At 40.3% G+C, this 68,185-nt stretch overlaps 10 protein-coding genes across 13 annotated transcripts in view; 5 read left to right on the forward strand and 5 right to left on the reverse strand.

Annotated features, from left to right (window-relative positions):
• Positions 1-364: 364 nt before the first annotated feature.
• On the forward strand, positions 365-8,953 carry taf5 (TAF5 RNA polymerase II, TATA box binding protein (TBP)-associated factor). The gene is made up of 11 exons (XM_034239375.1): positions 365-789; positions 2,336-2,564; positions 2,977-3,292; positions 3,847-4,010; positions 4,573-4,708; positions 5,515-5,635; positions 5,718-5,847; positions 6,386-6,550; positions 6,640-6,817; positions 8,099-8,276; positions 8,401-8,953. The coding sequence occupies exons 1-11, from the start codon at positions 372-374 to the stop codon at positions 8,613-8,615; spliced, it is 2,250 nt and encodes a 749-aa protein (XP_034095266.1). The 5' UTR covers positions 365-371; the 3' UTR covers positions 8,616-8,953.
• atp5md (ATP synthase membrane subunit DAPIT) lies at positions 8,950-10,356 on the reverse strand. Of its 2 annotated transcripts, none has more exons than XM_034239376.1 (4): positions 10,220-10,356; positions 9,346-9,450; positions 9,153-9,243; positions 8,950-9,063 (listed from the first exon to the last, which is right to left on the reverse strand). In XM_034239376.1, the coding sequence occupies exons 2-3, from the start codon at positions 9,430-9,432 to the stop codon at positions 9,157-9,159; spliced, it is 174 nt and encodes a 57-aa protein (XP_034095267.1). In that variant the 5' UTR covers positions 9,433-9,450; positions 10,220-10,356; the 3' UTR covers positions 8,950-9,063; positions 9,153-9,156. The 2 variants fall into 2 exon arrangements, with proteins under 2 accessions (XP_034095267.1, XP_034095268.1); XM_034239377.1 differs by having other exon boundaries at positions 8,950-9,084.
• A 70-nt stretch (positions 10,357-10,426) lies between these two features.
• pdcd11 (programmed cell death 11) lies at positions 10,427-33,958 on the forward strand. Of its 3 annotated transcripts, none has more exons than XM_034239140.1 (36): positions 10,427-10,501; positions 11,415-11,555; positions 12,054-12,194; positions 12,405-12,569; positions 15,433-15,594; positions 15,698-15,812; positions 15,935-16,104; positions 16,257-16,364; positions 16,503-16,715; positions 17,312-17,436; positions 17,535-17,595; positions 19,391-19,537; positions 19,641-19,892; positions 20,572-20,697; positions 20,783-20,977; positions 21,107-21,277; positions 21,936-22,149; positions 22,233-22,385; positions 22,983-23,095; positions 23,611-24,110; positions 24,659-24,721; positions 24,976-25,072; positions 25,200-25,289; positions 25,417-25,519; positions 25,971-26,148; positions 26,902-26,958; positions 27,037-27,159; positions 27,683-27,805; positions 28,432-28,597; positions 29,237-29,377; positions 29,468-29,611; positions 30,105-30,355; positions 31,457-31,625; positions 32,235-32,388; positions 32,581-32,746; positions 33,446-33,617. In XM_034239140.1, the coding sequence occupies exons 2-36, from the start codon at positions 11,454-11,456 to the stop codon at positions 33,615-33,617; spliced, it is 5,430 nt and encodes a 1,809-aa protein (XP_034095031.1). In that variant the 5' UTR covers positions 10,427-10,501; positions 11,415-11,453. The 3 variants fall into 3 exon arrangements, with proteins under 3 accessions (XP_034095031.1, XP_034095029.1, XP_034095030.1); XM_034239138.1 differs by having other exon boundaries at positions 10,435-10,524; XM_034239139.1 differs by lacking the exon at positions 10,427-10,501 and having other exon boundaries at positions 11,454-11,555; positions 33,446-33,958.
• zgc:175214 (uncharacterized protein LOC557610 homolog) lies at positions 33,955-42,285 on the reverse strand. Its single transcript, XM_034239142.1, has 6 exons — positions 42,112-42,285; positions 40,089-40,242; positions 38,396-38,438; positions 37,837-37,878; positions 37,038-37,120; positions 33,955-34,844 (listed from the first exon to the last, which is right to left on the reverse strand). The coding sequence occupies exons 1-6, from the start codon at positions 42,134-42,136 to the stop codon at positions 34,724-34,726; spliced, it is 468 nt and encodes a 155-aa protein (XP_034095033.1). The 5' UTR covers positions 42,137-42,285; the 3' UTR covers positions 33,955-34,723.
• Positions 42,286-43,341: 1,056 nt separating this feature from the next.
• LOC117561616 (calcium homeostasis modulator protein 1) lies at positions 43,342-48,582 on the reverse strand. The gene is made up of 3 exons (XM_034239141.1): positions 48,037-48,582; positions 46,182-46,683; positions 43,342-43,375 (listed from the first exon to the last, which is right to left on the reverse strand). The coding sequence occupies exons 1-3, from the start codon at positions 48,580-48,582 to the stop codon at positions 43,344-43,346; spliced, it is 1,080 nt and encodes a 359-aa protein (XP_034095032.1). The 3' UTR covers positions 43,342-43,343.
• Positions 48,583-49,979: 1,397 nt separating this feature from the next.
• On the forward strand, positions 49,980-52,815 carry LOC117561602 (inositol 1,4,5-trisphosphate receptor-interacting protein). Its single transcript, XM_034239113.1, has 2 exons — positions 49,980-50,221; positions 50,888-52,815. The coding sequence occupies exon 2, from the start codon at positions 50,891-50,893 to the stop codon at positions 52,787-52,789; it is 1,899 nt and encodes a 632-aa protein (XP_034095004.1). The 5' UTR covers positions 49,980-50,221; positions 50,888-50,890; the 3' UTR covers positions 52,790-52,815.
• Positions 52,816-52,940: 125 nt separating this feature from the next.
• On the reverse strand, positions 52,941-56,703 carry zp3c (zona pellucida glycoprotein 3c). The gene is given in 11 exon segments (XM_034239095.1): positions 52,941-53,098; positions 53,307-53,380; positions 53,525-53,613; positions 53,697-53,823; positions 53,907-54,096; positions 54,748-54,793; positions 54,795-54,849; positions 54,970-55,076; positions 55,161-55,290; positions 56,419-56,465; positions 56,467-56,703. Coding segments are annotated over 11 exon segments (1,260 nt in total).
• An 839-nt stretch (positions 56,704-57,542) lies between these two features.
• On the forward strand, positions 57,543-62,842 carry LOC117561671 (ras-related protein Rab-40C-like). The gene is made up of 6 exons (XM_034239216.1): positions 57,543-58,226; positions 58,314-58,374; positions 58,461-58,521; positions 58,619-58,696; positions 59,338-59,560; positions 61,025-62,842. Exons 1-6 carry the CDS (start codon positions 58,073-58,075, stop codon positions 61,312-61,314), a joined length of 867 nt encoding a protein of 288 aa, XP_034095107.1. The 5' UTR covers positions 57,543-58,072; the 3' UTR covers positions 61,315-62,842.
• A 276-nt stretch (positions 62,843-63,118) lies between these two features.
• Positions 63,119-67,376, forward strand: wfikkn1 (WAP, follistatin/kazal, immunoglobulin, kunitz and netrin domain containing 1). The gene is made up of 2 exons (XM_034239215.1): positions 63,119-64,359; positions 64,458-67,376. The coding sequence occupies exons 1-2, from the start codon at positions 64,096-64,098 to the stop codon at positions 65,958-65,960; spliced, it is 1,767 nt and encodes a 588-aa protein (XP_034095106.1). The 5' UTR covers positions 63,119-64,095; the 3' UTR covers positions 65,961-67,376.
• Positions 66,632-68,185, reverse strand: part of mettl26 (methyltransferase like 26) — a 3,486-nt gene continuing 1,932 nt past the window's right edge. The window contains exons 3-6 of the mRNA XM_034239217.1: positions 68,107-68,166; positions 67,917-67,984; positions 67,012-67,090; positions 66,632-66,914 (exon numbers count right to left, since the gene is read on the reverse strand). Coding sequence (XP_034095108.1) covers positions 66,858-66,914; positions 67,012-67,090; positions 67,917-67,984; positions 68,107-68,166 — 264 coding nt within the window. The 3' untranslated portion in view covers positions 66,632-66,857. The remainder of the gene's footprint in view (positions 66,915-67,011; positions 67,091-67,916; positions 67,985-68,106; positions 68,167-68,185) is intronic.

Raw genomic sequence — 68,185 nt, forward strand, 5'->3', positions numbered from 1 at the left:
GAAAACAACTACCTAAATAAGTACAGATGATTAGAAGTAAAACATAAGACAATAAAAAACAAGTAGAAAATAAATCTTAGTCGAATGAAAATGACAAAAGGTCCAGTAGGTGTGCTTGGTAAACATTAGAATATCTTATTTGAGAAGTTTAGGAGCATAATTAAGCCTGTTGAGGACAAAATTACAAGGTATACATTTGGATTTAATCAATTTTCGCTACTAACCAGCAGATAAGATGCTAATGGTGCGGGAGGCGGGACTTCAGCGCTACGTAGGGTGACGCTGCATCATGAGAACCAATCGGGTGACCTAAACTTACATTTGAGTGTCTTCCGTTTTTGAACCTCGCACATGCGCAGTTCATTTTTAAAATGGCGGCCGTACAAGGTGGTCAGGTCGACGCGGTTGAAGAAAAAGACATTAAAACAGAACCATCAAACGATGGCGGTGGAAATAATAATGCAAATGATGGAAGGCTGCTTTCTACGTCCCCTGGCTCTAGTTCTTCGACTGGAAGTATTAAATCAGCGGCAGGACCCCCGGAGGACCAGCAGACGCTGCTGGCGGTCCTGCAGTTCCTCCGAAAGAACAAACTGACTGAGTCCGTCGAAATATTGCGTCGTGAAGCCGGATTACCGGAGGATTCACTGGAACTGAAGGGGGGTGATTCCTCCGGGTCAGGTTCTGGTGCTGCTGCGGGCAGTGTGGAACTAGCAGGCGGGGATGCGAGCTCTCTTCTCAGCCGAGTGACCAGCTCAGCCTCCACTGTAGCTCCGGCGCCAACTAAAGGTCCGATTACAACTTGGCTTGTGCTGTTTTATTGTGTGAAATTATTTTTGCATCTGTATTAGGTGAACATAAAATCACCTAATAGGAGTGAGAAGCATGTGCTCCTTGGATTACTATCACGTTAAAAAGAGTTACACTCAATGACCTGAAGTCCATAAACTACTATGTGTTGATCCAACTCCAAAAATACGCCTTTATCAATCCCCAGCGGGGGAATACGGTTGTTGCAGCAGTACACGGATATTACTCAGTCTATGATATTACTACATACAGATGAGTATCGATTAAATAGAGATAAATCATAGGAGTTACCTATGTTGAAATAAAAGTGTAAAATAAGCTACACAGAGTAAAACCATTATAGAATGAAAATATAATTAGAGAGAAAATGACATGTCAAAATGTGAATAACCAGGGTAACATATTATACAATTAAGTAATAGTATGTGTATATCTGTATTAATTTTATAGAATATATATAATATGGTATAATATATGATATGAGACATTATATAAGGTGTAGTAATGTAGTAGTAATATAGTAGTATAGTCCATACTGTTTTGTATAATACAACAACATTGTGTAAGATATGCCATAATATGAGTAGTAGTTTAGTACAGCAACCTAACATACATGGAGGTATAGTCATTTTTACTTCACAAAGGTATATATATCGGGGATGTATGGATTTCATTTTATGATACAGGTGTTTATTGTGTTTCTGGTAACTGTTGCACATTTTCATGTGATCACAACTTTTTGTTTGGCTTTTTTGAAGCCAAGTGATACAATGAATTAACAACAACTATTCTCCCATTCATTCAAATGTTCAAGTACGCACTTCAGTTTGAATGTATTTCAGGTAAAGATACTAAACAAACAGACATGCCTTCTACAAAACATGTAAAGAAAATCTGACTCAAGAAATAATCCATTTAGTAGCTTTTTATTTTTTTTGTGGAGTCTTAGGAATGCATACAGAAAAATCCTGGTAAAGAATAAGACAATAAATACATATATAATATAGTATACAAAATGAAAATGAATAAATTAGATTCATTAAAAAGTTGAAATGTTAAAGATAAACAAACAGAATTCTTTCTTCTTTTTTTAAAAGTTTCCACTCTGCCTTGATTGGTTAGTTTTAGTTTTACTATGTGACTTGGTGAATTCAAACTAACACTTTAACACACCGACGTACTTAACAAATGAACATGAAAATAAATAAAACAGCTTTTTAATATATTAAATTCATTTCTTCATTATTGTATTTATTTCTCTTTATATTTCTATTTATTTATTTACTTATTTGATCATTATTATTACAGTTTTTTTTAAGGCATCCCTGTGACTCAATACTAACCAACAGTTGGTTTGCTGTCATCATGTCATCGCTCTAGTTTAAAATTGGGTTGTAAAGCCAACATACATTTTCTTATACTTCAATGACAGTTAAACGCAGCTAAACAACAACAACCTAAAACAATAGTAACTTTAAAAAGCCTTCCTTAAGTTGCACATCTCACTCTGCCTTGTTCCCCCCAGCTGCTGGGGAGGATCAGCCGGACGTCAATGTGGTGCTGTCGGCCTACAGCCAGCAGGGAGACCCCCCCCTGTACCAGGTTTACTACAGCGGCCTGAAGAAGTTCATCGAATCGGTTCTGGACTGTCACCGAGCGGAGCTGTCCCAGGTCTTCTACCCGCTGTTCGTGCACATGTATCTGGAACTGGTGTACAACAACCACGAAAGTGAGGCCAAGGCGTTCTTTGAAAAGTGAGTATCCTTGACAAATTGTGACATATTTTGACTACTGTTAAGAATCTTTGGCCATTTTTAAGTTATTCCCAGCTGGTATTTCACTACTTCAGATTTTCTTTACCACTGCTGAGAGACAGTCAGTGTTTTTTCTACAATTTAATCATAAAACTGGTTGCTACTTCAATATTGTTCAGTTATTTCATTTATCATGCTTCTACTTATGTTTACCAGTGAGGTATATTTAGATTTTACTTTTTAATATTTTAGTCTGGTAACTTTAGCTGCACTGTCCCTGTTCTGTAACATTGTGAATTTCCCCGATCTGGGACTAATAAAGACTGACTTTAACTTTAAAGTCTTTATTTTTTTCAGTAGCATTAGATCCTGCACATTATAAACCCTTACCTCTCTATTTGTCCCCTCTCAGGTTCTGTGGGGATCAGGAGTGTTACTACGAAGACGACCTGCGCATTCTGTCCAGCCTGTCCAAGAGGGAGCACATGAGAGGCAACGAGACGCTGCTGGACTTCCGCACCAGCAAGTTCGTCCTGCGGATCTCCCGAGACTCCTACCAGCTGCTGAAGAGGCATCTGCAGGAGCGCCAGAACAACCAGATCTGGAACATCATACAAGAGCACCTCTACATCGACATCTTCGATGGCATGCCCCGCAGCAAGAGCCAGATCGATGCCATGTCTGGCAGCCTGGCAGGGGAGGGCAAGCGGGAGGCCAACAAGGCAAAGGTGGGTTTATACACCAACACAGTTCAATGTGTTTGCTTTGTTTCCCTATTTGTCACATTTCATTCACTGGGGCCTGGTTTTTAATGTATTTAAAGTATTGCAACTCCTTGGGAACAGCACATTATTGGCTAGAGATAGAGACAACTAATACATGTACAGTATAAAAAAGTAAAAAAAGGCAAGTTGAATTTGCTTGGTCATTTTCTTTTTTACATTTTGGCACAATTGAATATATATTTCAACATTAATTTATTTTTCTTCTAAAGCTGTTTATTGCAAAGGCTTTATTTTTGACAACATTTAAGACCTGAAGAATGAAGTATTTTGGTCACTATTTTAGTTTTTTCGTCTTTCTTTTTTCTTTCGTTTTGGAACATTTGTCACACCTGATGTGTTCAAGGATCGTACAACATTTTAAAGACCTGTAGTTTCTGGCTATGATAAATGATGTCATTTCTACCTTTCTCTTTAATGAAAGCATGCCCTTCTCATGGTGGTTGTGGAGTTAAGACGGTTACCGGCTGTTGAGGTAAAAACCTTTTTGGTTCATTCAGGTTTACTATGGACTGCTGAAGGAACCAGAAATTGAGCTTCCCCTTGACGACGAGGATGAGGAGGCAGAGAATGAGGAGGGCAAACCCAAGAAGAAGAAACCCAAAAAGGACAGCATGGGCTCCAAGAGCAAGAAGCAGGATCCTAACGCACCGGCACAGACCAGGTAGAGGTTTCTGACACACAGGGGAGCATGTTGTGCTCAGAATTACATTTAAAATGAATGTAACAAGCCTCAGTACAAGAAGGTTGATAGTGTTGTACTTGCTAAACATCCAAGCTTCCCATTCTCAAGGTTCAAGGTTCTTTATTTAGTCATACGAACATAGCTACAGTGTAGTTATGCCGATGACAATCTTGTGTCACAGGCTTCTCCAACAGAGCAACACAAAACACAGATAAAGAGAAAAATATAGTGCAAGTAAATAGTAATTCAAAAAGAAAAATAGTTTTAAAAAGTGAAATAGTGCAATAAGAGTCTATATGCAAGTTATTGAAATAGGATATATAGGTAAATAGATAAATAATTTTAAAGTAGCAGCCAGATGAATATTAGGGAAGTTGCTTCAACTGTTCAGGTGTTTAACAGTCTTATTGCCTCTGGGATGAAACTGTCCCTGAGTCTGGTGGTTTTAGTCCGGATGCTGCGATGCTTATAAGAACCTCATAGTTTCAGTTATTAACTTGAACATCCTTAAAAGTGTTACCTTGTGTTTTTGGTTATTCAGGATACCCCTTCCAGAACTAAAGGACTCAGACAAGCTCGACAAGATCATGTACATGAAGGAGGCCACCAAGAGGATCCGCCTGGGACCAGAAATCCTGCCTTCCATCTGCTTCTACACTTTCCTCAACGCTTACCAGGTAATCACTCATCACCTAGTACCGTGTGGTGGAGAGGACGAACAGTAATGGTAATATAATTAAGGGGCAATTTAGCTTTCATGAATCCAAAGTTTTGTACTCTCCGAAAATATAAAAAAGAATATTCAAAGAGTATTCCATGGTGTGTTCCGATGGATTAACAGAAAAATAATGGGTTTTCTTTGGCCACAGCTGATGATACATTTATAAGACTTTATTTTGGGACTGATATAACTGCACAATTTCCAGTTTTCACTCAAGCGTCCTTAGCAACAGTCTGCAAACAAGAGATATCAGACTGCTGAATGTCCAGATTGCCCAATGGGAATCAAGAACTCAATCATGACGTGTAATAAGTAAGGGATAATGTGCGGCGAGGCGGTCATTATGGGGAAAAGAACAACCGACAGATACTAAACAAACTAGCGACTCGACTCCCAATATTAATTGAAATGATTTGATTGACTTAAAAATGACTGGTTTCTTCCGCGAAGCAAAACAAAATTCTGTTCCACGCATACCAATGGCTGGAAATGTGACAACAACAACTTTACGGAAGCACTGTCCAAGTCTGTTTATAGATTCTGATCCACTAACAACACTGCAGAGCCCATACCGTGTTCACTTCCTGTCTCTTTCTTGATCCTCCTTAGCAACGGTCATTATAGTCCTAAGTCCTTGACAGCGGTCTGTACTGTATTAACGTGTCACATGTTCTGAATTGACCAATCATAATCGTGAATTCAACTAAGCTGAGTAATAAAGGACAATAATCTCTAATTCTTTTCATCTTTTTCCCCCTGCAGGGTCTGACAGCTGTTGACTTCACAGACGACTCCAGCCTGATCGCGGGGGGCTTCGCTGACTCCACAGTGCGGGTGTGGAGCGTCACGCCCAAGAAGCTCCGCAAGGTCAAGTCCGCAGCAGGTACAGCGAACGACCGTTACCACTGTGAACCCGGCTTGATGTTATTCGGACCTTCTATAACACAAGTCTCTTCTCTCACAAGACTTGAATCTGATCGACAAAGAGTCGGACGACGTGTTGGAGAGGATCATGGATGAGAAGACGGCCAGTGAGTTGAAGATCCTGTACGGACACAGCGGCCCAGTGTATGGCATCAGCTTCAGCCCGGACAGGTACAATGCACGTTAATGTTCATTTTTACAGATACTCTATAATGTGCACTCATATCAACATGTATAGGGACTTTGAAAAATGTCCTTTTTGTAATAGAATGCTACAGAAAACAAGCTTTTTGGCACAGACGGTTATCTTGCCTAGAGATCAAACAGTTTTTGACCATTTGAAAGGTGGCTAAAGTGGCTAAATGAGACTTAAGAGGTTGCTGTGAACATTAAACGTCATCTCACCAAACATAGAAACTCAACCACTAGTCAGCTTTCACAGCCTTGTTGTTATACTTCTCTAGCTATATCTATCTCAGAGTAGAAGAAGTAAGCTGAAATCACAAGTTGGAGTGGGGCTGGAATTCATGATGTACCATGGTGTAGTTCTTCTCGAGACTAACGTTAGATTTTGACTTCAGGTTTTTGCATCAAGGCTTAAAGAAATATAATAAGTTGTGTCTAATTTGTACGATTATCTTGCTGAAAAAAAGTGTAAGTATCAAATGTATGCAATACTTTTTGTTGACATTCTCGTTTTACATTCCAGAAACTACTTGTTGTCGAGTTCTGAAGATGGTACGGTCCGGCTGTGGAGTCTCCAAACATTCACGTGTCTAGTGGGCTACAAAGGCCACAACTACCCAGTGTGGGATACCCAATTTTCCCCGCATGGGTACTATTTTATCTCCGGGGGACATGACAGAGTTGCCCGGTAAGAAACCGTCGTTCTGTAACACAGAGTGAAGCACATATTGATACACCAGCACCTTCTCTTATCTGCCATTTTCCTTTCTCCAACAGTCTGTGGGCGACAGATCACTACCAGCCTCTACGGATCTTTTCTGGTCACCTAGCTGACGTCACTTGCACCCGCTTCCACCCCAACTCCAATTATGTGGCCACAGGGTCATCGGATCGCACCATCCGGGTGTGGGACATCCTAACCGGAAACTGCGTCCGCATCTTCACCGGTCACAAGGTCAGAGAGGTCGACAGAGCTGCAGATCTGTGCTCTCCCCGTTAGGAAGAACATCAATGTTTACATGTTGTCTTAAGTAATGTAGTAAAGCCTTTATATAACTTAAACTTTAAACAAAATGATATATTTGTTGAGGAAAATGTCTTACGTCTTAAGTTTGGTATCTGCATAGTAGGTTAAGTTTACACAATGTCACACACATCAGCAATTATTGTGATGTGATTGAAGTCATTACCTTGTGATTTCATTCCACAAAAATGTACTGCATTTGACAAACAGGGAATCATTGTGATGCAATAGCAAAATAGCGCCATCTCCTGGAATGACAAGTTCTTGTTTTTATTTTGTTGAATATAACAAGAGTTTATGGAATGAATGCAATCTTGTTTTCCCCCCCTTGTAGTAATATATGAATGCTTTAAAAGTAATTTGAATTAATTTTCATTTTAGTTATTCAACCAGGCAATACAGCATTTCCTAAGGGATATCGTTTTCATTCAACAAACATATTTTTCACTGCATATTTTGGTTTTAGTTTATAATAACCCTGGTTAGGGCTGCACGATATTGAAAAAAACTGACATTGCGATATATATTGCGAAATGAAAACATACAGGAATTGAAGAAAAAACGTTTTTTTTCCCGCAAACCATCCTTTCTTGAACTTTAATGCTATACAATTGGTATTTTTTTAACTATATTCAACCGGATGAAGGATTTTAGTCACGGACGTCTGGATCTTAAGTTATCAGAGCAACAAGCTGAGCTAGCTCGGTTAGCAGCGCCGAACTGCCCTGGAGAAACACATGAAACTACTTTATTCAGTGTTTTTACCTTTAATCACCCGGTCCGTTTGCTTTGGAGATTTGATTATGATTGGTGGTTTGCTGTGCATGCAGCGCCTGCATGTCACTCACTCACTCAAGTACCCCTGACATGAGAGGCGCGCAAGTTTTCCTTTTGTAGCAAGCAGCAAAATAATTGTATCATGACGTGTTTGAGTTAATTTGCCTACTTAATATCGCAAGTCCTAAAAAAAATATATTCAAAAATCGCACATCCTGCGATGTGAATATCGCACATATCGCGATTATCGTCATGACACGATATCGTGCAGCCCTAACCCTGGTCAATGTGTGTTTTTGCTTTATTATTTTGTGAAGGATCCTACAAAGTAATAATGTATCCAACACATGGAGAGTTAAATGTTTTTAAATACACTGCAGCAGTTATCAGAATTGTGACACTGCTGTACTGAGCCTCTTACCTCTCATCTTCCAGGGTCCTATCCATTCGCTGGCTTTCTCTCCCAACGGGAAGTTCCTGGCTTCAGGGGCCACTGATAGCAGAGTGCTCCTGTGGGACATCGGGCATGGGCTGATGATTGGCGAACTGAAAGGCCACACAGATACTGTGTACTCCCTGCGCTTCAGCAGAGACGGAGAGATCCTTGCCTCCGGTGAGTTGAATTGATATCAGCTGTTGCATTGCAAGACTTAAAATCTCTGTAGAAAATGCTAAAGCTACAAAACCCAACATACATGCTTAACATGCATTGACAATGTTTCATCTCGTTCTTCTAGGCTCAATGGACAACACAGTTCGTCTTTGGAACGCTACAAAAGCATTTGATGATTTAGAAACAGACGATTTCACGGCGGCTACAGGGCACGTCCATCTACACGATAACTCCCAGGAGCTTCTGCTGGGCGCCTACACGTCTAAATCCACCCCCGTCATACACCTTCACTTCACCCGCAGGAACCTGTTGCTGGCCGCCGGGGGCTACAATCCATGAGACATTGTTGAATGAGGAAAATTATCTATAATGCTTGAAATTAAGCAAACATTTGGTCCCCAAGGAACTGAAGAGATTCGTGGTTCAGTTGGAATGAAACTGTTATCAACAATACACCTCTGCTGAGAATCCAGCTGTGAATGAAGATAAAATATTTGGCTATCCTTCTCCTGTCTAACAGACATCCGCACGCCATGCCTAGTGCCATTGATGATTACGGATCTTTTTTTTTTAAATCACTGCCATGAGTACAGCTTTGTTCAACATGTGGCTGACATTTCTGTTTCATAGTATTTTATACTGGTGTACACTGTAAATAAAAAAAAACGTTTTCTACATTTGGGGCATAAATTGTCTTTATTGTTTACATAGGGAAACAAAAACGTATTTTTATTACAAGCATGTCCAGCTGCTTCCTCCACTCCAAGCTGTTGGTCAAAATGGAAACCTGTAAGGAGAAAATACAGACCTTCAGTTACTGGAATAAAGAAATACTTTTCTAAAGTAAACAGGGTTTGGAAACTTTAATGAACTTACATGATCATTCTTTGATGGCGGCCTGTTTCTTGGGCTTCAATTTGAAGAAGAGGCCAATGGCTACGATGCTAGCATATGTGGCCAAAACACACTAAAGGAAAGACAAATCATAGAAACATGACAGTTTTAGGCTGCTTGAATTAGAACAGTATGAAAATGTGGTATATTTATAGTTAAGTTGCACACAACTCACATTCCTCCTGCCTGTGATTGTGTATGCGTTGAAGTACTTGGCAAAGCCAGTGAACTGGTGCTGCGTTCCTGCATCGTGGCCTCCCATGATGGATTATTTATGTTCCTAAAAGAGAAGAAAGGTGATTGAGTTATGCATATTAGAATATACGAGCAAGACAATTCTTGACCTTTACAAAAATGACATTTGAAGACTTCACCTTGGGCCCTGGGACATTTTTCAAAATGATAATATTGAAAATCCGATCGATCATTAGAAGAATACCAAGTTTAACTACTTATGAGGGTCTTAATTTTGATTTTAAGTCACACAATACATCATTTAGTTGTTGCAGTGTTGATAGCTCTGCAGGACAGAGGGTGGGGAAACTCCGTGTTATCGCAAGTGAAATATTTTACACAAAATATACACAATACAACCTTATTGCAAATGTAAACGGCGTGCTGAATTGACTAGCCTTATTACATGACATTGTATGGTGATTAGATTGACGTGCTAGGATCAAATGTAGCTGACATGTCAAGACGCTAAGGACATGCTTTCGTTCAATACACCTTTATACAGTCTATGCAATACACCTGTAAAACATTTGTACCGTAAGGCTAGCCAACTTCAATGCAATAACATTGTGGTTGACACATGCTACAATAGTGGGCTTTCATTCATACTGACTTTCATTATCAGTTAGCTTGTAAGGGTTCAAGTTAGCTTCCTATGTTAGCTTGCTCGCTAGCTACTAGTTTAATATTCAGACCACTGCTTATCGTTTAATGGTACATTGACACACGCATTTGGATACAACATGAATACAACTTGGCATTGTAAAAAAACAATGTAAATAGTGTTAATTGTTTCTAAATGCGTTACGACTTACCTTTAACACTCGACCCTTGAGCAAACGGAACGAGACAAGTGTCCTTCAGTAAAGCAGAGGCCGCGATGCTAAATTCGCAAGGAAATCCCGCCTACTCCAAGTAACTCAACGTGTGTCAGTATTGGTCTAAAGTAATGTCACTCAAAGTAAGTGTGTGACTAAACCACCTATTGGCTTAAGGTGGTGCCAATCATTCTTTCTTATATGTGATTGGTGGAACATTGACACGCCTATATTGGATGTACTTCCGGGTTAGAATCATGGCGTGTTGCTGAACAACATGTGAGTTTTTCCGGAGATTTAATGTAAGGAAACATTTCATGATAAATTCTGAGAGAATCATTTGATACACGTTTTAATCCATTCGAGGTTTATCTATTCTGTATATGCTTTTTTTTATGCTGCCACACTCTCTTTGTGGTCAGTCTGAGTGCTTTAATACGTTAGCTCATGTGCTCTTCTCGTGCATTTGTAATGGTAACTTTAAATGCAGCAGAATTGGAACTGAGCTTTGTAGGGTTGGTTATATTTTTCGCACCATTCTTCTGTATTTGTAACTCCAATGTAATAGTAACTAGTTTTAAAATGTAAGATTTCTGGTTAAGTTACATGAAAGCAGAGGTGGGAAGTAACTCATTGCATTTACTCAAGTACTGAACTTAAGTAGAATTTTGAATCTTGTACTTTACTTGAGTATTTCCATTGTATGCTACTTTGTACTTCTACTCCACTACAATTCAGAGTTAAATGGTGTACTTTTACTCCACTACATTTATGTCATGCCTTTAGTTACTTTACAGATCTGGATTAATGGTGTGAAATCTAATCAAGTCTTAAATCAGACTTTAGTTCCACTTGGAGTCAATTCACAAGCTACCCTGCAGTAAAGTCATTAAAACTAGCTGCACCTTTACCAGCTTTGAGAACACTTTAATGATCAATCTTTATAAAACATATCATATATATATTATTCTGAAATGGACCAATCTGCGTAGCCTACTAAGTACTTTTGGTACTAACGTTTTTTTTTAAGTACTCCTACACTCTGGTATTTCTACTTTTACTCAAGTACAAGGTCTGATTAATTCTCCCATCTCTGCGTGAGAGGCACAATCTAGTTCTAATAACATCTATTTGTCACTTGGCTTAACATAACTTGTTTGTTTAATTTGTTTGGGATTTTGTTTATCAACAGTGCGTTTAATATTCTAAGACATCTGAAACAACATCAAACATGGCATCTGTGGAGGAGGACTTCCCTCGAGGAGGGTCGGCAAAGAAGCCCATCGAGAGTAAAATAGCTGTGCAGAGGACAGAGGTCGACAACTTGTTCCAGGTGAAGTCCTACTCGTTTCTGTCTTTGTGTCCATATAACTGTGAACATACTTTACTTTGACTAGCCAAATCACTCAGGATTGTGTGTATGTAGCTATCACCAAAAAGAGGATTATTATTCATTCAAGCTAAGCATCAGCTGTTCTGCTATCATACTCCTCTTATTCACTCTGGTTCACTCACACCTTCATATAGTGTTTGAAGATGAGAAATAAGGCAAGTTAACATTGAGATCTATTTTCAAATATTTATATGAAATACAGTATTGTTCTTCATTTAAATACTGTATATGGAAAAGGCTAGGGATGCAATTGTCAAATACTATCTTAGTCGCCTTTTGTTAACATATTTATGTTACCAATTATCTTTAATGTGCTCATGATATATTTTAGTATCAATCACAAGCCCCTGAATTGAATCAAATCAAAATGGTATCCTTGCTGACTTAATGATATTAACAAAACTCATTTGTGAATGATTGTTTGCTTTTCTGTCGCAGTCAAATGAACCAGCAGAATCAAAGAAAAGAAAGGGGGCGGGCAAAGATGACGGCAAGAAGCTCAAGAAGTCAAAGACGGGCAAGGAAGACGGCCTGACACTGAACGCAGCATCCAAGTGTGTGGAAATCCTGCACATGAAGGTAAAAGCGTCCTTGGGTTTCTTGGAGGCGCTATATATAAATCCAAGTTATTATTATTAAAACATTTGTCAAGAACCAGCATTTGTGAATCAATTGTTAAATGTGTATAGCAGGCTCATTTTCTCCAAATGATATAGTTTATTCGGCACCGCTGATTAAATGTTATGTTTGTTTTTCTTGATCTTCTGTGTATTATTCCTCATTTCCTAGAATCTGAAGGAGGGCATCCTGATGCTGGGCTGTGTGAAGGAGGTGACTGACTTTGAGGTGAAGGTCAGTCTGCCCTGTGGCATGCAAGGCTTCCTCAGCATCAAGAACATCTGTGACTCGTACACCAAGCTGCTCAGTGAGCAACTGGAGTCAGCTGATACAGAGGTAAGCCTGCAGGGTGGGGATTAGAAATGTCACTGGGATATATCATCGATTCTAAACAATTCCGTCCACATTTCAAAATCAGAATACCTTTATTTGTCCCACAGAGGGGACATATGCATTTTTTACAGCAAGAAAAGAGCTAAAGAAAGCTTAAAGGGGACCTATCATGCTAAATGCACTTTGTGATGTCTTTTTATACATAAATATGTTTCCCCGGTGCGTCGGGGGAACTCAGGCAGCGTCAGAAAATAAAACCCTCTCTCTTTTCCTCCGTACCCAAATCTTTTAAAAACGGGTGTACAACGAGCAGATACAGATTCCATCCGAACTGACGTCAAATTGGCGGCGGACCCACAGAAAGTTGCTATCAGAAACAATGCCTGACGTGTTTTGGATGTAATCTCGTTTTTGTTTACATTAGCAAGCCTCGCTAACACTCAGAGCTAACCTGTCCTAGAGAGTGTTTTAAAAAGCAGGAAATAAAAAAAGGAACTCGCCTTGTGATAAACCTGCAAGAGAAAAGGCATTTGAGCTCCATACTGTTTCAGAAATAATCCTTGACGTGGTTTAAACAGGATGGCGTTTTATCAAAGCAGAATTTAACTTTATCTCCGGTAGAATTCTGATCAGGCATTAGCTCCGCCTCCTCTTCTTTCTTTTTTTTCAAGCTAAGCACCCAAAATCTGAGTTTCTCTATATGCGGCTTTCACACCAGCGCTTTTCCCTTTCTAGCTCCGAGCGGGAACTTTTCTGGTTCAGCTCCGGGTTCCCTTTTATGCTCCCGCTCTGTTCACACCGCCCAGAGCTGCCGCTGCTGCGTCATGACGTCACCGTTTACGTGCCTGCTTCATAAAATCCAAACCGTGCGGAAATCCCTCACATCGACAACAACAACAATGGCCGATTGTATTGAAGCGCTGTTCGCTTTGGTTATCCTCTTACGAAACGAAATGGAAGGCATCGGACGACTTTACAAGGGACGACTTTACTTGGAACTTTACAAACATCACACGCAAGCATTTTGTTGTTGTTCAGGAGGCTGATCCCGCCCATGCCCCTGCCCCTGCCCCTGCTCCTGCCCCCGCCTCGACGTAAGAGAGACGTAAGCGACGCCGCCTCTTAGCTCCGAAGCTCTTGCCTCTAGACCGACCATTTTTTGGAGCTGGAAGTGAACCGGTGGCGCCTCTGCGGTGTGAACAGGAAAAAACTGTACTTTTCAGGCTCCAGCTCTGAGCCGGAGCTGAAAACGCGTTGGTGTGAAAGGGGCATTACAGGGCTTCAAAAGAGGGGTTTGAGCAGTATGAGGCATGGCTACAATGGGGGATCTGTTTGGTATTTTGAATAGGGCTGCAACAAACGACTAATTTGATTATCGATTAATGAAACGATTAATCGACTATTCGGACTATTACTGTATGCCTTGCACAATTTCTCAAACGCTCTTATTTAGCCATCAACTTTTAGATTTAGCTTGAGGTTGTTTTAGGCATGTGGAAACTAACAATGAAGACAATAAAGATGAATACTTGATTCAAAAATACATATATTATTAAATTAACTAAACACATTTTGAACAAAATTAACATTGCTTTTTATTTAAATTAAATAAATAATATTTCACATCAAAAGAAACAACAGTGTTTTAATAAATCGTATTAAATAATCTGATGACAGACTGTAAATAGAATAGCTGAAACTTTAACAAACTAAATAACTGAGTTTCCTCTAATCATGACCCCATGTTTGTATCATGTAGTTAACTCCGTGTGTTGCTGCTAGCATACATAACACCTGACATGGAAACGTTGCTCGCGGACGGGGCTACAGAGCTGCTAGAAAGACAGTCGAACCCGGTGCATTCCTCCGTCTGAATGTGGAGCACTTTTGCTAAATGTTCAGACAAATTGCTCGTGTTACCGCCCTTACGTGCTAAACTCTTATTGCACTTTTTGTAACAAGCATTGTCCTCATCGAGACGGGTAACATTTAACCACACCTCGAAGCGAGTTCTCTCCGCCATCTCCGCAGTGTGTTGCTGCATGTAGCAGCTGCGTGTGTGTAAACTGCCCCGCCCCCTCGCACACAGACGGGGGAGAGAGATCTCGAAAGATCGAAAATATATCATAGACGCATTTGTTTGTCTTTTTGCATATTAGAAACGAGTTGGCGACACTAAGACTGCGATATAATGTTTTTGTAGCAATAATACATGACATATATTTGTTAAATGTCTCCAGTACCGATAAAAAGACCGATAACGTTGGAGCTTAACGGCGCGTAAAACAGACGTGATGACGTCACCAACGAATCGACGACTGAATTAGTTGGCAACTAATTTCGTAATCGATTAAGTCGATTAGCTGTTGCACCCCTAATTTTGAAAAAAAAACGTGTTTTATATAGGTATGGCCCTACAATATATCTTTCAAATATAGAATGATAGGTCCACTTTAATAATAACCAAGATGTAAATATTAAAGATAAACATTTTTTTATTTTTTAGTACACACAATTTACAAAATACACATCCTGTGACAGTTCTGAAGATAGAGCAGCCAGGTATATATTGCACAGCTATTAACGGCATATATATTTCAATTGTTCTTAGTATTTTTAACTGGGATGATATATGTGAGTTCTGGCTTTATTGGATATGCGGAGTCTAGAATAATATAGCAACTAACTTAAGTCTACGGGTTCTTTATTTGCAATTGCAATGTCAATAGTTTACTAATTTCTTAGGATACAAGCCTTGGATTTAAGATTTTCATTTCCAACAACCACGCTGTAGCTATTGTGCAAACGACATGATTGGTTTTGAATCTTTGAATCTGTAACAAGAGATTGTATTCTCCCTTCACAGGAGATCTGCTCTCTGCAAGACATCTTCTCCCCGGGCATGCTGTTCAGGTGTGTGATTGCCAAGTTGGATCTAGCCAAAGGAGGCGCTCTCAGCATCCAGCTGTCAATCAATCCAAAGCTGGTCAACAAGGCTCTCACCTCAAACTCTCTGAAAGCTGGCATGGTCAGTCATAATGATCTTTAGTTTAAAATGTGGTTACCAAAAATCAGCTACCTTTTTAGTTTTATTTAACAATATATTTTACATATATTTTGTGACAACTCAGGTCTTGAGTGGATGTGTGGACAGCGTGGAGGATCATGGCTACATAGTTGACATTGGCCTCAGTGGAACCAAAGCCTTCCTGCCCAGGGAAGCAGTAAAGGACAAACACCCAGAAGGTATGACAATCTTAGTGGATTCCACATGTTCTGTTGCAGAGTAGCAGTAGTGCAGTTGTTTCCCAATTGTTTAGCATAAAGTCATGGATTAATGTCTAAAGCGTTTGTTCTTGTCTCTCCAGAGCTGAAAGTGGGTCAGAACGTCACTTGTGGAGTGGACGAAGTAAAGAACGATGGGCGCATTATCCGCCTTTCTTTGAGCACCCCCACCCAGGCCTGTGCTGAATCCGAACAAGGCTGGAACCTCACTAACCTGCTGCCTGGACTTCTGGTCAAAGCCACCATCAAAAAGGTAGAGAAAGCTTTTATTTTGGTAATGAGTACATCTTCTCTCCGAGGAAAACACTTACATTTTTCTGTGACTGATATGCTCTTACAGTCAATTTCACATCTTCAGTAATAGCATTGCTTCATTTGTATAAAGTATTTTTGTTTGTATTGCAGGTGACCAAACATGGTCTGCTCCTGGACTTCCTGTCCTCCTTCACTGGCCAGGTGGACTTTCTCCACATGGAGCCAGAACAGACAGACAGCTACACCGAGGGCGCCCAGGTAACACTGACATTGAACATTGATCCTGTTGGCTTTTACATTATAGATATAAATAATAAACGTTTGACTTATTAATGGTTTTACATCTGCTTATATTCAAGTATAAACATGGCCGCCTGTTTTGCATTAATCCACCAGGTGCGAGCCTGTGTGCTGTATGTGGATCCCTCCACCCGTCTGGTGGGCCTGAGCCTGCGCACCTTCCTCACTCAGCCCGGGTCCTCAATCAACATCTCTCCTGCTGGAGGAGACCGCATCGGAGAGGTGGTGAAGGACTGCAAGATGACCGCCATGCACCACATGTCTGGAGCCTTGTTGGAACTGCCTGACAACACGATGGCCTTCGTACATGTGAGTCAGGGGGATGCTTTTTAAATATTTTAGGCAAATTTTAGTCTTAAGTAGAATAAATACTCTTTGTAAAAAAAAAATCTGACTCAGCATTGGGTTAATAACTTAAAGGTCCCATAATGTAAATAGTGAGATTTTATGTATTATTATTCTAATGGTTAAGTGGAACATAAATACTGTGAAAGTAACACATTGCTTGGTCCACAAGTAAATGAAAACGGCACATATTTAAAAACTGTCTTTAAACATACCGTTAGGAACTAGGTATAGTTGTGATGTCCCAACTATGATGTTATACATGTAGAAAGTGCAGCTACACTGTCTGATGATGGTGCATCGATACTTGATTTGAAAGACCCTGTATCACTGACCAATCAGAGCAGTCTAAGCATCTTCAGGTCTTAAAGAGACGGGCACTAAAACAGAGCGTTTGAGACAGATGGTGAATACATGTACATTCCGACAGACAGTATGTCAAAACTAATGTGTTTTTTGAAGAGTAAAGTATATAAACATGATTATAAGAAACTTAAAATACATGTATGAATCAGAAAATAAGCATTATAAGTCTCCTTTAAATGTATCCTTCATCACAGAGGAACCATGTTAAGGAGTCTAGCGAGCTGTCCAATGAAAACCGACTGCTGGCCAGGACTGAGCACATCTGCAGGATCATGGACTTCAGCCCCATGGACCAAATTCACTTTGCTAGTCTGCGAAAGTAAGTGTTACCTCATTTGAGTGATATTGTGTAGTTGGCAACAACTTCCCAACTCTTATTTGATATGTTGACTAACCTTTTTCTGTCCTGTTTTTCAGGAGTGTGATTTCAAAGCGTTTCTTCAGATATCATGATCTTCAGGCCGGACAGGTTGTAGAGGTGAGAAAAAATTAAAACACTAGTTTTTGAAAGATTCCTGCAGGACAGGGCCGATAAAATCATGCAATATGATGTATAATCTATTATAGCTAGTTTTGGTATGATAGATTATAAATCCTATATTTGTGTGCACTGAGAGGATGCCTAATACCACTAATGAATTTAGTCAAATCTGTGGGTTTTTAGGTATTAGGAAAGGACCACATTTTTTGACATTTGTGCATAAAACTATTTCTCTTAGCACCATAAAGTAATCCAATCCAATCAGAATGTGAAATTAAATGACTTGTAATTTAAGATAATGAAGTAGTATCAGAGTTCCCGTTAGCCGGTAATTACCGGACTACGACCGGTAAAATATGCTGAAGACCGGCAAATCTAAATCTCTCCGGTCAAAGTGTCCGTTCAAAATCATTTCCGTTTAGCGCAATAACGCATCAGTTGTGCAACTTGCGCCATTTATGTGACAGACAATAATAGTCAATTCTAATGTCTAACACTTCATGTGGAGAAAGAGATGTCCTGTATGGGTTGATTGTGCGTTGATCTGTTGGTAATGCCTCGGGGTTCCGGTGGGCATGTAAACAAATGCATAATGCTGCGCTATACTTTGCGGCCTCACCCGGTTGCATAGCGACGCTTATTGTTTAGGTGTCTTTTAATATAGCAGGTAGTCCTATCATTAGCTGGATCTGATCGATATGGACATAAACGCGAGTCTAATCTGACGGGAGAGAGAGAGAGATCAGCTGCTGCTGACGAGTCGACACGCAGCTCTGCATGATCACATGCAGAGGTGAGCGGACAAAACACACTTCAGGTTAGAATATCACACGTAGCTATTTTAATGACCTCTCAAACTACCTAAACTAGTTATAGATAAGTTTAGTTTTACTGTCGGGTCACTCATTACTGATCCACGAGCTGCATGATACTGACTGGCTGTCAGGAGAGGGAGAGCGCTTTGTTTATTATTCCCGTGTTATTGTAAGTTACTGAACACTTTTGAATAATGTAGTTAATCTACTATGATTAGTTTGTTTAATATCGAATCATCTCAATTTGTTTTAAAGCACAATAAATAACAAAGAAGACCTTTGACCGGCACTTTTCTCATTTTGTTCGGAAGATTTAAACTTTAACGGACATGTTGACCGGCGAAAAAATATTCTAACGGGAACTCTGAGTAGTATTAGTAATCGTTTAACATTTTGAGAAATTAGTTTATTTGCCTATCGTGGTGACCAGCAGCTTTCTGTAGTACTGTCATTACTCTGAGTTTGCCTAGACAAGAGAGGAAATAATTATTCCCTGGATATTTTTAAGAACCTGACAGCCCATTTTCTCCAGTTAAAAATAGCAACTTAGCCAGGTGTTGAAAAAAAAGATCCTATATGTCATTATAATGACAAACCTTCTCATTATAATAACCCAGTTTCTATAGATAGGTTTCTCATTATTGTGCAATACGAAGTCATTTATTTATTTTATTTTTATTTTACTGGCAGAAATGGATTCCATACCCAACTTTTCAACAAGACAATTTGTTTTTATATAGTCACATTTCTTAAATACATACTATTTTTCTATGAAATTCTTGCGGCAGAAATTATTTGTATTTTGTACCTGGTGTAGTTATCTGGAACATTTTAAATCAATTTAGTGAGGAAGTTTATGCTTGGTAACAATATATTTTTGAAAAATATATTTTCACTTATGAACAATTTATTCATAACTCATTCTGGACTTGCTGTGTTTATTGTCTCTCACTTTGTCCCCCGTCTCCCCCTCTCAGGGCACGGTGTCAGTCCTGCTGCCTCACGGCATGATGGTGAATGTGTCTGACCACATCAAAGGCCTGGTGCCCCGCACACACCTGTCCGACATCCTGCTGAAGAACCCAGAGAAGAAGTACATAGAGGGCATGAAGATCAAATGTCGGGTCAGTGAAGAATCCAAAAGAGAAATTCTCTAACCTGCAGATTCACCTGTCATTTTGAATATTTGTTTTATTCCTCTGTGTTTGTGTGATGATGTTCCTCCAGGTGCTCTCCGTGGACGCAGAGAATAAGAAGCTGTGCCTGACCAGGAAGAAGGCCCTGGTGGAGAGCCCCCTGCCGCTGTTCCTCAGCTTCAGCGATGCACGTCCCGGCCGCGTCTCCCACGGCTACATCGTCTGCATCAAAGACTTTGGCTGCATCATGCGTTTCTACAACAACGTGAAGGGCCTGGTGCCGACCAACGAGCTCAGCTCCGAGCCCATCGTCAACCCGCAGGAGGTCTTCTACGTGGGGCAGGTGAGGAGGATTATCTCGGTCAAAATTATCCGCCAACTTTTCTCCATGTCTTTTGTTCAGGATGTTGGAACCATTAGGAATTATCCTCTTCTTTTGCCGGTTGCATTTGGTATATGAGGGCTTTTTGTCACGCACATAGCGGTACAGACCATAAGTCACAGCCACACAAACGGGAAGTGAATACGAATGTAGAGCCCGTCAAACAATTTTTATTTTAGTTAGCGTTTGATTTAGTATAGATTTTATTTTTCACCACCAGATGGAATCCTTAAATCTTCATTATATTTGCCCAGGCTCACGGGATAAATATTTCATATAAATGATATTGGGTGTATAAATGCCAGTGGTATATACTGCACGTTATTTTCAGTTTGATTTTATTTGTCAGGTAAGTTGAAACATCTAATTAGGAGAGTTTAGTTTAGAAAAATGTCTAACTAAATACAGTTTTGGAGATTTTAATAAAAGAAAAAAAAATGTATAGTCAATGTTTGTGAACATACCGTTACATTTCCAATTTAAATGAGAAAAATGTGAGCTGGCAGTTATAGTTCTTAGAAAAAATAAGAAATTCGGAATCTGTAGGTCAGACTTAAAAAATCAATGCATCTATAAGTGTTAACCAACCTTTGGCTGTCAATTACTCATTTCCTTTTTTTGTTTCCCATTAATTTCCCAGGTGTTAAAGGCTAAAGTTCTCAATTGTGACCCCGCTAAGGAGAAGATGGCGCTGTCCTTTAAGGCGGCAGTGGAGGGAGACACAGAGGAAGCCCCCCAGCCCCAGTTTGACTGTGAGGTGGGGACGGTGAGTCCAAGACCTTGTCTCTCTGGGTTTTAAAAATCTTATCTTATCAAATGTTGCCCTCAACCTGTGTATTTGTATGATGTAGAAACTGGAGGCCAAGGTGCTGAAAAAGTCAGTCAACGGTCTGGAGGTCGCCATCCTCCCTGACGAAAACCGTGCCATGCTACCCACAATGCACCTTTCCGATCACATGTCCAACTGCCCTCTGCTGTGGGAGAGCCTGCAGGAGGGAGACAACATCTCAAACATCGTATGCTCCAGCAAGACCAAACAGCATGTTGTATCCTTTCTGTCAAAACATCACAAAGTAGAGTTTGTGTGATTGGTTCTGTACAGTGTGAAATGTGTTGCTACCCTTTGGTAAGAAAGGAACATTTTCCCAGTTTTCCTGAGCTGCTCCTCTTTAAAGATCGTCAGCAAGAAGCCAACAGTGCGATGGTCTCTGGAGGAAGGCGTGGTGGCCAAAGACTTCTCTGAGATCACAGTAGGAATGCAGCTGGTCGGTTGGATCAAGAACATCATGTCGTACGGCGTCTTCGTGGAGTTCCCTTACGGCCTCTTTGGGCTCGCACCCAAGTCGGTGAGTAAAGGGTTTCTAGCCTGAACAATCTCTACATAAAAGTGATTTTACTGTCTTTCCAACTACCTCATGTTAAGCCCAGAGTAGGTTTAAAAAAAAAAAAAAAGAGAGAGAGATTACAAAAAAACTGTAAGAGAGGGGTGTAATATTCACAGAAAAATCTCAAATGTGCAGGTTTAAAGAAGTACATTTGCGAGAATAAAGGTCGAACATACAGAATATTCCTAGGTAATAAAGTAATTTGTGTGAAAAATCACAACAGAAATTGGATAAATGTATGTTTTTTTCATTAGTTAATTACATTTTTTTTATTTGCAATGGTTAGATAAACGTCTTTGCTTTGCCGCTTATTATTCCTGCGATGGATTATACTCTGATTATACTTTGCAATCAGATTTACTGTCAAGCAATGAGAACAAATTGGATATTACATTTAATCTCAGAGAATAGCATTTTTTTTCTTGCAAATGATTGACTTTATTCTCTCGAAGTCATTATCTTGTAGATTTACCACTTAAGTCCTGGGGAATATCAAAGTTATTTAATGTAAAGTAACCCATGAATCTCGGATATTCAGTTCTATACGCCTTTCCCTAGGTCAATAATTTATTTCGTCATATTTCCCCACTGAAATCCTTTTATTTATTTTTTCTTTCAGGCCATGACCACCAAGTTCCTCAGCGATACGGCGTCTGCCTTCCAGCTGGGCCAGACGGTCCTCGCCAAAGTGACCAACCTGGATGAGGAGAAACGGCGCTTCCTGGTCACGCTGAAGATGTCAGAGGTCATCTCTCCGGACGGCGATGCCGAGACCAGACTCTTCAACGGCGTGCAGGAGAGAAAAGCTGTGTCTGAAATGTTGGCTAGCAGAGGTAAGAATTCATCCCTCTTTTAATTTTTAATTGAAAGTTTGTCTACTGCGTCTAACCTCTTGTCGTCTCCGTTTCCCTCTCAGAGAACAGTGATCTCCACCAGCAGCTGGCTGCTCTGGCTGTGGGAGAGAAGCTGAAGCTGACTGTAGATACTAGCTCCAAGGACAGCGGCGCCACATTTAAGTCTGATGATTTGACCCATGCCACCATACTGGCCACCAAGCACCATGTCATGGGTATGTGTTTCACCAGGAACAATTTGAAATGAGCTTGAAATGTTTGAATATTTAACTTCTCTGTCACGATTCTTTGGCATCACATATCGTTCTTTAAATGTCCTGACATGCAGAATAGAAAAAGACTGGTATTAGGTTTTTTTAAGTTAGGATTGCATCAAACTAAATGGTGTGGTAAAAGACGCCACTGCATTATTGAACCTACATTTTTATTCTTATTAAATTAAAGTATTTTAGGGCAACTTTACACTGTTTATACAGAGAGTAAGAGATGATAGGAAATACATGGTCATTGTCTTAAAATAAGCCACTTTCATGAAGTTGGAGGGCTTGCAAGAGGCACATGAAACCCTAAATGGACAGCATTAATACAGCCAAGGCTATCTGGTGTGGGTTCAATACAAAAAAACACCCATAATTCAAAAGCATTTTTCATTGGTCTTGTCCTGCTGACGTGGCGTGAGGTATTTGTTCAGAGCTTGTGGCCCTGACTCCCTATGAGTTAAACTAATTCACATATAGCATTGATACTTTTAGAAGATTGTTGATTTATTTATTTTGTCAAAAATCTGTCAATGTAACAATATCATATTTCAGGTGCTAATCTGAGCCCAGGACAGAAAGCCACTGCGGTGGTCCTCCATGTTGACATCCTGTCCGGACAGGTCCATGTGTCCGTCCTCCCCAAGCTGGTGGCAAAGAAGAAATCTGTGAGTATTACTTTTGTTGTTTTAGAACTATAGCATATTAGTTGGGTATTATTATTTGATTTTAAAAAAACTGACAATTTAAGATAAAGTGTTACATTTTAATATAAAAAAAACAGAACTTAGATTACTGGGATCATGTAAGTCATACATTTGCTGGAAACAGATGAATTTGTGACTTGTATCTAAAGAAAATTATAATAATTTATCATTTTTATCATCTCAAAGAATGTTCAAATGTTTCACTTATAAATTAGTTTTTATCCTGTCAATGTACAACTTAAATCTCTTCTTTTTTTTCAGTTTTTACCTCCAGCTTAGTAATTATTATTTATTTGTATTAAAATGAAACTAACACATGACTTCACTTTGGACATTTTGATTAAATCCAAATTTCCCAACAGTGCTTTCTTTGGAGCAGCCTGATCAATCTTTGTCTATGGTCTTTGTAGATGTCAGAACATAACCATTTTCTGTAGTTATTGACTTTTTGTGTATTTTGATGCGTGTTTCCATAGTTAACTGAAGGAACAAAGTACACGGTGATGGTGCAGCACGTGGACAAAGACTTCGCCGTCATCTCCCTGGAGGACACGGCCCAGCTGACGGTGATCCAGACCAGCAGGCACCTAAATGAGACCTTCCTGACTGACTCGGAGAGGCTGAAGGCGGGCATGTGTCTGGCAGCTGAGGTGATAGAAGCCAGCTGTGAGGCGCTGCAGGGTCTCCCCCTGGTGTCCTGGGCGCGCAGCGCACCCAACCGACAGCGCACCGTCTCAGAAAACCTGACGAGCACCAAGGGCCATCGCTTCGGGGACATCGTGCGGGGCAAAGTGAAGAAGGTGAAGCCCACCTCCATCATGGTCACATTGGAGGACGGGAGCACGGGCAGCGTGCACGTGTCCGAGGTGGGGGAGGTCGCAGATGTTCTTGAGGGGTCCTTCCCCACATCCTCCGTTAAAGTCGGCAGCGAGGTCACCGCCAGGGTCATCGGAGGACGGGAAGCCTCCAGTCAGAGGTACACACTGCCGAAGGGTTCACTTTACATACATTTATTATGAAACCGGGCTGTGGAGTATATAGATATTATATCAATGTTGTGATATGATCCTTTATATCGTCTTTCTCTTCTGATATTCTAATATTAAATAAGTGTCTTTTCCTAGTTTTAAAGGCTGCATGACAGTTAAGCAATGATTTTCCTAAATGTTCTAGTTGTTAGTATTTTCCTTTTACTAGGGCTTCACAATTAAACATTTAAAAACACTTGAATTGACATTATTTTGACTGATATTGCAATAGTAATATTCACAGAATCAAAGGGAAGGATAACTTTTTGAATTACATTGAAAAATAAAAAGTCATGTGTTTCTTCTATTCTTTTTACGTGACGGTCTGTAGCAAACAAAATGATTTTATTTAGTCAGTAGAATTCCGTTTATAGTTGTAGTAGGCCTGGACCTTTCTACAGCTACACAGTAAGTGATAAGAAGAACGCCATGACCATGATGTGTTATTTAAACTGTATTGAACTTGAAATGAATCTCACCTTTTCTGTTTCTTCAGATTCTTGCCCTTCTCCCATCCCAAGTTTACATACACCATCCCTGAGCTCACTCTCATACCCAGGTAATTATACTGCACTATTACCTGAATATCATTTATTCCCAAAGTAGTAAATGAACAGTATTCTCAATTTAAAACCAGTCATTTTGATGTGTATATCTGTTTCCTTCTGTTTTAATCAAATATTATACAGATCATAAAATGCTCATTACAGAAACAGAACCCTGTGGTGTTTGGATGCGTCAGCGTTTGTATTTATCTTTTTTTTTTTTTATTCGTCAGTTTCGTCACTTATTTGTGTTTTTTCTTTTTTACAGCAAACTGGATGAGAGCGCAGATTTCAAAGCAGTTCCAACAAAAGAAAAACTAAACGGCTATAAGGTCGGGGAAAAAATTCAATGCTTTGTTTCAAAGGTAAGTCTGGAAAATCATAACGTCTTGCTTTTCTTTCTTTCTTGCTGTTCTTCATTAATCATAAATGATTTGAAAAGAGAAACAACTGCTCTCCTGATCTACGGTGTATTCATGTTTTTGTCCCCAGTTTGTTCCAGAGAGGAAGACTCTGGAGGTCACCACTGATCCTTCTGTTACCGGGACAGTTGAACTGCTGGCCATGATCACCAATCCAACAGTACGTTTTTCCTATCAATTGGTCCATGTCCGATTTATGTTTACTAGTATTATAAAAGCTTTGGAGAAAATGAGAATAAATAAAACATCATTTGTAACTGCTGTGATTTGTTTAAACTAATTTTCAGGGCACCAGCCGCCCAGAAAAACTCTACAAGCAGGGTCAAGCTGTGAACGCCAAAGTGGTGGAAGTGAGCTCCAAACCTCAACGCTTAATGCTGTCACTCACGGGTAGGAGAAGCTCATTATCATTATGTTCCTATTGCATTAAATCACATGCTATTTACTTACCTGACTTGCATACACTTTAATATGCCTGCGGGAGCCACTTGGGGTTGAGGTATTTTGACCAAGGACTCTTCAACAAGCTGAATGCAGGGGCTGGGGCTCAAAGTGCTGACCCTATGATCTGTAGATTAGTCATCTGAATCTCTCGGATGTTTATTCAAATCAAGAGACGACAATTCATTTGATTCTGTGGCTCTGGAGATACAGCGCTCGTCCATGTCAAAGTATCCTTGGGCCACATGCTTAACCCCAAATGACTCCGGATGCAACAGTGTATGAAAGTTAGTTCACCTTGTACAGCAGCCTCTGCCTCAGTTTGACTGCGTATGAATGTTGAATTGTATGTGAACACAGACTGGAAAAGCGCTTCTCATTGCTTTCCATTTACCACCAGGTGTCCACAAGCTGGAGAAACACAGTGTTTCTATGGGGATGGTGACCAAGATCCAGCCGACCGTCGGCCTCCTGGTCAAGCTGCCGTTCGGCGGCAAGGGGGCCGTGGCTGTCACCGACCTGGCCGACGCCTACAGGCAGAACCCTCTGGACGGGTTCAGCAAGGACCAGCTGCTCAGGTCAGTGGAGGCAGCCGAGGAAGAGCCTGTTGAATATTTGTTCCAAATGTTTAACATGCATAGAAAATATATATGAAACACTAGTGATAAATACATTAATTATAGTACAACAATGTTAATGAACATTTTTTTTTTCATCAAATAATATTGCGTCCCCACTCCAGAAGTCCTGAAAAATCATACTTATCATTTTAATATATGTTTTAATGATATTGTCAGTAATTCTCATTCATTCTCATTGTGTCCAAATTGACAATATCAGTCTATAAAATAACAATTTGATATTTTTTCTAAATCTTATAAGCCTTTTACATAGACACGGTAAAATTGTATATATGGTATTAGTGGACCTGTACTGTGGTGCAAAACCAAATCAATCTATGAAATGTAGATTTCTATCAGCAGGTTTTTATGTGAATCACTCCCTATGCACTTTTAAGTCTTGTTCTGTTTTTTGCAGCTTTGTTAATTGCTGGGTTTAGTTTTCCTCCTGATTTATCTTTTTATTGTTGGTGCCTTTGCGGTATATTGCATGTAAACATTGTTTTAAAAAGTGATTATTAATATATTTTTGTATTTTCTTCATGTGTCTGTGTAACCCTAAAGGAAACAACGTTAAGTTTGATTTAACTATTAGAATCCTTACTGCCTTATAGTAATACATGTAAAGGCAATATATATACTACCAGCATCCCCAATGTATCTTTATTTATCTTTCATTGTAATGTACATTTTTGTCTATTTTTGCCTCAGATGTTTCCTTCTCGGGGAAGAAAATGGAAAGTGGCAGTTGTCTTTACGTCCATCGAGGTATGCGCACGTTTGGTTGGAGTGTCTGTAATAAGTTGCATCGTATCACAGCATTTAACTGTAACTCTGCTCTTCCAGACTCAAACAGAAGGAGACCAAGCCGGCGAAGGACCCGGAGGTTTTATCTTTAGACAAACTGACGGCAGGCCAGATCATCAGAGGCTACGTCAAGTCTGTGGGAGAGCAGGGGGTCTTCATCAGGTAAATGGGGAATTCATGCAGCACTGAGCCTGTTCTGCATCAGACTAGACCAGTGCTTCTCAAAGTGTGGCCCGTGAGCGCCCCCTAGTGGTCCGTCAGTATATTGGTAACATTTCACATTTGATATAAATAAATACATTTAAGTTTTCCGCACTCTCGCGGGAATATCTCCTGAATGGAACAAGCTTAAGTTTCACTTTATATTGCATGACAAAGCCCAGGGCAACACCTTCGTCACACATGTTGCTACTTGTTTGCACCATTTTCAGGCGATTTATAATCTGTTCTAGAAAAACGATGTGTTTTGAGATATTTGTGGAGTTAGGTGGTCCGCGAGTGTTTTTTTATTGGTTAAGTGGTCCTTGGTATGAAAAAGTTTGAGAAACACTGGACTAGACAGACGTTTTTTACAGATTGTGTGGTGACTCGTAAAAGGAACAACATTATCCAAATGTCTCTGGGAAATGTCGTTTCAATAGTTGTTTCAGCATTTATCATCTTCTTCTACATGTTTGTCATCCAGGTTGTCAGCGAGCATCACAGGAAGAGCACAACTTCAACAGTCCACCAAATACTTTGTCAACCACCACAAGGTCCTCTCTGATCACCTGACCCCCAACAGCCTGCTCACCACAAAGATCGTCAGGTAGGAAGGAGCAGATTTTCTAAAGATGTGATTTCAGGAACTGGGCAATGTTTTTCTTTTGGGCTCACCATCGTTCAGTGTCAGTTAGGCGACCCTGTGCCGGTCAAACCTATGTGTCACACTATGGTTCATGTCACACCACTCGCACGGGAACAAACAGCGACAAACACACAGTTTTATGGCTAGATTATATAACATTTTAGACAAAATATATTTTTTCAGGGAAAAAGCTAGAAAAACATTATATTGACATTAATCCAGATTATACCTTTTTGTAAAAAGATACTGATTCATAAATAGTTTGGAGAAAAATACATAGAGAATAGGCCAATTAGCCCTTTTAAAAGGGCTAATTGCACAGTTTAGAATTGTCTGTAAAAAAGTTACAAAGGTGCAATCTGCATTTCCATAGATTTCCATTCTGTCATTGGATATAAATAGAGAAAGGAATAAGTCATCATACTTGACGCTAGACAGTGGTTTGGACAAACAGGAAGACAGTAGCGCTGTAGTGCTGATCGGGTGTCTTTCCTTGTCTCCCCTTGCAGCTTCAGGTATCGGCTAATTATAGAATCACTGCTGTCATCGTTTTTCATCCTGGGCTCTTTTTCTATTCTTGTCCTCAGCATTGACACAAAGGAGGAGCTGGTCCACCTCTCTCTGCTCCCAGAGGACACTGGGAAGCCAGACGTCCTCCCAGAGTCCCTCGGCCTGCCGCTGCGTCTGCTCGGAGAGGAGAAAAAGGAGCACGACTCGAACAAGAGGAAACGTGCAGCATCCAAGAGCGAAAAGGTAACAAACGGCCTCAGAATCCTCTCACTTAAGTGTCTTCCTTCCTTCCTTCCTTCCTTCCTGCTGTTTACATTAAATAGTAAACACACTTTAGAGGACTTACTTCTCAGCTGCCCTCTGTAATGAAAAAAACACTTATACGTTATGACCTGCTCATTATCATTTTGGCCGGAAGTAATAAAAGCTGCATTGATCTCAGCCTCAGGTCAAAACTCTCTCCATACTCAGCAGCTTGAAAGAAACAAAGAAATGGTTGACCAATCCCAACAGAGCTGGCCAGCTAACCAATCAGAGCAGAATGTATGTGAGAAATAAAGAGCTTTTTGAACATTAAAACATGGTAACATGTCACAGTAATGGCAGAAATACTAATATGAACCTGAAAGTGAGCAAAATATGGCCCTTTTTTAAAGGCATTTGGACTCTAAGAAGACATTGCCGTGAATTGGGCCCATTTATACTGTAGGAAAACAACTTAGTGATTTTGTACATCGGGAATCAAAATGTGATAGACGGATGAATGATAAAGCCATTTTCTTTACTGAACCTAACACAATGCAAGCAAATATTAACCCTGGTTATTTTATTACAGTATATTTAATCTTAATGTGTGTATTGACTTTGGTTTTTATCTCCCAGACATCAGAAGAGTCCACCGTCTCAAAGAAGAAGAAGAAGAAGACAAAGCAATCGAATAGTGATGAGAACGACAGCGGAGTGGAGGTGTACTTCAGAGAAGAGGAGGATAAGGAAGAATTAACCAAATCTGTTTCTGTGAAAGTAAGTGAATACAATGCAGCGCAGTATTCACTACAGTAATATCATCATCCAGAAAAATGTAATAAATGTCCCTCCTCTGTCTCTCTGCAGGTGGCTCAGAGCTCAGCAGCTCCGTCCAGACTGCAGCTGGCAGCAGGTTTCTCCTGGGACGTGGCACTGAGCTCCCTGAAGCCGGCCTCTGTAGCGCAGGAGGGCGACTCCAGCGAGGGAGAGGACGAAGATGGAAGCAGCAAGGTGAGCTCATCATCAAGAATCTTCTGGTTATTTAAGGTGTTAGAGCCAGTCTTTCGTTTTGTAAAAAGGGCCTAAAAAACGACATCTCCCACGGCCCAGCCTCTTAAGAGACACAGATATAGGCAACATGTGAAAGATGCCACAGTTTTTAGTATGTCGTTTTGCATAGGACTACACAAAGTAAAAAAAGGAATATGATCTAAGTAGTTTATTATTATTGTACACGAGTGGCACAACATATCATTGGAAGGCAAACAAGTTATCACAACTGTAATGAATACATATAGAGGAAAGATAAGTCATTAGAAGTGTCTGTTTAAGGCTTGATGGAAACAAAGGAAGGCAGCAGCGACAAAAGGAATACAACTTTCTGTCATCATTATATGTTTGCAGCCTAAATATTATCTCTAGAAGTCTCCTCCAATCTCTGAACCTGAAAATGTTCTTCCATCATGACTCATTTTCTTCTTGGCGCACCGTTCTCCTCCACCAGACCCAGAGGAAGACTCGCCACGAGCTGGAGCAGGAGAAGAAGGCGGCAGAGAAGGCCCTGGTGCAGCGGGAGACGGAGCTGATGAACCCCAGCATGCGGCCCGAGGACGCCGCCGCCTTCGAGCGCCTGCTGCTCGCCTCCCCCGACAGCTCCCTGCTGTGGCTGCAGTACATGGCCAACCACCTGCAGGCCACGCAGATCGAGCAGGCCCGCGCCGTGGCCGAGAGGGCCCTCAAAACCATCTCCTTCAGGTGATTGACTTATGGTTAATGAAGTTTTTAGCTATTTAACCGTGTTATTCAGTTCCATTTATTTTACATGGAGATCATTAAAAGACAGCAGGAATACGTTTCCATCTATCAATCAAATCTTAAAAAGGTTAATCAGTAGAGAACAGATCTGCTCAGTGTTTCTCCCCTCCAAAACTAAGACGATTTTAAAACTCTCAATCGTCCTTCCTGGCAGTCAAGATAGAGGCCAAGATAAAAACAAACGGTTGCCTAACTTTAATGGATCATAACAAATCGGGTATGGAATTAATTTGCACATGCCCAATGTCAAAATGAGTTTTGAGCCCCTACATAGTCCGTGTTCAATAAGGTCAGCAGTCTGAGTCTGAGTCAGCAGTCTGTGGCAACATTCAGATAACTGCAATAACAAAAAAGCCTGGAACATACATACCCCCTTGTGGGTCAAGTATAAGAAGGCGAGCCTCAAGAAGCTCCAGGTTGCATATAATGACTGTTTGCGTATACTGCTTAGAAAACCAAGGTGGTGCAGTGCAAGTGAAATGTTCTGTAACGCACGAGTCAACACGTTCCATGCTCTTTTGAGAAATCAAATGTACAAATTCATCTGTCGATTGAATGTTTCTCATAACTCTGTCATTATGCTGCTGTCAAATCCGTGTTTCAGTGCTGTACGATACCAGTCACCTCTGTGGAAACATTGGTATAACTGCCTTTTTTAATTTATATTTGAGTGTTGTATGTTTTTGTAATAATGGACCAAGAGTCTCTTTAAATAAAAGATGATGATGATGATGATGATACATAAACAGAGAAGAGACCAAATATTAGAAAGAAGGGTACGATGGAAAATATCATCTCCCCACAGTAATGTATAGAAATATTGTGTTTGTCCCACAGCAGGGATATTTTAATTGCAGTAAAGGGACAGATAGGGGCACAAATATTTTATATATAAAAATGTTTATAATCCTTAATAATTAAAACAAGTATTTCTTGGGCTGATAAGATAATATGTGCATATCTGTTGCAATAGGGTGTGTCCAGGAAGGTTTAATAACATATTCTTGATTTATATTTGTGTAACTCTTGTCCTGTCTGCAGGGAGGAGCAGGAGAAGCTGAACGTGTGGGTGGCGCTGCTGAACCTGGAGAACCTGTACGGCACAGAGGAGAGTCTGAAGAAAGTGTTTGAGCGGGCGCTGCAGTTCTGCGAGCCCATGCCCGTCTTCCAGCAGTTGGCCGACATCTACGCAAAGTGCGACAAGACCAAGGTACGATCGACAGTGAAGAGTAAAGGATTATGATTACTCAAGAGCTGAGCTTGTAGAAACATGGTATTTCCCCCTTTACCTTCCCTTTGCTGTTTTACGAACGGCTTTAGTACCTTTGTAGAAAACTATTTACGCACCCTAACTGTCCAGTGTAACTATGTGGTTCTCATAGGAAAGCAATGCAACAAACATGATAATCCAAAAGGTTATTATGCATTGCTGCACAGTAAACTACCCAACTGTGCACTTACAATGAGCACAACCGTAAACATCTATAGCAGTAAAACACAACAGCATTATTAATGCAGAAACATCTTGTACAAATATTTCAACTCTGACAGGGAACACTTTACACAAAATGACTCCTTTTTACTTGAACTACCCTTAGTAAGATGTGGTCATCATAATATTTGGATATTTTACTTTAATATATATTTGAATGCACGACTTCTAATTGTAGTGGATTATTTTTACTTGGTACCTAAGTAAAGGATCCAAATACTTCTTCTACCACCTAGGATCTGCTGACTGTATTTGTTTAGACGAATGGTAAAATACTGTTCTGTAGCCACCAATGCCCACATGTCCCTGTCTCATGTGTTTTTCCAGGAGGCAGAAGGCCTGTATAAGACGATGGTGAAGCGTTTCCGTCAGAGTAAGGCGGTGTGGCTGAGCTACGGGACCTTCCTGCTCCAGCAAGGTCAGAGTGACGCTGCCAGCGCTCTCCTGCAGAGGGCGCTGAAGAGTCTGTCCTCCAAAGAAAGTAAGAAACCCAAACATCAAAGGCGTAGTCACAAAACAGTTTGAGTTATACTTTTTGGCTGTTCACCCACCCTTCAGATCTCATGTCAGAGTGTATTCGGTCTTTCTAATAATACAAAAAATGAACCCCCCTTACCATCCGTGCTGTGTATATCCATAGGTTTTAAGCTTTCCATATTCCTATTCCTCTCAGGTGTGGATGTGATCACCAAGTTCGCTCAGCTCGAGTACCGTTATGGTGATTCGGAGAAAGGTCGCACCATGTTTGACAAAATCCTGACAACCTACCCGAAACGCACTGACCTATGGTCCGTCTTCATCGACCTCATGGTCAAACATGGGTCGCAGAAGGAAGTCAGGTGAGCGAAAGATCCTACTTTAATCTCTAACTCCTCATTGTCACTTCTAACACATTTTCAATCTCTAGACATTTTCTTTATATAAAGAGGGAAATTACGTGGCTAAAAGATACAGTGTCGTGTAAACTACAGGGTTTCTTAGGATGTTTTGAGGTGGAGTTAGTTACTCTTCCATGGTCAGCAAATTACCTACAGCAGATAGCCGTCAGCAGAACCCTAGTTTTGGAGACGTAGTACTGGCACGGAAGCAAAGTAATGTACTACTTTGGACAGGTACATCAGACAAACATACCGGCAGAAAGGGTATTTGCCTGGTCTTCAATAACACATTTAACAAAACAAACGAAGCAGTGAAACACCACTAACTTCTATCTTCTCCAAGGTAAAAGGACTGTTTTGGTCAATGGAGTCTGGTAGCTACAAAAAGAGAACGAATTACAGCTTCTGTTCCCTGCTAGAAATAGCTGTACATTTTAAATAGCACAGAAGTACATTGCTTATCCCCCATCCCCCATACTTCTGACTGTTACTCCAAACTGGGCACATCTACTGTAGGTACCTCATACTAATTGTTTTTTAAATTATCCCTTTAATGGTTTAAACGAGAAAATCGGACATCCGGTTAAGTGATTAAGACCAGTTTCATGACCAATCATAATGAATTCTTCATGATGTTTTCCAACTTCCTGTCTCCTGCAGGGCGCTCTTTGATCGAGTGATCCACTTAAGCGTTTCAGTACAAAAGATCAAGTTCTTCTTCAAGCGCTACTTGGAGTACGAGAAGAAGCTCGGCACCCCGCAGAGCATCCAGGCTGTCAAAGAGAAGGCCATGGAGTTTGTGGAAGCTAAAGGCACAGAGGCTGCCAACTAATGACCAAACACACACAAATAACACTGAGCCTCACACATGTTTGGAAACAAGTGTGTGGCTCCCTGCTAAAAATTATGAACTCCTCAGCTTGTAACCTAGTTTTTATTGTACTGGAGACTGAAGGTCATAACTTTTGTAAAGTGAGTTGTAACCATCTATAAATGTCAAAACAAACTTGTATTTAACATTTCATTTTAGACAATTTTGTGTGTAATGCTATGAAGAGAGAAATTAATGTCATGACTATTAATTACTGCATATTTGAATGGCTACCAAACCTTTTATGGGAGCATGTTTCTATAAAATGACAATGACGCTTCAATAAATCCAACACCAATACATTACGCGACGTTTTATTTAAAAGCAACAAATACAAAATAACAATATATAGGGACATGTTTACATACAATACATACAGGCAAGACTAGTTTTCTATCAGTCTCTTTTTAAAAGGAAAAGGGCATGGGACATACTCTGTAACAATATTGTCTACTTTAAATTGCCATGGTTGTAATCCCGCTGGTCTTAGTTTGAGACGGAGGTCGTGGCTCTACCTCTGACTGCGGTTCACCTACATTGGCAGTATTGAAGATGCATGTGTGGCACAGGGTTATAGGGTGACTTGACATGGGTTGTGCTGGCTGTATCGGTAACACCCCTGAGATATAAGAGGTATCCATACTGATCCTGTACTCTGAAGTCCCGCTCAATGCCTGAAGTGTTTGTCTCTGGCAGTGCTGCACTAGTCGTCCAATGACAGTGGCAATGATATCCTGCTCTCTAATGTGGCTCCTGTTTCCTGTCATGTTTTGTTTTTTTGGTGAACAGTGCAATATGGAAGTTGAACTAGGAGCTAATTTTTTTATGAAAAGATCCTATTCATCCACTCACTCCCTGACTGATCTGACCAAGTCATTTTGGCGCTCTCAATATCCAATTCCCATCAAGGCGTATTGCTCAAAGGTCAGCAGCAGGGCGGCCACTTTGGGATCATTATCAACATTTCCTGTGAGATGTCTTTAAGATGACCGCTGTCCATCATCCCTAGTGTATTTAATGTGTGTGTTTCCTGTAAGGGGAGTTCGGTTTCCTCTCACACAGCTCTTTCACACCTCCTCCGGATCTAGCGGACCCTCTGAACCCTGGGGAGCGTCTGTGTGGAGCCGGAGGATGGGTTTGTTGCACATGGGGCAGACGCTGCGGATCTCCAGCCACTTGAGCAGGCACCTGACAGGACAAAAAACAGTTTCTTAAAAAAAGGAACAATTGAATCTAGTTTAGGACAACACTATCACCGCTTAAGAATCCTTATTTGCTGAAATTAATTTATCAACAAAGATGTATTTACTTATAAGTAACTAAGTTTTGTAAGGAAGCCCAATTCTGCCATTATGAGTAGCTTTTCACAAACTAAATGCATGTTATATGTAATTTACTATACCTGAATAATAAGAAGCTTTCAAGAAAAAATATTAATTGGAAAAAGGCTGTCAATCATTTTGAGAAAGTTTGTCACAACGACTTGCACACATATTTTATCCTACTAAATATTTGTCTTCAACCTGACACATCTTGGTGAAAACTGCATAGATATTTGACTTTTTTTAAGTGTTTGTTCAATTAAGCATTATGAAAGAGTATGTCATTTTAACCTGTTAAACCCCGAGCCTGTTTTTCAGGTCTCAGGCTCGAAAATGACATTCCCAGAACAAATGACCATATCTTCCCTTCTAAAAGGGTTAAATTAGTATTCTTTTTTTCTCAAAGTAATGATAAACCTGTGAGTTGGATGTAGAAAAGTCAGAATCAATATAGATGTTTTTTATTTTAAAGAAAATTCAGATTGAACATGGATGATGGGTTAGTAGAATAAAAGCTTTAGGAATCCAAAGTACAACATATAATAAGTACCCTGTATCAAGATTGATGCAAAAACAAGTGATATTTGACCTTTTTAGACAGATTTAGCCAAAAAAACCTCTTCTGGGGCCATTTGGGTGGATTTTCCATATCTCTGGCCCCCCTTGTTCGATTTTGACATGTGACATCTCTTTCTGACCGTCAGAGCCAATAGAATCCAAGGGAAATCGTCCCGCACACACATGTTAAAAAAAAGGTGTCGTCTCTGCACATGCTAGCTTGCAGCAGAAGGGAGAAATATCGCTGCTCTGATATAAAGCAACGGAAAAGCTGTTTTTATTGTTTATGGATTATCAGAACATTTCAAAGGGGACACAGACACATTGGATTAACCTATGGATTAACTACAGCATCGTTTTTTTTTTTTATCGTTTTAATGCCATTGAAGACCAGTTTAGACCAGGCAAAGACGAAGGGAAGCCATGTTAGCGTTGTGGGCTACCTAGCGCCACTTGTTTTGATGTACGTTGTTGTTGATAACGTCGAGTTTGCATCTTTCAGTGTTGAGGTGGGCACCGTTAGATTCTGTGTCTTTGCGATCATAAACGATGTGTTGGATGTGCACCTAGGATAAGTAATAAGGGAGCTAGGAGTGATTATCGGTGCAGTAATAGGTTAGCATTTTTCGCTCAGGGGTCATTTAGAGATGCTTCTTATGAGACTTGTGTTTTGATTTGGTAAAAATGGTTTGTATCGTCAGTTAGCTGAGGTTATTCCCGTTAATCTGGTATAACACATTAATAGGTTCTTAAATATTAAGATCCCCTGAGACACAGTGTCGTGAACACAAAAAAAAAGGACCCGCCGAGAGGGTCCTTGGGGCTTACCAGGAAATACGCTTATTCTCTTTCTTGTCATAGTCAAATATTTAATACCACTCAAGTGTGCAGGGCAAGCTACAGCCAATAGCATGATTGGAAAAATTGCTTTGAAAATCTATCCCAGTTCCTCCACAGCTCACTAATTAAATGCCATATCTTGTTTGTTTATTCAGAATATGGAAGCCCATTTAAGCCAGAGTGATGGAAAAAAGATTATGCAAGTCATTATGTGAAACTCGAAAGTAATAAATAAGTATATACAAATATTGAAGTCGTAACTATATATATTACAAAAAATTACCTTTTAAAAAAACCTTTAGAAAGCTTTCTTGTTTAGGCCATATCATTTTGACATTCTTACTAAATTAACTTGAATTTCGAAAGAAAAATATAAATATATACATAATAGGCCTACTAGATATTAGTAGAATTAGTATATCTTTTTTTATTTTTTTAAACAAGTGCTAGTTTCCATGTTTCGTTTTTCTTTTGCAAGCAGCATTGGGCCTCCATACCTGACAAATCCAAGGTGTAAACTTGGGCTAACTGTTTCTCCCTGTCCAGTCCTAATGCTAAGCTAACCGTTGACAATTTTAACAAAAACATCTTCTCCTCATCTTACTATTGCCCAGAAAGCGAATACGTTTCTATTTATACTTTCCATTGTAGTTAAACTCACTTCTTGTGAAATGCATGTGAGCATGGGCACACTCCCAGTTCATCTCTGGTCCTGAACTCTTCCAGACACACTGCACAGGTTTGCTGCAAGGACGAAAAAAACACCAAGGTTAGTTCAGCAATCTACATTTCATTACATTTATTGTGTTTTCCCCTAACCTGTATTCAACTGGGGGCCTGTATCTCACAACAGCCAATAACATTGCCATTTGTAAGTAAGCTACATTTCAGTAGTAGCCTAAATCAATTTAATCTGACGTAGATTTTGAGCAATGCACAAGTAAAAGCGTCTGTTTAAAAAAAAATGCTTTTACCTTAACTATGTTCTCTATTAAAAGGGCTCATAAGACCTTGTACATAGGCAGAGGTTGGACAGTTAATTAAAAATTACGGCTGACCACCACTGCCCTGGAAAGGCAGCAACGAAATTGCAAAAGCCATCTTTTGAGCAATCACAAGAGACAGAGTAGGGATCTTTGTATAATGCATATTGAATGAGTGCAGTTATTCCTGGAGTCCTAATTCTGCTACAAGGAGAGAGCAGAGCATTTTTTTTTTAAATGGCGGCATTTGAGTTACAAGATCTTTTGAGGACATCTTGAGTGTGTGCTGCATGTTAATCACATCTGAGAGGAGAAATTGATTTAGTTGACTAACCGAACCCTCCCAGCTCATAATTTGTCATCTGAGCTGGAGTGGAAACAGTGTGGGGGTAACATGTGTACTGCTGCCAGGTCATAACATATACATTAAGCACAAGTGATGTGTATGAGCTTTTGTTTGCAGAAAGAATGACTTACTCCGAGAAGGCTCAGTTTCTTGCTGGCTCCCTTCAGCACCACCTATGGTTACAAATATGAAAAGGACTGAAGTATTGTGTCATGTGAAGGATGTGTCAATACTATTATTCTTGCAGAAAATCGATGGTGTAAAACAAACACTTCAGATGGCTTCAATAATCTGCCTGTGTGACGGGCTTGAAAAGTATCAGCAGGAGTGGTTTGTACTCCTGTTTGTGATGTTTTTTATCTTTCATATTAAAAAAAAGATCATAATGAATACATAATACAGATGGCTGGAGTTGAGGCTGAAAATATTTTCATCAACTGTCACCAAGCTACATTGTGACACCCTGTTCCCAGATCATCATATCAGGCCTGTTCACACTGCAGCTGGATTAACAGCTTTGAATCAGAGGGCAGGTAAGGACACTCGATGAAGACAAGGTCATCTATAAAGGGTGGTGTTATGTTTCACAGTTGACAATAATGGTGTGAAATGCTATAGTAGTATTTATAACCAGCCTCAGAAGCGGGTGTTACATGTTCAACCATAGTGACATATACTGCAGGGACATACCTCATTGTAGCTGAACTGCTCCCTTGTTCCTTGTTGTTTCAACCTGAGAGTGGCAGAGAGAGAACAACATCTGTACGGTAGAAAAGATTGGCGTAATAGCTGTAACTTAATTCAGTGGTTCACAACCTGGGGGCCGGGGCCCTAACTCCATTGTGATCTATTTTGTTTACCACTCAGATACTAAACCCTCAGTAGCCAAGCCAGTTTTCCATCCAAATCTACCCTTCATTTGTACCCCATTTTGAGGTAATCGACAATGAAAATCACTGATTCACTTTACTACAGACATGCAACCGGTGTCTAGGGGTCATAAGATGATGTCCTTTTATATATGGCGGTTTCAGGCCAAACTGACTTAAAGGAACTAATCAAATACATCAAACCTCAGTATATTGTCATATCAACAAGCAATTTAGTATAATCTAATAACTTTGGATGAACCGGCACTATAGCCTAGGCCTACACATTTTAAGAAACTGTCTTAACTCAATTGATAACATTTTTGATCATATAATTTTATACAATACTATTTAAAAACTGATAATGATTTATTGTTTGTATCATTGTGTCATTTATAATAACTGCACAACATGTGCATAAAGGACAAGAGTCCTTTATGTGGTGTTCACATCTGCCACATGGGGGTAGCGCAAACAGTTTTAAAATACAACATTGAGGTTATACCACTTGATGAAAGGCGAACATTTTTGTAAACAGTTACTTATTTGCACTTCCTGCTGAAGTAAGGCCAAACTAGAATTTATTTGGATTTGTGTTTGTGCGGACCTGATACATGTAAGTCAAACATTGACTCGTCTTGTAGTTGTTTTGGCTGTAGCTAGCTGGTCAGCTAGTTTGTTGCTAACTATTGTCTGCTTTTTGGTGCTTGGCAGGTAGCTTTTTGTGAGTTTTACAACCTTTTAATGAAAACAGGCCTCAAACTCTATTACTTGGCAATTTTTAATTGATAGCCTTACTTTTGTTGTATGTTTTAAGATGTAAACATTATCATAGCACAGGGGCAGATTGCATTAAGCTGGTACAAAGCACTGTTTCTTTTTTTTATTTATATTTTTTGACATGGTCCCTGATATAAATGTAGTGAACAAACTATAAATAATGAAGTCATTTTTGTATTTGTTTTCTAATCATACAATTATAATAAACCATATTTAGCATGTTTGACAGCTCTGCAGGGCAACACTCCATACATTTGCATCATGATAGCTGCTATCATCACACATTAAGGTTGCACTCTTGCTGTACCCAATGACACCACTTTTCGTCTGTTGCCATCAGGGCGTAGATATGCTCTACCTGATCAAAGGACTAATCGCTTTTCAAAATCATTTATCCCTTCTGCACTCAAAGTTTTACATTCTTGAAAGGCTTTTAACTTGATTATTTATTTATTATTGTGATGCTTTGAACTATTTATAGTGTAAATTGGAATTATCCACATCTGTGCTCCCGGGTGTATCTGTGTGTTGTTCTTCTTGTATGTTCCTGCCTGTGTACATGACATAAACTGCTGCTCATAACCAATTGCCCCTTGCAGGATTAATAAAGTTGTTGATTGATTGACTTTACTTTTTGTACTTTCTGTTTTCCCCCACATTTCTCATGCAGCTCCCTTTCTCACTTTCTCCCCAGATGTTCACAGTCACCCTGTCAACATTCCCCCCAAACCTACCTGAAAAGGTAGCAGCAGAAGATCAGGCTCAGCATAAACACAAAAAGACCGATGCCCAGCACAATGACGTATACGTTGAGCGGAAGGTGATAGATGTCAGACGTCATGCTGCAGTCGTGTTCAGAGCGCTGAGAACCCAAACCACACAGGCATCCTGGCAGGAAGAGTTTACAGATACAGATTACATACTGGTAACTCTTAACCTGTAGGGTCAAAGTTTAGTTCAATACATATTCTTTCTCTTTAAAATCAAATATTGTTACATTTAGAGAAGCAGTCATGATGTGGGACGAAGTCTAGTTTTCTGTATTTTCAGCTATTTTTACAAACTCAATCTTTTAAACTGAATTTTACTTCAGAAAATAGAGAGCTACTGAGAAAACTGTCTGGCAACCTAATTGTTTCCTGTCAAACACCGAAGCACCCTAAGATCTAACAGTATCCAGTCCAGCATTACAGTGCAGGCTTAAATTAGTAGCCTAGACTTTGCCATTTGAACAGCCAATCGTTATGAGTTTAGCGAGCAGTTGAGTTAAGAAAATCTATATTATTTACAAGCAGTAAAAAAATCTAAATTGTTTGGTGATGAGAAAAAAATGGAATCCTGGAAGGGCAGCAGGACATTGTTGATTTTGGTATTTGTTGCAAAACTTAAACCATACTGGTCTTTTTTTAATACAATTATTTTGGTGTTTGTTTTGGAGGCAGGTGTTTCAAGGGAGCTTGTGACTGGCACTGTGGTGGAAACTGAGACGATCACTGGACTGTACGTTAATTGGCTGTGAACAAGACAAACATGGAGGAGAGACACCACTTCCGCCACACCGCCATCTGTTCCACAGACTCTATAGAGGTGTGTGTGTGTGTGTGTGTGTGTGTGTGTGTGTGTGTGTGTGTGTGTGTGTGTGTGTGTGTGTGTGTGTGTGTGTGTGTGTGTGTGTGTGTGTGTGTGTGTGTGTGTGTGTGTGTGTGTGTGTGTGTGTGTGTGTGTGTGTGTGTGTGTGTGTGTGTGTGTGTGTGTGTGTGTGTGTGTGTGTGTGTGTGTGTGTGTGTGTGTGTGTGTGTGTGTGTGTGTGTGTGTGTGTGTGTGTGTGTGTGTGTGTGTGTCAGCACTGGGGGATGGAGGATAGGGGTTGTGTGCTGTCTGAAATGTGTGTGTGGTAGGGGTTGGGGGTATATATTAAACGGATTAAACTCCAGGGACTAAAGGACCATTTGGTAAAACAATAGCGGAGGAAGCCCCACTTCCACAGGCCGCATGTGTTCCTATTAATTTGCAGCGAGGATGTTCTTTGCCGGCCTCGAAGTCCATGTGTCTCTCTTTAGAGGGAATGAATGGGTACAGCTTGCACATCGTGGGGGGTATGGGGTGGATAATTTGACATGGCTGGGTGGTTGGGGGATTTACAGGGGAAGAGGGGGGTTTATTGTAGGGAAGACCTAGGATAGCATAATGATACAATTATGAACATCCTGGATGCACTTCAGAATCAGTAGACAGTAACAAAACAAGAGTTTATAAAAAAGTTAGGGAATAAAAAAAGAAAGGCCAGGACAGCACTCCATTTTGTCTAGTTAATATTGCCACATGTACGTTTCGTAGGATTGAAAATGACCAGAATACACGCTGAAAAGGGCCTTTAATGTCTATAAATAATAATTATAAATAGTCAAAGTGGAGTGCTGTCATAGCCCTCCTTTTGTCTTCGACATTAAAGCTCCAGCAGCCAGTCTTCAAGGTCCAATTGTGGTTTGAGTACGTTTTGTCTTCTTCTTAGGGAATTTAGAGGATAAATATCTTCAGTTTCGGTTGTCATGGTTGTCAAACAAACATGACCTTGAGTTATTTTTATATTTGATCTGCATTCTCTCAGAAATGTTCCCTTTCACAAGTACACCCATTACATGGATCCCATAAGCTGAGCAGAAAGCTGAATAACTGACTCTACGAGATATACAAGTTAGGACACGCGCCACCACCTCTGGTGTATTTGGCAGACAGCAGAGAAATCCACTCACTTACCGTTACACCATTGGAATGGTTGCATGAAATTTGACTCCCAGGGTAGCAGCAGTAAATGCAGGCCCTGTCAGGAGAAGGCTGGAGGGTAGCCAAGCTCGTGGGCTGGAGCTCCGGAAACTGGATCTTTTTGGAGCCTAATATTCAGTCCTTTTGTTGGCTTGTGTCAGACAGCTCCTCTGAAAAAACAACCATCAAGATTTTTCAGATTTACTCAGATTCCACAAATCCTCAGGGAGGTGCAGTTTTGTTGGCTCAGCAGTCTGTGCTGCCCAGCATTCCACAAATCTGGATTAACCACTCCGTGTAAAGACTGGGAGATTTGGTACTGGGATTTGGACTGGAGACCTCATGTGCTCCTGGATCCCAGCGAGGATGATGTCATTACATGGGGGAGAAGGAGAAACAAAGAAATGTTGTTGATTGTTTTTGCAGATACCTCATACTATGTGTTATTCACGAGTTGTTATGTTGGAAAACTGAATCTCACTCAGACACAATGTCATACATAAACCACACAGGCTGCTCAGAAACAGGAAATACTTACATTTTCAGTAGAAATGGGCCTCTTAGACTTCTCTTTTGCATCTGCAGTGTCGTCCCCTGGCCAGATTCAATGACACCCACCGTTTAAAATGACAGTCCTCGTCCAATGAAGGTAATTATCTGGCATTAGTCTACGCTTTGTCTTCCTCCCCAAAGCTGCTTTTTTAACCGAGGATTTTCAGAAGTCTCAACCCCCTCTCCTCTGTTGTCTCCTCCTCCAGTCCTCTGATCTTGCAGTGGGTATTCCTCCTCAGTGTTGATGTGCTCCCTTCAAAGCCCAAACAAAGTGAGCACAGCTCCATGCAGTCAACAACAGTCCTCTTGCTGGGTTTGGTGTTTTGCTGGTGTTTGTGTGTCAGTTAGTGCATGTGTGTGCAGGGTGGGGTGGGGGGGATTCTACTCTCCCTCTAACCATCTGCTCCTTCAATTAAGGGAAAAAAACAAAGGCGCAGGAGTGTGTCTGCGTGTGTCGTGTTCAGACTCTCCAAACCTCCAGCTGGCTTTGTCATGGCAGGCTTCCCCTCTTCCTCTTTTCAATCCAGGATGATGCTCAGAGAGAGAGAGATTGACAGAGAGACTACAGATTGCCTTTCCCTTCCTCCCCTTGCTCCTGCTCTGGTCTGCCTTGGGTTTGTAAACAGATCTGTGCTCATGTGACCAGCCGTTTTGCCTCGCAACTCTCCTCTCCCTCAGCCCTCCCTCGCTCCCTCTGTCCTCCAATCTGTAGGCAGAAGGAAGGCAGAATGAGCCCGACACTGACGAATAGGGCGCCTGCAAGCACGCTGCTGTGTGTGTGTCTGTGTGCGCACACAGCCGTGTGTGTGAGTGAGGGAAGAGAGAGAGACGTTTGCAGCAATGTCGAGGGAGGCCCCGGTCAGCAGCATGCCCAGATGTCCTGACAACCATAACAAAGCCATTTGTGTGAGGAGTGGAGGTCAGCAAAAGAAGCAGAAGACGCCACATCATTCACTATTTCCTTCACTTGTACACACGGTTGTATTTTTGGAGCAGATTGTTATTCATATTTGCTTGGTTTGATCTATATATAAACATCTTGTCACTCTTTTGCAAAGGGAGAAGGAGGAAGGGAAGATGGGGGGGAGGATTCTGTGGATAGAGGGAACAAAGTAGGAAGTAAGGAAATATTAGAGAATGAAAAATGGTAGACACAGAGAGAAAAAAGTCACAGTCTGGACAAAGACGTCCATCCTCCCCCACACCAGCAGCCTTGGCTGGGGGAAGAACAGCTGTTGGGCTACTGGGCGAGTTGTGGGATGGTCAAGGGGAGTGCTACTTCACCAATCCCCAGGGGGGGAGGAAGGGAGGATTCGATGAGATCCATGCCATTTTCATGCCATTACTGCTGAATACAGGAACAGCTGGATTGAGTGCACAGATGCATGAGCATATAAACACTGTTCCTGTACAAAGCATGCACTGTTGGGTGTTAACAGGTTTCAGAATCCGATGGGAAGTGTGTTGTTGGAGCTGCAGGGTTGGTTCTCGTTGTTGGCTTGTGGAGGATGGTGGTTTTGTTAACAGCACGCCCTCTTGTGAAATATGATGAAACACATTGTCAACAACAGCTTCCTGAAGTTATACAGATTGTGAGAACAGTGGCGGAAAGTATATTAACTTAAGAATTCTACTGAGATACAATTTTGAAGTACTAGTACTTTACATTAGTATTTTCAGTTTATGCTACAACATTTGGAGGCCAGTAATCTTCTTTTTACCCCACTACATGTATTTGATAACTTAACTTACTTTGCAGATTCAGGCTCTTAAAGAGGCCCTATTATGCTGTTTGGGTTTACCCCTCACTGTAGTGTGTTATAGTTTTTGTTCATGTAAATGTTCTGCAAAGGCTAAAATCCCAAAGTTTCCTCCAGAGGGAGTCTCTCTCCACCCCCCCCCTGCCTGAAACGCCTCAATTGGACTCCTTTGTTTACTTCTGTAACATAATGACATCACCATGTAACAATTGCGCTTCTATTGGTTAGCGCTTCTAAGGGGCGGGACATCTCTTAGTGGTTGACCAATCTTTTAAATGATGATGTTTTATTCTAGGTAAAGATACCCAGCAGTTTATGAATCAAATAATATAAGGTTTATCTTTACCAGCTGCAACATTAAATGATACATGAATAAAAGAAAATCCAGTGATAATAAATATTATTCTAAAATATGTCATCCCGCTAAATTTGTATTTTATCTTAAGTACTCATGCTAGTACTTTTGGTCTTCATGAGTTAGATTCGAATGGATCTTTGCTTGTAAAAAGGTAATTTTTACATAGTAGTATTGCTATTTTTACTTCAATAAAAGATCTGAATATTATATATTACCACTGTAGGGAAACACCATGTTATATACAGTTTACTATAATGCTATTGCTTTAAAAGGCTTTTTCATCACATAGAAAACAATTCCTTAATGTTTTACCAAGCAGTGACTGACAACAAAATGAGGGAGCAAGAGAGATGTAAATCTTGGCCTTGTTTTCTTAGTGACATGTAAATTGTTTTATTGTTTTGCATAAATCATTGCTTTTCCAAATTGGAAATACAGTAGCATTGTAGGTTTATGTCGAATAACAAGGTTAGAGGCTAGAAATTTGCCTCAAGGCCTAATAAATTATATAACATATATGTTAATAACTAATTAAAAAGTTGTTACTTTTGAAAGCCCAGGCTGATTCTAGTGATTCAATTCAGTTCTTGTGATTAATAAATGTAGGCTAAATAAGTCTTGCTTGGGTGGCCTCAAGTGGCAGTTACTGGGTAATATAAAAGGATAACATGTAGTATTGTGATCTGTTTACACCAAATGTAACATTATTTTTTAGTGTTGATATAGCATCTACAATGTTAGCATAGCCTTGACCGACCCAAACTCCATACAGAATACATTACTAGCATTTTCAAAGTTAGTTGTTAGTTGTAGTTTTTGTAAGGTGCCCAGTTTATTTCAGTCTTTTGAAAATAAACACAAATTATTAATGGTCAAACTAACCAAAACTGTGCAAACTGGAATCTAATTAAGTAACGTTGGTTGAACAGCAATATCAAGCTAGCTAGCTATCAGCTATATGCTATTAGTCTTCCCAGACAAAGCAAGTCTGTAGCAGCAAAACATATGAGTGTTTTGCTTTTAGAAAGAGTGTTTTCTTTGTATGAATTCATCTTTTTATTTCTAGGCGACAGATTGTGTTATTACTTCTTTCTTTCGTCACAAGGTCCCTTTTTATAATGCAAGGAGCAGCAGAGTCTGGACGTCCACACACCACTTTTCCTTGCCCTGGAGATATTTATAGTGGCTTGCACTTGAGAGCAGCACAAACATTAACTAGCGTTGTCAATCAACAAAACTCTCCAGTGTGTTGTTATGATGTTTTACTACCAGCCTATATTCTAACTCACTTTGACAAATTACTAATACTAGCTAATAGAAACAAAAATAATTCTGAAAGTCAAATACGAGCCAATGCAAGCTTTTCTTATCCTCTTGAACGTTTCAGACCTTACTGTAATAAACCGCCCATTCCTTTTTCGCCACTTCATGGGTGTGTCCATTTACTAATCCATTGGCAGCTCCCTTGGCGTTCCCATTCAGTTTGCCATTGTTTTCACCCTCCATTTGTTCCTTTCTCAGAGCCAGAGGTGGCTTACAGGTGTGCCAGTTCCATAAAACCTTATTCATGTCATCCTGCGCTCTGATACCCATAAGTTTTTCTTCGTCACTCCTCTTATCATCCTCTCCGTCGTCGCTGTCGTCCTTGCCGGTGGTGCGATGGTGGTGGAGGGTTTGCATCTCCCCGCTGATGTTCTCAAAGTACTGGTGAATGCAAACCTTGGCGAAACTCTTGGCGTGGTCCTTGCAAGCCTCGTCAAACATCTTGCGCTCAACGTCGATGTAATGGGACCAGTACTTGGTCTTGAGGAAGGCAGCTTGAGAAAAGCATGGACGAATAGCTCGGATCAGGAAGGCCGTTAAGGTAATCATTAGCAGAAACATCCATCCACATGCCTGTAAAAAATAGATACTATCAAATGTTTTGGTGTGCCAAAATTACCCCAATTCTGAGCACTCATTAATGATAATAAGGTGTACGAAAGTAGATAAAAGAAAGATGGCCTTTGATTAATATTGAGTTGTGTTTGTCTTCTTGTAGATACTGAAGTGAAATTGTCCTATATGTGACCAAAAAAGCATCTCACTGAGCTTCCTGACAGTTCCATAGCTCATTAACAGAATCAATAGACTTTTCAGAGACATCTTACTTTTAAGCCTGTGTATAATATGGCCTGCGGCTGATCAAAGACTTAAAGAACAGAGTGGGTGTTTTTTGGATGGATTGAAATAGGTCCCAGTGCAATGAATAATACATTTAGAGGCTTATCTATCACTCTAATAAGCAAAGAGGAAAGCTTCAGTGAACTCAAAGTGCAAAGTCTGGTGCAGATTTAGGTTAACTACAGTTTTTGAGGAATGGAGCAAAGAAAATGTAAGATGCTTCGTCATCATATGCTGTGTTAAAAAAACGGATAGCTTAAAGTCTCCCAACTGTTGGAGACACTAACTGTAAATCAACTGATTAATCCGACTATTTACTTTATTATGTTCTATTAATCTTTACATTATTAGTTGTATTTACACCTGTGCCTTTTATAGACAAGAATCATGTGCTCAATAATGAATTCTGTTGATTTACAAAGTAGCAAAATAGAAAGACGCTTTGATTATTGTTATATTCAAAGGAGAGGGTATGGTACAGTAGCCCTGAGAGGCAAGCAAGACAGAAATCAGGTTCACATTTTGTTAAAACAAATATTTTTAAACAAGCTAACAGAGTATTGCACCATCCTTGTTTTTTGTCAGGTTTTTTGCAATGCAACTCTACCCCTTGTTCTGAAAAGGACTCAAGGGGGGTATTCATTTCTACAGTGCATTACAAAAATGAATAGGCAAGGCTATTCAGCTATATTGAATGCTCTTGTTACTATCTAGCAATTACAATCTAGCCATGTTGTCTTGGTTAGCTAGCTAGCTTTGCTGAACCCACATCTTCAAAAAACATGCTAGCAGTAACTTATTTTTGTTCAACAATGTTGGTGCTTTTTTCAGGAGAAGATGGAAATAAATAGTTTTGACATTCAGCAAAGGGCTGCAGGTCGGATTTCTACCCAGGTTGCTGTTAAGAACCTAGCACAGATACTTCTAATCATCACATAGTGGCCTCCTACGCTAATCAACCGTGCCATTTAAGTGAAGTTTGGTCTTTATAAGTGTCTAACCTGTCTCCGTCAAAGCATACCAGGTTATGACCCCTCAGTTTAACATCATTCACAAAAAAGTGAAAAAATAAAATCCTCTGGGTACCTGTGATATACATTTGATGTATCGCGAGGCTGCATCTCGTATTTCCTGGTGCTCAAATAACTTTTCGCATGGAATCCTGGCCAGGAGTTTGAGCTTATCTGTTTCTGTCAACCCGTTCATGACACTGTAATTCCCAAACTTTTCAATGTCCAAGTTGATGCTGAAAGCACAGAAGAAGCTTTTCCCATCCATGAGGCTGACGGAGACCCACACTGCTGGTGCTATCAAGGATCTCTGTGCGATTGAGGAAAACATGTAGCGAAGGATCGTTGGATCCTTGTGCCGTTTCCCTATTGGTCTTTTCCATTCCTCCGCGAGCACTGACACATTATTGTTCAACACAAACCCTAGAAGAAAGAACCATATGGGTGGAATGATGAGCAGTCCGATCCCATAGATGTAGTTGTATTCTGGCATACAGGGGCAGCTGAACTCGAAGACCGAGTACATCTGGGCACTGGCAAGTGCCATGATACCGCAGATCCCATTCATAAAAGATTCCTGGTTGGCTTGGAGGAACTGGAACATCATACGAAACTTATCCATTTTGGGAGATGTGGTGGATCTTTAGTTCAGATGGGGTTGAATCTGTGAAAGAACATGCAATAGGAAGTTGGAACTCAATCAGTGGAAAAGTGGTAAAAAGGCCCCACATCATGCTGATTCTCTTGGCACTATGGAACACATAATTCACTTAAGGTAATATTATATTTAAAGACTTTCCATTAAGTGTTGAATTAAGAGTTAGAAAGTTCATATTCAGAGATTGAAGATTAGAGTCAAATGCTTGGACATTGTTCTGGATTCAGAGTTATGTTCAGACTTTTACTTTGTTATGCTATGTTTTAAAAGATGTTTCTTGTCTGAACTCATTTTAACCTATAAGAATTCAAATATAGTATTATTATTATTATATATGAAGGATGACCTATTCTATTAGCAAAATGGTACCATACTTATTATGCCCTGACTTTTCTTCCTGACCAGATTTCATGAAGACTTTAATCAGTTTGTCAGAGTATTATTAGAAAAGTGATATTTATTTATATTACACTGCGTGATTAAATATAGATTTAATTAAATAAAAAACAAGAACAAAGTCAGGCATCCCAATGATATTGATCAAGAAGGAATTTCACAAAAGTACACTTACCGTTTTTATTTTGAGTAGATGAAAAAACGGAAAGGAAAATAAATCATATACTGATATAGTCCTTGGGAAATATATTGCAGTTTTACTCAGACACAGTAGCTCGGACCGACTGAAAGGTTTTCCTTGAACTCTCTGTGGTGATGTTCAAAGCCGACCACATCACCTGTCATCATGCTCCTCCCCGCACAGGTGTTGAAGGTGATGTAACAAAAGATTCTCATCCAGCTGCACAGTTTCTTTAAAACAGCGTCATAAACACACTTCCAAGTCAATACTTTTGCAACTCACATTTGTCCTGTCTTATATTAATGTAGTATTTATAGTGTTAACTGAAGTTCCCTAAACCTCTGGGATGCAATGTAGTTCAGCTGCAGCCCGAACAATCCCGACATGCAAAAATCATCTCCAAACATTCAAATACCCGAAGCTTTGTCTGGAAAATGTGGTTTTTGCTTAAAAGGTGAAGGTTGAATCTGTTTCCACTTATCTAATCAGAGGCAATTCAAATCAAGAGACAATAGCTTATATCATGGAAAATATGATAACTATTCAATCTCATGGGGATTTATTTTCTCCACATAGTCCTCTGAACTCAACTGCACCCACAGTGCTGAACAAACCAGTTAGAAGTCCACCACAATATAAAAGGCAGGGGCTTACCTCCTATTCATAGCTAGTACACAATTGTATCAATAGTGCCTGGCCTAAGGCTTGGTCCTTTAAAACATAATTTAATTTATTGTGAAAGTTTATGGTTCGTTATATGACTCAGTTTATCTGAGAAAATTCACTTCAGGCTTTTATGACTATTCGGTGAAACTTACAGGAAGTCAGTGCTATCTTTTTTCTTCTCTGCAATGCACAGGGAAATGTCACAGCAGAGGGTGTGCAGGAAATAAGTCACGAAACACAACCTGCAACGACATCTAAAAAAGGAAGAGATCACTGAGTGTCTTGCTTCCTCTTTTGTACCTACCGTGCAGATAGGTTACCGGAGCGTTGCAAAGCTGAGATAATTCATCATTTCTTTTGGTGCGTATTCTTGATCTTTTCCTTTAATGTTAAGTGCAATTATAAATGTTGTTCCATGTCAAATGTAGTTACAGAAATAAGTAAAGAGATGTTCTCAGGACTTCCAGGAAGTAGCTTTCGTTTAGCATCATTATGAAAGTTTGCCTGCTGTACAATTCACATTAAGTATTTTTTTTTATGTAATTAAAGGGACGTTTTTCACTTAAGCATTTTTCTAGGGCTATTATAATCTGCCGATTATTCTATGGATTAATTGATTGGTCTATGAAATGTCTGAAGAAGAAAAAAGAAAAGTATGGATGTTTAAAAAAAAGAAAAAGGTGTTGTATAAGCTATTTATATATTTTACTTTGTTAAAGTTAGTCAAAAAAAAAGGAAGGAAAACCTACAAAATATTCACTTTTAATTGAACTAACTTTGAAGTCCTGTCTGTTTCTCTATACTGGGGGGCGTGGGGGCTCACATGTGCTTTAGGCTACATTGACTATGAATATGTATCTCATACAACCAAATGTAAAACTATCGAACAGAAACACAGAAAAAATGTTAGAGGCTGAAAACAGCCAAAAACATTGATAAGCCTACTAATCTTTGCAGCTCTATTTTTTTTTTCAAATCACTGACATTATTTTGGACAATTTTTAATGGTGTTTGACTCATTCACAGACGATGCAAGATATTCTGCTGCGAGTGTTTGTGGTGGCTCTGGGTCTCTTAACATATCCAAGGGAGGACCCCGGGGTTGAGAATGGGGAAGATTTCACCACACTGGGCATGCAGAAGCATGAAGAGAGGCTGCTGAGAGAAGAAGAGGAACTCGACCATGTAATGGCCCCTGAAGATATGATACATACTGTCAATGGAGATCCTCATGATGACTTTCAGCCTGATCAATATGTTACTAAAAACATATCTGTCTTAGAAGATGTGTCTGTCACCACACAAGAATCAGAGGAAGACTTTGCTGATCACAACTCAGATGTTACAGAAAGTCAACCACAAAACTCCCAAAGGGAACCTGAAACGGCTCTGCAAACTTCACAAATTGACCAGGGGCTTAATGGAAATGTACAGTTTGACAAGAAAAGTAAAGAAGACACCCAGACTGTACAGTCTGTCTCTTTTATAGACCCAGGAAGCCCACAAGGACAACAGGAAAAGCCTGAAGTGATTGGTTCGAATGAACAAGAATCCCCTCCATCACACCCTCACACCTCAACATCAGAAAATGAAAGTACGGAGAAGGACATGGCTGACTGGGAGCGGGATTACCTTTGGTACTTATGGAACGCACTTTCTGTAATTTCCATGATCCGCTTCTTTAGGAAATACCTCGGTAAAGATTCCCAAATTAAACAAGAAGAAACCAGGGCCTTAACTGTGACCTGCACTGCTGCTGAAGTGCTGCTACCAGACAGCAACACTCTGCAGCGATTTCATTCTAAATGTATTCAAGTCTCATCTGATAAGAGGAAGGAGTTTTTGGAGGGGTTTGCAAATGATCTATTGGAGGCCATGAGAGCCGTATGTGATACAAACGGTGGTATGGTGATTGAAGACTTTCAGATAGTGGACATGTACAATATCATTGTCCCTTTTACCCCTCTAGATCCTTATAGTTTCCAGTGTCTGCTCAATCAGGCAAGTGACCAGCCGCCAGATATGCAAGCATGTGGTCAAATCAAACTAGTGGAAAATAAGACAATCCAAAATGTCTGCCCCTGTCAGTCTCCTAATTCAGAGGACATGGTGTGTTTGCTGCATTGCGAGACTGAGAAAGTAAAGACGAAAAAGACTGATGGCCTTCTCTGCATGAAGGACTCCCCATTTCTGTCAAAATTGAAGGTTACAAAATGGTTTCAGAGCACAATCAAACAAGCATGGGAACAGATTTCTCACAAGTATGAGTTTGAGCTGAACATTCGCTACATCAGTGCTCCAGGTGCTCTGGTTGTTCGATTTAGATCGGGGAAGAAGGTTGGCTTCAGAATGAATCCTGTGGTTAAAATAAACACCAATGCTCATTTCTTCATCGATCCAAACTCCATGAATGGCTTTGAAACTTTCTGGACGCTCTCCTTGACCAACTATGAGGACCACTTCTTGGAACACATCTCTAAACGCCTGCCTGTAAATTCATGCCACAGACAAACTCTTGAAATTGCACATTTCCTCCACAAGAGACAAACAGCAATATCAGGAAATAATGCCCTCAAGGATATCCATTTTAAAACTGCACTAATGCATCTCCTTTTGACTAAAGACCCATCACAGTGGAAACCCAACTTTATGACTTGCAGGCTACAAGACTTATTAGCCTTCATGGAGAAAAGCCTCAAGAAAAAGCAGCTGCAACACGTTCTTATTGGGAACCCTTTAAGGCAGAGGATTATTGAACTTCCTGCTGAATTTACTCATGCAAAGACAGTGAATCTCTTCCATCCCCTTGTGGTACACAACTGCATCTACAGAAATGCTGTGGTTCATTTTCAAGAAATACTTAGAAATGCACACATGCTGATAAATGACTATGTCAAGTGTATTGAGGGTACCAATTGTTCCATTTAAATAAATCAGTTTACTCAATTGTGAAATTAAGTCTGGTTTAAATCTGTACCCTTAAAAGCAATGAAGGATTCATGTCACAACTTCAAGAATAGGCCATTGAAACATCCAGTACACGAGAAGCCATTTATTTAAAAGTCTGATTATTTTCACATCACATATTTGTTTTAATAGTCATGTTCCAGTGCTGCAGGTAGTCTTTGTGCGCTGCCATGCTGGGGTCCTCCAAAGTGAAAGTGTCAGCATCCAAGACCTTCATCCAGGGGTGAACGTCCACCTTCCAAGAGTGACTGGAGAACATATTCCTGGTAGCTGAAAAACAAAATTACAAAACTCAACATTTGAAGAAAAAACAAGTAGTCAGTTTTTACATGTTAAGCTTTTCTCATTGTCCCCAAGGATTTGGCCTCATATTGCCCGTAACAGTCATAAAGTGATGCTTCACTTGTGTAAAGTCACAAATTAATATGGCCAGGTTTTGTCAAAATTTCCTTTTATAACACAACATGTCTGAACTTACTCTTAGGACTTGTAGAGGAGCAGGTGGTTTCACAGCAGCTGCTCACAGAGTCATCACCATACAGCTCCTTCCACCTAAGCCATACAAAATAAGTAATCAGGTCTTGAAATGCTAGCAAAATAATACAATTAGGTGAAAAGCACATGGCATCCTGTAAGACTTATAAAGCAAGCTGCCTCCACCTGCGGAGGGATTTACTTTAACCACAGTCAACTCACTTCTTGGTAGCTTTGTCATAGTTGCAAGCCTTTGACTTTGCAGTCGGAGTCACAGCCCCCATTGAGATGTCACAGAGCATGTAGATTTGCTGAAAGACATTTGGACTTCAGAGTTAATTTACACTTTCCATATAAAGAATTAGAGCTCTGTAGCAGTTGATCTTCACAGTACCTGTGATGCAGATGAAGTGGAAACCTTGTCCTTGAAGATCAAGGCAGTCATGCCGAATTTCTGGGACGTCTTTGAAGTACCGGTGATGAACTTTGATTGCAGCGACACCTTGCTATCAATCATGCAGCTGCAAATAAGGAGTAAAGGCATGTTTTATTTCCAACCAACACACAAGATGCCCATTTTAGTTAAAAAAAATCCAAATCTCACCCAAAGTTGTCAATGACTGTATATTTAGGTGTTGAGGTATAGTCTTGAGAAGCAGTAATGAAGCACGTGTTGATGTACATCCTCATCGCTCCAGTGGATGCAGCAGCATGCTCAGGTTTCTTGGCCTCAAAGTACATTTGCTGACCAAGGTACAGTAAAGATTTGGTGACAGTGATGTCATTGCCAGATGCTGTGGAAAAGGATGATGTCGGCAAACTAACGTTTTAGATTCATATAAATTAAGCAAGGCTGTGTCACACATTTGCCGTTTGGTAACACAGTAGGAAAATGCTTGCTGCTTTGGCTTTTTAGCAGTGATCAATTCCAGAGAACACTTGTAGTGCATGTATTGAATACGCTCATCTTTTTTTTAAGGGAACCTGCAAAAGTCTTAACAGATCAGACCTTGGCATAACAATTGGTAATAAAACAATTTTTTAAAGAAAGTTGCAATACCAAGTTTGTCCTGCTTTGAATTTATTGTGGTTTCTTTTCCCTACTCAGGTATTACAGGTGTAAGTTCTCAAATGAAGCTAAAAGCTGCCAATAAAGTAATTTATCTCACAAGCTTTGACCAATTTTTTTGTTTAACCCCACTGCTAGTTTGAGACAATGTGCATTATAATTAGAACACTAATGTACTTGAGCATTTGGGTTAAAGTGTACCACCACATTATTTTATTCTGCTCTAAAATGTTAAGCAGTTTGAAAAACCATGCAACATTAGGAGGATCTTGTAATACATCTAAAGTTTCTCCCCAGAGCTGTTCAAGGTTTATATTGAGACTTGGAGAAACACTAAGCGAGAAAAGGAGAAAATTCCTGTTTAAACTAAACATACCATCTTGAGGAGTAAGGGTGAAGCTGCTCTTTGGTGAGAGTTCTTTTAAAAACAGTGCCTCCCTTCACTTCAGGGTAGAAGCCAACTTTAGAGTGAAACAATCTACAACAGACAAGAGAACATTACGACAAGGTAGGGAATAGCAGTTGTCACAGTCTTACAAGTTTGCCATGTTCTGTATTGAGGTCAGCAATATAGACAAATCATGATTACATATCTTACCTTGGAAATGTACACTACACAGGAATGGTAAATGGCATATCTCTTAAAACCACAGTGTTTGGCTGGTAGTTGGCCACATTGCTGATCACCCGGAAATCTGCATTATTCTGGATCAGACAAAGATTTGGGTTGGTTGAGGTTTGTCAATATAAAGCTTTCGTTTTCAAAACACATAAAACTGCTTTTCCAACCTCTGTCTTGAATCCACAGCTATCCGTCAGAAGGTAGAGGAAGTAGTAATGGTCTTTGGTACCTTTGTTAACAGGACAGGTGCCTAGTTTAAGAGATTTCCATGCATCTGTATACTTAAAGATCTCTTTCCTTACTCCAGTGGTTCTCAAAGTGGGGGGCGCGCCCCCCAGGGGCGCGAGAGACCAGGAGGAGAAATGGTTATTAAAAAAAAAAAAAAAAAGATAACAACAAAAAAAAATCATATATTTAAAAATTATTGATTCAAAAATACGTCTGGGTCTTTGTGTTTCATTAAAGCTCTGTGTGTGTGTGTGGAACGAGCCATTTGTGTGTGTGAGAGAGAGAGAGAGAGAGAGCAGAGCCCGAGAAGAGAGAGAGAGAGAGAGAGAGAAGAGAGCGGAGAGAGAGAGAGAGAGAGAGAGGAGAGAGAGAGAGAGAGAGCGAGAGAGAGAGGAGAGAGAGAGAGAGAGAGAGAGAGAGAGAGAGGAGAGAGAGAGAGAGAGAGAGAGAGATATGATGTTAGCTTCTGGTGCTAGCGAGCTACGCTAACGGATATAAGGAGTGTTTTCAACAACAAAGTGGAGGAGAGTGTTATCAGTGTTATCTCAGTGGGTCTCAAACATTTTGGTCACCATTAATGTAAACAATTATTTCCGAGGCACACGTTTATATGATCATTATAGTTATAAAAAAATAAGAGAATAAATAAAAAACAGGTATGAAATACTATATGACATTAAAAAATGAATAAAGTTTAAAAGGGGAGTGATTTGTAAAATATCCATAAAGAAATAGTAAATCTGTTTACAGTTCTGTGTTGAGAGATGTATCCATATAGATCTCTTCATTTTGCTCTCAAAGTGCACCAGCTTTTAACTTCAATATTTAAAAATCTTCCTGGGGGAGCTTGCCCCCGGACCCCCCCTATGTGAGGTCCACACACCACCTGTAAAAATAGCACTTGACCCCTGCTTACACCTATATGCCGTGAGCTGATTATCGAGCCTTCATTGTAACTGTCACACTGTGTATATGCGTGGGGAGTGTTGCAGTAGAACATTCAACTGTAGCTCCCGGTACATTAATGGGAAACGCTAAATGTTTGAGCACCCTCTATGAAACGTCAAGCTACCCCACAGTACCCCCAAAATAAATCTCTGGCGCCGCCACTGAGCCTGACTATTTGTGTTGGGGGGGGCCCGACTTTTTTTTTTCTCCAAAGGGGGGGCCTGACAGAAAAAGTTTGAGAACCACTGCCTTACTCTAACATACATTCTGTCAACATGGCACAAGATTTCAATCAGCTTTGCAATACCAAGTTTGCAAAGCTGTTGTTCCGGATGCAATAGTAGTGGTGACAGTCTGAAGTAACATTTGTCTGAGCGAGGGTGGTAGGGGTCTGGCACCCTTTTCTGGCTTGAAGGCACTTTTCTGGTCATCGTAGGAAGATACAACCAAATACTCAGGAACTTGCCTTGGTGCAAGTGTTGTAGATGCACCACTTGCCGCTCTCAGGAATGTCGGTTTGAGGTCCTCACTCATTTAGTCACTTATTACTTTCTGCATTCTCTCCCACTCTTGTTCAGGGTTTTGCACAAGCATAGCGAGCTCTTCCTCTGGAACGATAACAGTAGGCAGAACAAAACAGCACTAACAAAATCACAGCATGCATCAGGCCATTTTCACTCAAGACAGCGCCTATCACTGACATCAACAAGACCAGATACTTTGGTGGGGTTTCAGCTGGCTTTTATACTCTGCAATCACTGGAGAGAACTCCCCACAGTTGCTACAAATGCCTTGATATGACATTTCCTTATCAATTCCAATACAAAAATAGCATTAGGTGGAGATTAAAGTCGAATTTAAAATAATCAAGTTGCTCAATAATGGTTCACTTTTTCAGCCTCCATGGTGAGGGAGCAGTAGAGCTTTTCCATAAAAAACGTAAATAAAACATACATAAAGTGAGGGTCAAAAACCATACATCAATTTATTTTGTGTAAAATAGAAAGAACCTTGTATTATAGATTAAATACATTGAGACATACAATTACAATAAAGCTTTAATAAAAAGCTGCACATCCTATTTATTTTACTAAATTATTTTTAAATAATCCACGATCAGATTTATTATCTGTTGACCTATATCTAATAAATGTAAGGGCCTCAATGTAATTTCAGAAATCATAAATATCAATCAAATTATATAACGAGGCAGATAAGGAATAGTTTTACTAGTGAGAATGTTGGGTAATGGTAATACATAAATAAATAACATGTTGGCCTTTAATCATTTTATATTTTCTAAAATATATTTTGTTGTGTTTCTTTTATTTGGTTAATCCCACCCCGGATGGGACGCAGCTCATGATGTCATCAACACCAGGAAGTTCCAACACAGTCCACATAGACGTTGGGCTTGGACGCTGAATATCTCTTTTAGGCTTTATTCTTTCTAACAAATTGAAAACAGTCACATTTGGTCTGGTAGAGTATCGTTTATTGCGGAACTAAACAGCCTCGTGTCAACTGTTTGTGCTAGAATGCGTCATTGTCGCTTGCGTTAGCTGGCTAGCTAACAAGCTAACAGCTAGTTAAGGTTGTTTTGGTTATTTTTGTATGCGTTCCATCATATTGACGGTGTCTAGACTCGGCTTTAGCTGCCGGCTTTAACTGCCGATAACGTACATTGAGGTGTATTTGTAAAGTTGACCAGGACACCATTGTCTGAGTTTACAGAATACATAGTTAATGTAAATCGTGGGTAGTGTAGCAGCTAGCTGGTTAGCTAACGCCAAACGTCGGTCGCCTAGCTTTAGCTACCCCTGTTAGGGAACGTCTGGGTTGTCCCTTTCCCCGAAGAGTGGACCTCTGGTGAGCTGCAAAGGCTTTCTCTGAACTGGACCCAATGCGCGGGATTATGGGGACCCAGAGTAGTCCAGTGAAGAGTTACGATTATCTCCTGAAATTCCTTTTGGTGGGAGATAGCGATGTTGGGAAGGGAGAAATCTTGGAAAGTTTACAAGACGGATCAGTGGAGTCTCCCTATGCCTACAGCAGTGGTGAGGAACGATCTCTTTTTCCCCAGCTGTTTAGAAATCGATTTAAAAGACTGGACTGACTCACATTAAATAACTATTTACTCTCAGGCATTGATTACAAGACAACTACTATCCTGCTTGATGGCAAAAGAGTGAAATTAGAGTTATGGTAAGTGTTTAAAAACAATGAGGCAAAAGTGACTGTCCCATAGCATGTTAGTGTGCTTACTCTACATGTCTGTGTGTCTTCCACAGGGACACATCTGGGCAGGGCAGGTTCTGCACCATCTTCAGGTCTTACTCTCGTGGAGCACAGGTGACGACTTGCAGAGCATTTTCTGTGTTTCCCTTCATTATGTGATTCTGTATAAATGTATACAAATGTACTACATGTTTGTTTTTTATTTTTACAGGGGATCTTGCTTGTGTATGACATCACTAACAACTGGTCGTTTGATGGCATCGACCGCTGGATACGGGAAATAGACGAGGTAGTGTCATACTGCTTGAAACAAAGGAAATCCACCTGCATTCATCTGCAAAGAAAGATAGCTATTAGTGCAATGGCTTTATTTTTTTCTCCAAAATACTATATTTAATTATGCAACCCGTACTCAGATTGGTCTGAAGTCTTGAAATATGGTAGGAAATACTTTGGGGAGGTATCTGATAAAACTACCTTTTGAATCACAGGACAAATATTATTTGTATCAATTTTCAAATGCAGAATTTTTTAAAAGTTAGACAACTGTTTGTGTTGATTAAACTTCTTCCATATGAACTGTTTATTTCACTGCATATGTGTGATTTCATAATCAAGTTGTTATTCTCCTCCGAGTCTTTAAGATGCACCCATTTCTTAATATTTCTAATAGCATTTCTATTCTATATTTAGTCTTGGGGCACATGGGACTGCTGTTTTTTTCATAAAATATAATGACATATAGAACCAAACTAGTCCCATATGCCCAAAGATTACAGTTTGATAGAGAAACTCCGTTTTCTGCCAGATATGTGATTGACCAAATCCAGAGAACACTTTCACTAAAGGACATTCAAGGGGTCTTTGCATGAATAGGTTACGAGATAGCATGTAACATTGTTTTTAGAAACTCATTTTGTTTTCCACCAGCATGCGCCAGGCGTGCCCAGGATCCTGGTGGGGAATCGTCTTCACCTGGCTTTCAAGCGGCAGGTGCCCACAGAGCAGGCCAGGGCCTACGCGGAGAAGAACAGCATGACTTTCTTTGAGGTCAGCCCGCTGTGCAACTTCAACGTCATCGAGTCCTTCACAGAGCTTTCACGCATTGTGCTGATGAGGCACGGGATGGAGAAGTTCTGGAGGCCCAACCGAGGTGAGCTGGTTTGAAATGGCAGATTATGAATGCATTGTTTTTCTCAATTTTAGATAAATGACAACAAACAAAACGGATGAAGGATGTTAAAATTGCATTCGTCCAATTTTCAGAAGTGTATTTGACAGACTCAAAAGCATTTGGATTACATAGTGACCTGGACATTATTTCTGAAAAGACACACTGCTCTTGAGTGTTTCAAATAATAATAAATAAGGTCTGCACCATTTGAAAAAAAACGTAATTGTAAATATTTTGACCAACCCTACCCCACAATGTTGGAGCGATATATATTTTAGTTCTACAATAATTAATTAAACCTGGCACATATTTAGAATGAAACTAATATTGTGCTTCCTGTGACATAATGAACCGACTAGTCCATGTTGAAGTTTTGATCAAATGTGATTGATTGTACAGCCGTAAATAAAACATGTTTATCAGTGGTTTAGTATAATGTCCTTCACAGTGCCGCGTTTTATGTGTGGCGCTTGAGTATCCACTTTCCCCTCGCTCGGTCAGTCCGAGAAGAAATCGAAATTTAACAGAGAAGCGGCCTCTGTAACTTTATCATAGTTATATCATATATTTTGTCTTTAGGAATATTTGTTGTATTGCTTGCCCATACTGCATTCATCTGGAGCACCACACGAGTAGATCAAATGTAGTATGAAGTACAAGATTATTGCCCAAATCATTTTATTTAAAAATATTTAAGATCTATACATTATTGTTTTTCCTATAAGACAAACGTGTGTGTTCATGTAAGCTATTTTCAACTGAATTGTTCGGGAACATAAGAAGGGCCTGGAAGAATACAATTATTAAAACAAAGCTTAAATATTGATAAGATAAGAAGCAAATCATTCTAAATGTGTCTAAATATTTGTATCTGGCGGAGTGCCTCAGCTAAATGTCCCCTTTGTTGTGATGCCTACATTAGGGCTGCACAATAAATCAACATTTAACTTTTATTTACACAATTACTTTTGTGATATCTAATGAACAGTAATGTGGATATAATGAAAGAATAGAGCTGAACGATTCATTGGAATGTTCACAAATGTGCAGTGTGGATTTATGAATGACTAAATTGCAGTAAAGGAACATTTAGTTATCGGCAAAATATGTGAAAATATCATTATTAATTCAAAGGTGTGATGCTGCAGAGAGGTCCCTGCCTACAAACAGTATTCTACAGGCTAAAGGAAGAATCTTCGTATCTTTTTAAAAAAAATGTCAATGATACTGTGAGTAATGTTTCAAAAGTAGTTTTCCCTCTAATAGTGCAAACATATCGCAGTTGAAATATCATTCCAAATAACTGTAATTAGTTTTTCTACATTGTGCAGCCATGGTCCAAATATAAAAGTTTGAGCCATCTGAAAACGTATTTGAAGAGTATTGAGTATTTAACTTACGGTTGTTGTGACATAACGTCCACATTTCTTCTTCGCCCCACAGTCTTCAGCCTCCAGGACCTGTGCTGCCGCTCCATCGTCTCCTGCACCCCCGTGTACCTCATAGACAAGCTGCCCCTCCCCGTCTCCATCAAGTCCCACCTCAAGTCTTTCTCCATGGCCAACGGCATGAACGCGGTCATGATGCACGGACGCTCGTACTCGGTGGCCAACAGTGCATCGTCGGGCGCTAACGGTAGCAAAGCTAACAGTCTGAAACGCTCCAAGTCCTTCCGGCCTCCGCAGAGTCCTCCGAAGAGCTCGTCCTCTAAGGGGAACTGTAAGATCTCATAGTGAAGGAGAGGACTGGCGGTTAAAGTTAGAAATGGGTTGTTACTCCGAGAGGTCACGAAGGCCATAAAGGCGCACGGAGAGCCACCAGCAGTCTTCACAGGAACAGATTTAGCTGTGAACTGTCATTGTCCTTTGTGGACTTGCATTGGTTTCTTTGGGACGTCTTGTGGATGTTCCGTTCACCCGTACTCCTGACTGAAAGACGCTCGCTATGATCAAGTCAAACCAGATTACCCCTGGGAGCGACAGATGTGACTCTAGGGAGCACGGCTCACCTGTTAACACTACACACGAGTGGAGGGATGTCGGCCATCTTTTATTATGAAAAAGGACCTATCGTATTTGAAGTCGTAAATATGTGCTCGTTGTTTTGGTCTGTGATGGTGATTTGATCCAGCTTATGCTTGTTTTTGTCTTGAATGTTTTGGGAGCCCTGCTTTCAGTGTTCAACTTATTTGTGTTTCATGGAAAACTCCTTTTTAAGGATGCTTATTTAAAACTCAGATTTAGTTTTTAAATGAGGTTTGAATTGAATGTCATGAGAAACTAGTTTACCGGACAGACTAATACAGGATTACAAATAAATAACGAGACCGTTCTCTCTAGCGCTCAATCTGTGAAAACAACAAGCAAAGTTGAGCCAAGTCGTCTCGTTTTTACAGACTCCCCGTTTGAATTCCAGTCCGTTCTCATTGGGTTTGGACATCTGTTGACTTTCTCAGGCCATTTTCTTAATCGAATATTCTTAGTTGCAGCTTTATCACTTGAACTGGTTTCAGCAGCTTGATCATTTCTCAGAGTTTTCACTTTTTGGGGGAACTTCCAGAGATTGATGGCGCTGGGGAGGAAACCTTGAACAAACGTACAGATGGAGCCTTTGGGAAGTGATCTTGTGTCTTAGCAGTACATTCACCTTGGTGAGAGGAATATTTTTTAATGGATTGCTTTTTGGGGATTTTTATATGCAATGTATTTATGAATGTAAAACAATACTCTTCTGCTACTTTGCTGTGGCCGTGCGGTCATTTGTGGGACTGTAAGAATCAGAGGTGGAAAGTTATTGTAATACTTTTAACACGTTTTGAGTATTTACTGTAATTTCATTCTTTTTTACAACCCTCATAATGTGTACAATAGGAGGGGGTAGAATGGTTTACTGTGGAGAAACAGGATGTCAGATGACTACGGAAAGTCTTGGACTTTAAATCGTAGCTTACAAAAATATTGTTAATTTAAATAATCCGAACAAAATGCTTTTATACTTTTAAATTCTCAATTTTCTTTCCACCTCTGATTTAGCGTATTATACTTCCACTCCAACATTCCCAGTGTCGTGGCTTAATGTCTAATACGCTCATTGAGGGTATAAAAAAACCGTGGTGCATGTTTTCTACTGGCGCTGTATGGAAATGTAAAGCACTATGTAAACGTTTGGTAATGACCGTTGTTATCAGAACTGTGTTTGCATACTATTGTGACTCCATTGAAAACACAACCACCTAAATAAAGAGTAAAGCTATTACTAAAAGCTTTCTGCCATGAATCTTTTTTCATTCATTTATCTTTGTGGGAATATATTTGGTACCCCTTTGTCCAGTTCGGGGGTCGCCGGTGCTCAAGTGCAATAAAACCCTTTTTTCGGGGGGTGGGTTGAATTGATTATCCGCTCCCTCGGTATTGGCCAGATTTTTTGGATAACCGGGCACGTCGCTGCAGCGCATGAATGCAGCGCGGTCAAAAGTCACCCAAAGGTTGAAGGGTCACTTCCAATGAAAAGATGAGGGGGGTGCAGCTTCTCATCGCCTCGGAGCCGCATGGGGACAAAGATGCGTCGCCCACTATTGAAGAAAGTGGACGCTTTACGCCTTCCCACCTGACCGCGGCTTCTCTGAGTCCCGTGTGAATGAGCGACGGTGCTAAAGTGACTGACGTCTAGACAAGAGGACGTAAACAACATGTTTTGCCAGACAAGACGCGACACGCCCCGTGTTTGTTTTACACGCTTTCCCCCCCAGACGACTAATTTCTGTTTTTAAAATGTGATTTTACGCTAGGAAAACTTGCATATGCATACGTTTTCCGTGCGTAAAACCTCCGGGAATGCGTAATTATAACCGAAAATGACAATACACCCAACAGCCAGATAACAGGCTCATTTCCTTATGTATGAATGACACCTCTATAAATGCTGTCTGGACGCATTTAACGTTGGATGTCTCACCGGAATGTGTAGCTCCTTGAGCACGGTTGTTGGGACAGCTTGTCACCACGGCTTCACGTTTTCTTTGATGTTTTTACAATGTTTGTCCAGTTGCTTAGCGCATGGTGTTGCTTCATAAGAGTTTCAGACACTGGACGATCGTGGGGGCGGTCAGAGGGGCTGCCCTTTCCACCTCCATTCACTCTCTGAAAGACTGATGTTGCGTCTTTCACTCTCATTGTTCCGTTCCGTTCGCTTGTTTCGCTGTCCGGTGGAAATCGACCTGAATGAGAGTTTGTCCAATTGTTGCAAGAGGTTTGTTTTGTTTCTCAAGGCAAATATTGCATGCAACCCGAGTGCATGTTTTACACGCTTTTCTGGGATTTTTTTTTTTCAGCGGATGGGGAGCCCGTGTTGATTTTCGGGATTGCTACAACTCTTTGTGCGCACACAGACAAACCTGACTTCCATAATGTTTACGCTCAAAACGGACGGCTACATTTGAAAACCGACTTCAGAATTTCAAGACTTAAAAGGAGGAATGGATTTACTCGCTGGGGGACTCATGCAAAAGAGCAATAATGTTTAAAATCTCTTTACAACTTTTGGAGCACAGATGCATACAGGATCCACGTCTGGATATTAATGGACCAAACACAAATAAAATAGGATGGATTCGTGCGTGTTTGTTGATACTCCTGATTTGCAAATTACCCGAACTTTCTTTGTGTGCAAGTGTGGCAGGATCCAAAGTTGAACACGAAGGATTTTGTCCCAACAAGCTGAATTCCAACCTCTGGGTTGATGCGCAAAGCACCTGCGAGAGGGAATGTAACGTTGACGAGGTGGTGTTATTTATGTTTTGATAAACTAATAATCATTATTTTATTACTTTCTTTTTACATTTAAATCTGATTTTATAAATGCTGTTTTGTGTGTGCAGGACTGTGCTGACTTTGAGAAATGCTGCACCAACGTGTGTGGTCTCAACAGCTGTGTGGCTGCACGTTTCTCCGATGGCACTCCTGGCCAGCCAGATGGGGAAGGAATAACTGAAGCCCCCATTTCCACAGCTACCTGCGAGGGCTTCATCTGCAGCCAGCAAGGGGCCACCTGTGGCATCTGGCTGGGACAACCCATCTGCAAGTGCCAGGACCGGTGTGAGAAAGAGCCGAACTTCACCTGCGCCTCAGATGGCCTCACCTACTTCAACCGCTGCTACATGGACGCAGAGGCCTGCATCCGCGGGGTGACAATAACCGTGGTCACCTGCCGCTTTTACCTGGCCGGGCCCCCCACCAGTCCACTACCTCAGGACACTACGGCCAACCCCACCCCTACATCCTCCCAGGAAGACCCCATGTTCCCAATGCTGTACTCCAACCCACACCACCAATCTGTCTACGTAGGAGGCACAGTGAGCTTCCATTGTGATGTGACTGGATCCCCAAAACCTGATGTAACATGGGAGAAGCAGAGCGAACGGCGTGAGCAGCTGGTCATGAGGCCCGACCAGATGTACGGCAACGTGGTCATCACCAACATCGGTCAGCTCGTCATCTACAACGCCCAGGTGTGGGATACAGGTATCTACACCTGCATTGCGCGGAACTCTGCGGGGGTTCTTCGAGCAGACTACCCTTTGTCCGTGATTCGCCGAGGACTTGACGACTTCTCTGAAGACCCTGAGATGTCCATGGGGCGGCCCTTCTCGCCAGCAGACTGCCTGGCTCCCGTAGACTTGAGAGTGTGCAGCAGCGAGCGGCACGTGGACTGGTTTTACGACGGCAAGCTGAGCACCTGCGTGGCCTTCAGCAACGGCGGATGCGATGATAGCCACAACCGATTCGAGACTTACGAGGAGTGCAAGGCCTCCTGTCAGAGAGAGGGGACGGGCATCTGCTTCCTGCCTGCTGTCCAGGGCCCCTGCAAATCCTGGGAGCCACGTTGGGCCTGGAGTTCTGTCCTGAAACAGTGCCAGGCCTTTGCCTACGGCGGCTGCCATGGGAATGCCAACAGCTTCAACAGCAAGAAGGAGTGCGAGGCCAACTGCCCACAGGCCGAAAAGAAACCTTGCAAGGCCTGTCGGGTGAAGGGGAGAATGGTGCCCAGCTTGTGCCGGAGTGACTTTGCTATTGTGGGGCGGCTGACAGAGCTGGTGGAGGATCTGGACTCTGGCTTAGCTCGCTTTAGCTTGGAGGAGGTCCTGAGAGATGAAAAGATGGGATTGCATTTCTTCAATACCAAGCACCTGGAGGTGACCATCGCCAAGATAGACTGGAGCTGTCCGTGTCCTAACATCACCATGGAGGAAAACCCTCTGCTGGTGATGGGTGTGGTGCAGGACGGCATTGCCATCATCCAATCAGACAGCTACGTCAGAGTCATCACTGAACGCAGACTCAAGAAGCTACGTGATGTTCTGAAAAAAAAGACCTGTGTATAGAAATCCCAGGAGTCAGACTTGTCTGGGGTCACCTTCACCTTAAGCACTGAAACCAGGATTCCAACAAGAAAAGCTGATATTTAATTATGGGTCTTGAAATCAAAAGACACAAAATGTGTTAAAATACTGTAGGTTTAAGGAATGTTTCCCCCTCAAAATGACCATCAGTTGCTCACACTGTGATACCTTGAACGTTTTTGTTCACAGAGAAGGCTTGTGGGACGAACATGTTTTATTTTGTCGGGGAAGTATTCCTTAAATGAAGACATGAAATATCTTATATATATTAATTACAACAGAGGTTGTACTACATTCCAGGTGTGTTGCAAGCCTAATAATACCAATGTTCTTATGTTTTTTTTAAAAATAAGATCAAATATAGATGTTCTTTTTTAAAATAAATGTATTCATGTTTTTGAAAAATAGAATAGTAGGCAGAAGTAAAGCCACACTTGTAAAAATGCTTAGCTAGACATATTACCTCAATATTATGTTTTTCTATGAAATTGTATACATTTTATTCTATATTAGCCTTTTTATACCAGTCTTTTTTACATAGGTGTTATATATAGTTTTTCTTTTGTTATGGATGATTTCAAAGCACTTCTGCTAACTTAGAAATAGAAAGGAGTAGGTGGCTGTATGGAGGTAAAAAAAGAAGTACAAAGACATATCAGTGAGCATGTTTTACTCAAGTGTGCAATACAGAAGAATATAATAGAGTAGATGGAGTAGTATGTCAGGTCTGAGTAAACAATTGCGTTGATGTCAATGTGTACCAGAATATGGGAAAACAATTTATTAAAAGTTCCGGAGAATTTGGCAATGTATCTGAGCTTCAAGTGTAGGTTAAGGCGCTTGGACCGTTGTCCTCCACACACTGGACCTTAGGACACTTCACACCAAACTCTCTTTCCTGAACAGAAGACACTTGTTGTTGGCAGGCATGTCCATCTGGAAAGGAAAAGATAACAAAAACGAGACTTTAGTAAACCAGTAATCCCATAACTGCACTGTTTGTTTATGATGTTTGAATGAGCTTTTTACTCACAACTTTCTCCAGGAATAAACCACTTTTCTCTGCTATAGAACCGAGGAAGGAGATATCCCTGAGTCCCCACTCGGGGTTCCTGTCAAATTAAAAGGCATTCAGTCACCTTTGCATTATTACTGATTTTTAATACAGTCAAAATATTACACATAACAAATACAACTAAATGATGAAATAACAATTTGCCCTCAATCAAATTAGGAACACAAATTCAAAAGAAAGAAAGGAAATATAAAAAATAAAAATAAACTAAATTGTATTCCTTCAGTAAATCAAATGATTAGGTAGATAGTGGCAATACATTTTCAAACTGAAATATATAAGTCAGGTAAATACATTTGTATTAAAATGTACAGTTCCCACTAGATTATTTTTTCCTCCCTGTTTGTGTTTATTTGTGTCACTTTGAAATGGTTTGTAGCAAATCAATAACTTTTTTCAAAAATAAATGAGCTTTTCCATGTAATTTTTATTAAATATAGTTGCATTTTTAATCTGTCGACAATTTCTATCCATAATCCTTGACATGAAGTTTAACGGTGACCATTTAAAAATAATTGTTCAGTGACCTTATCCTACTTTAGATATTGGTCCCCAGACTTGCAACATATAGACAATACAAACACAAATGATTACATTATTCAGAGTTTTTTTCTAAACATTTTAGTTTTTTTGTAGATACCATCTTTTAGAATATCTTTAATTCAAACATTCAGTAGTAGGAATCAATTTGCTGAAGTTTATTGCATTCTTTTTTTAAATGATTATTGATGCCTCTCTCTAAAGAAAAACAGATGCTACTTTATGTCAAAGTGAAACACACTTGTCTTTGACCAGAGAATACTGTGACCAATCCTTTCTAAACCGCTTTAGGCTAAGCATTAAACATATGTTGAACACTTTACCTCTGCCGTAGGCTGTAGTCAAAGTCAATATTACTTTGAGGCGCGATCTGCCCATTCACCGCATATGGCTGAGGGCAACAAGAAACCATGTTAAGTAGAATTTACAGGCACTCTTTTATGTTTAGATTTCATAACAACATGTCATGAATGTGGTAAGTGCATGTTTATGACAACATGGTCTTTCACTCACCCCGTATGTCATCAGGAGACCCTGCGGCTTCAGCACCGCTCCGGCCCCTTTGAATAAACCCTAGGAGAAAAATAGTGAT

This window comes from Gymnodraco acuticeps, unplaced genomic scaffold (genome assembly GCF_902827175.1).
Source record: "Gymnodraco acuticeps unplaced genomic scaffold, fGymAcu1.1, whole genome shotgun sequence".
In the NCBI taxonomy this organism is placed as follows: domain Eukaryota; kingdom Metazoa; phylum Chordata; class Actinopteri; order Perciformes; family Bathydraconidae; genus Gymnodraco; species Gymnodraco acuticeps.

Bases quoted from the DNA above. Each gene is read 5' to 3' on its own strand.
- zgc:175214 (XM_034239142.1), bottom strand. From the start codon at position 42,136: ATGCAACCATTCCAATGGTGTAACG. The intron at 40,243-42,111 runs GTAAGTGAGTGG...TCTTCCTGCCAG, and splicing joins ACCATTCCAATGGTGTAACG to GATGCCTGTGTGGTTTGGGT. The intron at 38,439-40,088 runs GTAGGTTTGGGG...TGCCACTCTCAG, and splicing joins TTCTGCTGCTACCTTTTCAG to GTTGAAACAACAAGGAACAA.
- LOC117561671 (XM_034239216.1), top strand. From the start codon at position 58,073: ATGCGCGGGATTATGGGGACCCAGAGTAGTCCAGTGAAGAGTTACGAT. The intron at 58,522-58,618 runs GTGACGACTTGC...TTATTTTTACAG, and splicing joins CTTACTCTCGTGGAGCACAG to GGGATCTTGCTTGTGTATGA. The intron at 58,697-59,337 runs GTAGTGTCATAC...GTTTTCCACCAG, and splicing joins GGATACGGGAAATAGACGAG to CATGCGCCAGGCGTGCCCAG.
- LOC117561616 (XM_034239141.1), bottom strand. From the start codon at position 48,582: ATGGATAAGTTTCGTATGATGTTCCAGTTCCTCCAAGCCAACCAGGAA. The intron at 46,684-48,036 runs GTACCCAGAGGA...TATTTTTTACAG, and splicing joins ACATCAAATGTATATCACAG to GCATGTGGATGGATGTTTCT. The intron at 43,376-46,181 runs GTAAGGTCTGAA...TTCTGCCTACAG, and splicing joins GGAATGGGCGGTTTATTACA to ATTGGAGGACAGAGGGAGCG.
- taf5 (XM_034239375.1), top strand. From the start codon at position 372: ATGGCGGCCGTACAAGGTGGTCAGGTCGACGCGGTTGAAGAAAAAGAC. The intron at 790-2,335 runs GTCCGATTACAA...TGTTCCCCCCAG, and splicing joins AGCTCCGGCGCCAACTAAAG to CTGCTGGGGAGGATCAGCCG. The intron at 6,818-8,098 runs GTCAGAGAGGTC...CTCATCTTCCAG, and splicing joins GCATCTTCACCGGTCACAAG to GGTCCTATCCATTCGCTGGC.
- atp5md (XM_034239376.1), bottom strand. From the start codon at position 9,432: ATGGGAGGCCACGATGCAGGAACGCAGCACCAGTTCACTGGCTTTGCC. The intron at 9,244-9,345 runs GTGAGTTGTGTG...TCTTTCCTTTAG, and splicing joins CAATCACAGGCAGGAGGAAT to TGTGTTTTGGCCACATATGC.
- pdcd11 (XM_034239140.1), top strand. From the start codon at position 11,454: ATGGCATCTGTGGAGGAGGACTTCCCTCGAGGAGGGTCGGCAAAGAAG. The intron at 12,195-12,404 runs GTAAAAGCGTCC...CTCATTTCCTAG, and splicing joins TGGAAATCCTGCACATGAAG to AATCTGAAGGAGGGCATCCT. The intron at 15,595-15,697 runs GTCAGTCATAAT...GTGACAACTCAG, and splicing joins ACTCTCTGAAAGCTGGCATG to GTCTTGAGTGGATGTGTGGA.
- LOC117561602 (XM_034239113.1), top strand. From the start codon at position 50,891: ATGCAAGATATTCTGCTGCGAGTGTTTGTGGTGGCTCTGGGTCTCTTA.
- wfikkn1 (XM_034239215.1), top strand. From the start codon at position 64,096: ATGTTTAAAATCTCTTTACAACTTTTGGAGCACAGATGCATACAGGAT. The intron at 64,360-64,457 runs GTGGTGTTATTT...TTGTGTGTGCAG, and splicing joins GGGAATGTAACGTTGACGAG to GACTGTGCTGACTTTGAGAA.